At 38.4% G+C, this 72,089-nt stretch overlaps 2 protein-coding genes across 6 annotated transcripts in view; one reads left to right on the top strand and one right to left on the bottom strand.

The window, feature by feature from the left end:
- LOC121371431 (xanthine dehydrogenase/oxidase-like) overlaps positions 1-12,599 on the bottom strand; it is a 38,760-nt gene extending 26,161 nt beyond the window's left edge. Inside the window, exons 1-6 of the mRNA XM_041497313.1 lie at positions 12,250-12,599; positions 10,543-10,600; positions 7,517-7,613; positions 6,038-6,146; positions 2,051-2,177; positions 1,708-1,769 (exon numbers count right to left, since the gene is read on the bottom strand). Of these exons, the coding sequence (XP_041353247.1) occupies positions 1,708-1,769; positions 2,051-2,177; positions 6,038-6,146; positions 7,517-7,613; positions 10,543-10,600; positions 12,250-12,294 (498 nt within the window). The 5' untranslated portion in view covers positions 12,295-12,599. The remainder of the gene's footprint in view (positions 1-1,707; positions 1,770-2,050; positions 2,178-6,037; positions 6,147-7,516; positions 7,614-10,542; positions 10,601-12,249) is intronic.
- A 25,725-nt stretch (positions 12,600-38,324) lies between these two features.
- On the top strand, positions 38,325-59,859 carry LOC121371430 (uncharacterized protein K02A2.6-like). Of its 5 annotated transcripts, none has more exons than XM_041497312.1 (4): positions 38,325-38,447; positions 48,874-48,914; positions 55,054-55,205; positions 56,031-59,859. In XM_041497312.1, the coding sequence occupies exons 1-4, from the start codon at positions 38,401-38,403 to the stop codon at positions 56,031-56,033; spliced, it is 243 nt and encodes an 80-aa protein (XP_041353246.1). In that variant the 5' UTR covers positions 38,325-38,400; the 3' UTR covers positions 56,034-59,859. The 5 variants fall into 5 exon arrangements, with proteins under 5 accessions (XP_041353246.1, XP_041353245.1, XP_041353243.1 ...); XM_041497309.1 differs by having other exon boundaries at positions 38,348-38,447; XM_041497311.1 differs by having other exon boundaries at positions 38,332-38,447; positions 55,054-59,859.
- Positions 59,860-72,089: the final 12,230 nt, after the last annotated feature.

Below are 72,089 nucleotides of genomic sequence, written 5' to 3'. Positions count from 1 at the left end.
TCTGTCTGTGGGAAAGTGCATATAAATGATCCATTGCTGCTAATGGGAAAATGCAGCGGGTTTCTTCTGATGACTATGAGTGTTAGAATGACCAAATGTTTGACATCCAATAGTCGATCATTGAACAGAACAAACTAGGTTTTATAGCAGGGTAGTCCTAATACTGGATTACCAATATCTGATGGTGATCATTAGGTGCTTTACCATGCTATACGAAGGGGCATCCATCACTCACCAAGTGTGACCACCATCACCTCAGTGAGTATTAAGCCCTTGAGACCGAGGCAGCGGATGACTACAAGATGGCTGAGTTTTTTCATTTTTACTGTTTAATTTTCAGGAACCAGTGAGTGTCAATGTTTAATAATTTGAAGGAAAACTAACCAAGAAAAGATAATAACTTCAAACTTTTTTGTGTAATCATTCAACAAGTTGAACTGCAAACAATATCAGTGAAACCGTATACCTCATCTCCTTCTACCTTAGGCCACAAACTTTCCAATCACCCCTCGTAAATATTGATTGTATATTTTGCGTCCGACCCTCCTTCACGCTTGTACTTATACCAACAATGTCTTAAGTGATAAAATCAACAGATGATGACAGTGTTTTTGGCATTTGCACTGAACTACAAGAATTATCGAGTGTCCTACCTACTTCAGTTATACGCGAGCGTGGTCCCGTTGTTTTTCTTAAGTTATTTATTACACAACAAAGATTAATATTTTGGGGGGCATATGACACCCTCTCGACATTTTATGGCGTTCATTGCACAAACACAAAAACAACTGCGTGGCGTCTGGCTTATGTGACTGACTGCAACAAAATGCAGCACCTGTTTAATGTTATTGTACTAGAATCGTGAATGGCAAGGCGTTGACTTTCATACAATCATGTTACTCTGTGCAACTGCTACATTTCAAAATTCAAGTCCGCAGGTTATATAATAAACATATTCTATGCAAGTACATTCCAGAAATTACCATGACGTACAAAGAGTAATTTATAGACCAATTGTGTGCTAGTGCGAAAATAATACTTTTGTTTGTCTAGGTAAATAAACGTAAGACTATTTTGATTACTTCCTTGAGCAACACAGGCAATTAACGTTAACACCGTGGCGAGGACAATGAGGTAAGCCGTTCCGCCGTTATTTATTCTTTGTCGCTTGTGTGACATGTCAGGTAAATGCTTGGGTCGAAGTTGTGAGGTCAAAATGTAATGAAGACGATAATTGGGTCTGACTTTACTGACCGTAATCTATATATAATAGCGGGGTGATTATAATACGTGATTATTTTTACATTAAAATAACAAGGAAACGCTCTGGTTTTTAAAATATTGGTATGTATATTGGGGAGGTCTTAGAACCGGGGTAGTCATTGGATGGGGTTTCAGTGTACATGCATTTTGTAAAATATAATAAATAGTTTTTCTTAAGACAGTATCTATTGGCCCTTAATTAATTTTGTTGGCACGATATTGGAAATAAAATTAAACAAAGTATGAGACACAATGAAGCCCCTCAAAAGGTACAAATGCATTTGCATTAAATGTAGTGTCTATGATGTTAAACATTAAACAATTTAAATACATTTTTATGAGGTTAAAATTCTAAATGCCAAACAAGTGAAGTACCAATTATATACAGACACTTTTACATAAGATGTACTTCATATGAATTAATTTTATATAAACTAAATAAACCTTTGTGAAAGACTGGAATCCTTGTAGAATGGGTCTGTACCCTGTACACCGACAAAGGTTCCCTGAAACAAAATAGATTATGTGAATAACTAGTCCAAACATCAAAAGACGTTAGTAGAGGCACGTGTAAGGCAAAAATCAATTGAATAAAAATAAATACCATTTGATTTAAAGTAAATCTGGACTAAACTGTTGGTGCACTTTGACCTGAATACACTTATCATGGGTTTGAAACTCGGTCGCGTTGACGGCCAGACAAGGATAGTAAAGTCTGTAATAATTACCCCACTATGTTATTGCAAATAAACTAAAAGATAAATACAACATAGAGTCTAATACATGCCATCAAAGTACGACTCCATCTCTTTCTGTGTAGGTCTGGGATTGTTTCTCAGAAGAGTGTACATGGACATGACGATTCCCGGGGTACAGAATCCACACTGAGTACCATGAGCATTGGCCAGTTGTTCCTGTATTATATTATAAGAAAACAATTTGCTGCAGATTTACAAACTCAGTTATCACAGTTGGAAATTAAATTATTTGACTATACTAGAGCACATTTCCAGCATTCATCTGGTGGTGGTGTATGCCAGTAGTCTGGTTGATGCATATTATAAGCATTATTAGTTTTTAAACACAAATTTTGATTTAGGAAGACAAATACTTACGTTTTGTAAATACAAAGGGAACATATTTCTTATGGATAGCCTACCCGAAATTTCAATTTCCATATTTAGATGAAACACATTTATAAAATCAACTGGTGTGTTCACTCCCTGTTACAATGACTTGACCCACATAACTACGTCTGGCATTGGCGAATCCAGAGGGAGTCTCAAGGAATTGAAGTGCCCTTTTTACTGACTTTATATTGTAAATCCATAATCCACTCAATACATTAAATTGTTCTAAAAACGCGACTCTGAGCATCTTTATTTCAACATTTACAGGAAGCATGTCCCAATTTCCTTACAGGTCTCACTACCTTTGGGAGATGGGTTCATTTGCATTCGACAAACTCATACTTTCCTGTGTGGGTACTTTTGGCACACTTCCATTACAGTCTGAAAAAACAATCCTGTCATCACAAGAGAGTCTGTCCAAGGCACGCTGCTACTGTTCTTCTGGTTATGAAGTTTATAGTCTTCAAATTGAACCGAGGGTGTGTGTGTGTGTGTGTGTGACGGAGGGCATCCATTTAAATAAAGGTAAACATTGGCTTGTGCCCACTCCACTATAGAGGTTGTGACGCCTTCCACCACAGAGACTGTGACCCTGCCAAGTCAAGGGTAATATATAATCAGAGCAGAATATGTTATTTGAAAGTGATTATTTGAAGATTTACTATATTATGTGGTATTTTTAGTTGTACATAAGAAGTTTATGGCATAATACCTATTATCCATTATATGGTAACACAGGCTGTACCGTTGAGAGGAATGGAATACATTAGTCATAACTTGGATCATTTCTTCTTCTTCTTCTTCTTCTTCTGCGTTCAATCAAGATTTGGCCGTATTAGATCAATAATCCGGTTGTGATGACGAAATGTGACGTCTTCCAGAGGTCGTCGAGAAGTCCCCAGAGTTTGATATTGAGGGGGGTGTCTTGTATCCAAACTTTCTGACGGTTCTCTTTTAGGTGTGGGCAGTTTTGTAGGATGTGTTCTGGCGTTTGTCCTGCAGCACCACAATCACATTGGACAGTATCTGCGAGACCCATCTTTTTCAGATGTTTGTTTTTCAGCCGGCAATGTCCAGTTCGCAGATGGAAATTTATTGTTTGTTTTGTCCTGTCTAACTGGTTTATGCAATCTTTGTCAGGGGTGTACCCATTGTTTCTGCTCTTTCAATCACATTTCAACTTTCGTTTTAGAAGACTCTTCACCGTATGAGATGGAGGATTGGGTTTGTGGAAGGCAGCTACCTACTTTGGCCAGTTGGTCAGCTGTTTCATTGCCTGCAACTCATATGTATGCTGGGATCCACAGGAGGGTCACTTTTCGTCTTTGGGCAAGGATGTTTAGCTTAGTTTGCAGCAGTTTGGTGATATGGTCTCTGTGTCCTGATGAAAGTGACTGGAGTGCAGACAAGGAGTCAGTGAGAAGCACTATGTTATGTTGTCCTTCTTCCTCAGTCAGATGTTTTGTTGCAATGATGAGGGCTTGCACTTCTGCTCTGTAGTTTGAGCTTAGCTTTCCAACTGGGGTGGAAAGGGAGACAGAGGATCCATCTGGATAACTGATATATGCTCCACTTCCACCATTTCGTATGACATTCTCTGCTGAACCATCTGTGAAAGCATGGATCCATGCTAACTGTGGATAACGCTCATGTATCTTTTCCATGGTGAGGGCTAGCTGTAGAGGTGGTGGATGCTCCCCCTTTTTGGCAAGTTCTGGAACATCCAGCCTGATTTCATGAAGGTGTGTTTGCACCAGTCATTTGGAGAGAGTTTCTCACACTGCAAGGCATTTTGGCTGATAGAATCATAATTTTGCAAATTATATGTCAGGTGGTTGAGACTTTGTCGTTTTAGTCTGTTCTTTGTTTTTTTCCTGGAGTCTTTGATGCAGTGGATGTGAATGCAGTCGTTTCATCCTTTCTCCCTGGATAAGGACCTTGCATTGTTGCCTGGATTCCAGAGGTTCAAGGTACTTCTTCACCCTTGGAATCAAGACTGTTATAACTCCAACTGGGAGAGTGACTGTTGAAGTCACCCACTATAATCCAGTTTTTCCCTCATCTAGCTGTATGTTGAATAGCTGGATCATCTTGTATGGTGGGCTGTGGAGACTTGGATCATGAAACTTAAGTTTTCTTGGTATGGGATTAGTTAGGCAAGGTAGGTATTTATATTGTTATAGCTTTTAGCAGGGATGAGTGGTTGGTAACTGAAAAGCTGAATGTGAATAAAGAGGTGACTTGGTTATTGCTGGTGCAGCAGTAGTGTCCACCGAGAGATGTAGAGTTGGCTTGCCTGTATGAAGATGTGGCTGAGAGTTGAGCTTGTGGAGGTTTGGTGAATTCGTGGAGGAGTGATACCTGAGAGAGTGCAGTTTGGTGGTAATGTGTAAATGAAGTCCCATGTGTGGACTATTTATTAACAATGTTCGTATTATGTAAAAAAAAAACCAACGAATTGTTGTTTTGTAATATTATTATTATATCGTGCAAGTATAATAATGGAGGTGTGGTGAATTCGGAAGGTGAAGAGAGGGACGAGTTGTGCAATTAATTTATAATTGTATTAGTTAACAACATGTGCCTATTTTTGTGTTGAAACTTTAGCAGTGATGGTTGCTAATTGGAAAGTGGTATGTGCAATACTGCTTAATTAATTATATATTAATATAACTCAGTGACGTTGGGCATTATAAAATCTGTTTTAATGAAGTGATATTAAGTCATAAGTGGACATTGACATTCTATTTTGAATAAAGGAAGGAAGGAAATGTTTTATTTAACGACGCACTTAACACATTTTATTTACAGTTATATGGCGTCAGACATATGGTCAAGGACCACACAGATATTGTAGGAGGAAACCCGCTGTCGCCACTTCATGGGCTACTCTTTTCAATTGGCAGCAAGGGATCTTTTATATGCACCATCCCATAGACAGGATAGCACATACCACGGCCTTTGATGTACCAGTCGTGGTGCACTGGCTGGAGCGAGAAATGGCCCAATGGGCCCACTGATGGGGATCGATCCCAAACCGACCGCGCATCAAGCGAGGGCTTTACCACTGGGCTACATCTCGCCCCTTATTTTGAATACGTAATATTTTTTAATATTACTTGGTGCTGTGTGTGTGATGTGACATATACTTAAAAAATTGAGTAGTATTTGTGTGTAGTTAATATTGATTAGTGTGGTGACCATCTGTACTACGATGGTGACTGGTGACATTAGTTAAATGTGTGATGGGTGAGAGGGGTTGTGTTAGTGTGCAGTGATGTATGATGAATAGGCCTATGGTTTGAGTAATAATTGAAATGTGTGAGTGTATGATTATTTGCTGATGTTAAATAAACGTAGCAAATCTATTCTGGTTTTATGTGTTGTTTCTTTTAGTTATCTAATCACTTGTGACAGACCCCAATGGAGGTTGTGCCCCGACCATTCAAATATCGTTCCTAGGGGCCTGTCATCAGCGAGTCATTATGAAAAGATCTTTATATCTTCAGAATGCTTCAGCAAGTACGGTCGTTTTCAGAAAAATATGTACAGTAATCAATCTACCTTGCGTATACATGCACCCACGCACCCACTCCTATACCCAAACGCACATCCAAAAGATAAACATCCATAAGTATACACACCTGAACTGGATGTAGCCTGGTCTTGGTGCTACCAATCCCCTCCACCGTGGTGACCGCCATGCCGTGTAGAGAACAGATCGGTGCCAGACAAGCATTAACTGATAGGTGACTTTCTTGTTGAGGAACAAAAATCATAATGGGCCTAATTGACAAATCTTGTTTGTTTTGGCTTTTTTCCCCCATACATGCGTGTAACCTACATATATTTGAAATGCTTAAACATATATTTTGCAAATTCGGCCCAATGAATTCTAGAGTACTACATGTTTGTACATTTATCCAGTAATGATTCTGATTCACCTCTAGGTCTTGTGTTGTAATACTTTACTTTACTTTACTTAATTAGCGTGCCTATATCCGAAATAGGTTCCGGCACGTCCATCCCACGCCCAGTCTTTGGCAGGGCCAGTGGCTGGGCGTCGGCCACAAAATACTTAAAGCCGCACACCCTAGTTCCATCCAGCGAAAATAAATTATAATTTGGTTAATCTACAAACCTGTAACACACTTAGATCACGTTTTTATCAAATGGAGTGAAAAAGCAGGTTTTATATCGATAAATACCATGGGAATCCCCATGTCCCAATTGCTTGAAATAATTTTGAAAGTTAGTATTCTGATGTCACCGGTAGATGTCGCTCGAAGCACAACAATGCCTACGTCACGACAAATTTCACAGACTTGGGGTGCGTTCGTTTCACCTCTCCTGGACATGTTCCAACTGTTCTGTCCTGGTTGTATCCCCTCTCCAGATATCGTAAGACTTAGCAAAATTATTGGTTTTAAGGGTTTGTAACGTTTTGTATTGAGACACTTACTTGTCTGAACTTTATTGTTACTGAAAATGTTCACGAACTGTGAAGAAAAATCTCACAAATGAACAACAACAAATCGGATGTTGATTGCGCGAACCGTGCACGAGAAAACAAACCGAACCAAAATGATAACGGTCACGTGATATACCAACGTCTGTGAAATTGAAATGGAAATATTCCCTCTAAAAATAGATTGGACCTCGCTTGCTTAACGGTTTTTTCTCGACAGCACGTCTTGTGAAAAAATGCAAAAAATGCATTTCGTGGTTTTACAAACATCAGGATTACCAAAAAGCACTTCAGGTGAATGGAAATGTGTATTCTAAATAATAAAATGTAAGTAAAGTGCAATTTTATTTGTGAAAAATGGGGTTTAATAGCGAAAAACAACGCCGTAATGGTTAACAAATAGCCGTAACTAGGGTGTGTCCCTTTAATTTAGAGGGACAACTTTGACATTATACTAAAATGGAATGGACTTAATTTAGATGGCGTATCCTAAAAATAAAATAAATATAAAACCATTCTTAGTTCTAATACAAACATGATCTAGCCTAAATGTCATTATTGTTGTGATTTCTCTTTTGACAATCTGGTTTAGTAATACAAGTAAAGAGACAGTTATTGCTATTCACCGTTTCATGTTTTGTATGATAAAGGATACATAATCTGGTCTCTGTGTTGGCCATAGCTGGATACCATCACCGTGCAGGCACCACATCCTCCTTCTCCACACCCAAGCTTTGAACCAGTCAGATGAACTGAGATGTGTTAAGATCTTAATCTCTTTATAGACTACATATTACTTGCCTTATTCAACAACATATTTATTTGTGATATATATGTCCGTTTCCCAAAACAACAAATACAAGCATAATAGATTCATATATCAGATTTATTAAAATATACAAACTTTACTTATATACATCAATATGTTTTAAGTGACCGTGGGATGAATAGATCGAATTTTCTCTAGCTGTATTCCATTTATATATTTGGAAAATTGCTAGGGAGCAAGTCGCACTTAATGGTAGAAACAGTCACATTTTAAATGTTCCAATGATGATAGGATGTATTTAAGACTCTGTTAGTCTAAATCATCTTAACAATGGCCGAAAACCTAACGGTAAGTCCCGTCAAAGGCCTTTAGTTTGATTCTGTTGCAGTTCACTCATATTTAATATTTTATGTTTTCAATTAATATAGAAACATATATCCGAAACACAACCGTATTTTGACACGGGTGTGGGGTTTCTTCGTGTAGCGTTTATTGAGTAACCTCAAAATGTATCCAACTAAAGGTCTATGGCTTCAGATTAAAACACAAATTGTGTGTACCGATATTTCAGATAACAGTATTTGGCGACCGTTTGGTCGTCAAAAATTGGCAATCTGTCACATAGTGTGCAATCTACCCTTATGCTCACGTACATAAACAGAATACGGATTGAACTGAAACGCGGTCACATTTGAAGTAGGTCTCCGCAGTTTTAACATTTGGAAGATGGGGCCCTAAGTAGCAAATCCAGGGGTAGGGTGGGTGTGGGGTCCATGCCTACCCCAATCACACCTCTTATTTTCCGCTACCTTTTACATTAGCCTGTCGCCCTTTGGCACGTGATAAAAGCGGGAATTACCCCCCACCCACCCTAATATAAAATTTTTGCTTCCTCAATGTGGGCGACAGGGTGGTAGCGTCACAAATCGATTATGTTGTTGGGTACAGATGTAACTATTGTTCTTCAGAAGGCAGCCGTGCTTGTAATTTTAATTGCCCTTTAACCGATATTTCAACGCGCAGTCGGGAATGACTATGCATATCACGCATACCATTTATCTCACAACGAGTTGTTTTAAAATGTATCTAACGAGCAAAAGTGAATGTATTATTCTATTTCTTACATATCCTCAAAAACCAGGTTTTAAGCAAATTTTAACATCTTTTTCGACTAAAAGTTATATACAGCCGTTGCACTTGTAGCTGACTTACACGTCACAGACACATAAATGCCAGGTTAACTATACGTCACAGTCTACTCGATTTTCATCGTGCAGTTTTTCATTGGCTGTATGGCATTGGTGACCTGGTCATCCCCAGGAGCAGCCAGTCGTATATCTTGAAATTATTAACACACGTACATGTGTTAACAACCATGGGTAACCAAAAATAACGCATGGTGTTCTCTCTAAAGGGAGTGTAAGACAAATCATAATTACTATGGTTCACTTTTCAGAAGTAAAGTTAATTTAATACCAGGTGAGCGATTCAGGCCCCATGAACCTCTTGTTTATATGTACCATCTCACAGATACCTCGTATCATATTATCAGAATTATTAGATAACATCAACTATTTATTGGAGAGTAGCTCACGTTTCTGTTAGATAGGCAAAGATATTTTAATACAATATACTCAGTATTTCTTTTTACACACATATGGAGGTTTCATTGATATTTATGAATATTCACGCTGGTCCATCAATGATGGACTAATAACAAAGCTTAATGTCCTGGAACAAACAGAAAACATTTGATAAATGATCTGAGAGACAGGTTGGAAAGCACCAGTGTGAAACACACTATGCAAAAGCATAATCATGCTGACGCTCTTATTGCAGCAGAGTATATACATATGATCAAAATTATGGATATGATTATATTTTCAGAGACCTGAATCACTGATCACTTGGCTTGTGGATATCATACAAATTCTAGAAACCCTGGACACGTTGCATGCATGTAACAGCTTTAGCCACATTTGCTATTGTCATCTATGGGATTTGATTTGGTGGCTGGCTGTCCAGCAAAGCGGGTTAATAATAAGTTCTTATAGAAAGGTCGGTATAATGGCCGTACACCTACACCCAACGTAATATGATAACTATTGAGAACTAAATGGCAATTAAACATGTAGGAGGTCAAGTACATGACATAGTTTTGCTAAAATATATTCAAGTTATTCTTGTAATGTTTAATTGAGTTAGCACTTGAATACAGACGCATACATTTAAAATGTTAGTGTCCACTAACTTATTTTAACTAGCATGTTTTCAACGTTCGACTTATTCCACTAATTGTACTGTTCCACATTTTGTACCACATACATAGTTGGAATTAAAACATTTATAATTTGTGGTGGGTCTTTCTCTATATTGCAATTTGTGGCGAGTCTTTCACTATATCGCGGGCTTGATATTGTAACAGAATTTCATTCAAATTTATATTACGTGCCACGTATACCATGACCTCCCCCCACACACGTCATTAAAACAATCATCTTGTTGTCTTAATCTCACCTACTAGATAGATTTCGTTTTATGCAATGTAAATAAAGTAATTAATTTTCAATTGCCTTCATGTTATTTATTTATTCAAATGTATTTATTTATTTATTACTTAACAGATTCAAAGACAGCTTGGGTGGCTCCATCCAGAATAACATCTTGGCTAAAGCAGTGATATAAGACATAGTTCGCAAATCGTTATCGCAAGTTGTTTTAGAAGGAATGGGAAATTTCTTGAACGACTCCTCGGTATATTTTAAACGTCGGCAGTTTGGTGTCTGGTGTATTGTTATTTGGACATTTCGTCAATAAAGAGACAAAGAAAAAAACCTCCACATTGGATACTCCTACCAATAAAGCAGTAAGGGATCTTTCGTAACACACACACACCTCATAAAAAAGGATACGGCGGTTGCGTACGTATTGCAGCAGCGTTTCATTCGGATCAGCATTGTTCTCCACAATCTAAAAACAGAAGACAAAATATTGATAAGGTCTATTAGTAGAGCGTCTTAGTATAAGAACCAAATTTGTTACATATGAACCGATAGACACTAACAATAAAGGTGGGCCCCAGTCGAATTTGTTACATATGAACCGATAGACACTAACAATAAAGGTGGGCCCCAGTCGAATTTGTTACATATGAACCGACAGACACTAACAATAAAGGTGGGCCCCAGTCGAATTTGTTACATATGAACCGACAGACACTAACAATAAAGGTGGGCCCCAGTCGAATTTGTTACATATGTACCGACAGACACTAACAATAAAGGTGGGCCCCAGTCGAATTTGTTACATATGAACCGACAGACACTAACAATAAAGGTGGGCCCCAGTCGAATTTGTTACATATGAACCGATAGACACTAACAATAAAGGTGGGCCCCAGTCGAATTTGACTTTCAAAATGGCCGTCATGAAGTTAACTAACATTTTTAGTTGTGTTCGACTATGGTTTGGAAACATGAGGAATCTACTATGATAAATATTTAATGTGATTATATTATTATTATTATTGAAAACTCAGACATACCTACAAGTTAGTATCATAATCAGTGGCGGATCCACTGGGGGGGGGGGGAGGGGCAATGACATGAGGCGCGGAATGCTAATGGAACTGTGGGAGAGGTTTGGAGGGGGTCTAAAAAAAGGAGAAAATTAATGTATAATAAAATTATAACTGTCGCAAACTTTAGGAGTGGCCCATATACCCCCACCCCACCCCCCACCCGCCGATTCGCCTCTGATGACAGTTGACAGACGCAAACCCCTTGTGCTCATTTAGAATAAAACGTGTTCACAATGCGAAGGAAGACATAACGTGGAGCAATTTCAAGCTCATTAGTATAGGAAATAAAAACATTCTGAGATTTTTATTTGTTTGGTTTATATTTTATATTTGTTTGGTTTTGTGATAGTTTCAATTCATTCCAAAAACTTGATAAATACCTCGGGCGAGCCTTCTAACGTATGAGTTAGATCTCGCCACAGAAAGCCGCAAAAACTGGCGAAATCAGAGGTTAGAACTGGGGTGGGATTGCCTGAACTTTCAGGCGTGTGTACAGGGGTGGGGGTGGGTTCGGGAATCGAACCCAATCCCCTGCTCAAAGCGAATTTTTTAAATATATTTTCCGAGCGATCGTGACTCGAACCCACTAGAAACTTCACTCGCCAGTCTTGACACCCTGTGCATAATTTCAAGCACACATGCACGACGTTCAGCGATACACAGAGTTGTTTGGACCGTGAACACCCTTCGTGAACCTCACGCACTCATGCTATGCTAGGCATGTATTTGTAGCCCAGCAAACGGCAGTTATGTACCTGTTTAATAACTATAAGGCCATGTTGTACTGCCAAAACATTTCAGTGTTTAAATCGATCACCGTTCAAGTTATTATGGTAATGTGGCGTAATCTGCGGTCATCATCGCAACAATGACTGTACGCTGGGGCATTCACTCGTTAGATAAATGAAGGCGTTTTCAAGATGGCATTTACTCACCAAACACCGTGTTATATATCAGACTGAAGGAGTACCGTATGCTAGTATCACACAAACACATTTAACTTTACAAGTGAAATACCTGGTAGAAGCAATGAACTTACTTTCTGGCCGTTGACGAAAAACACCAACGGAGTTGAAAATTCCATTATCAGTTATTGCACTTCGATCGCATTTAAACACCTGTAAGATGTAAACATCAAAGAACAATAGCTTTCTGCCTTGTCGTTATATATCAGGAATGCTGGTTATAGGTCAGTAGCCCAGTCCTGCACCCATTGATTTATCAGTTGTATGATACTGTGTGAGCGTAACGCGTCATTCAACCCAGCTCACTATGGTGTTTGTGTAACGCGTTTACACATGGTTAACCTATATCGAATGATCCTATCGCTAAGGTTGCTGGCCATAGCTGACCTTCGAGCCTCGGTAGAGTTCATACAGTATGTGAACCCTGGAGCGTGGATTATTGCGTCATGGTTGCTGGATGCCAAACAAAGAGGAGAGGGAGGGGGAACTGGTTGGGATATTTTAGGGAAGTAAACATTGAACTAAACAGAAAGAAAGAAATGTTTTATTTAACGACGCACTCAACACATTTTATCTACGGTTATATGGCGTCAGACATATGGTTAAGGACCACACAGATTTTGAGAGGAAACCCGCTGTCGCCACTACATGGGCTACTCTTCCGATTAGCAGCAAGGGATCTTTTATTTGCGCTTCCCACAGGCAGGATAGCACAAACCATGGCCTTTGTTGAACCAGTTATGGATCACTGGTCGGTGCAAGTGGTTTACACCTACCCATTGAGCCTTGCGGAGCACTCACTCAGGGTTTGGAGTCGGTATCTGAATTAAAAATCCCATGCCTCGACTGGGATCCGAACCCAGTACCTACCAGCCTGTAGACCGATGGCCTACCACGACGCCACCGAGGCCGATTGAACTAAACAGAGGAAAGAAAAACGATGTTAATTAAAAATAGACTTTAGTACAATTACGCGTATTTACAGTTATTTCAGTTTGTTTAACCATCCGAACCATAGATCACATAGGTTATTTTAGTAGGTTGTTTGGATGTAAACAGTCGTATCCTGTCCTGGACGGAGAGCCAGCCGAGTCCGGCACCTGTGCCCAGGACAGGCGTGCGCTACAACAGCTTGCTCTGAATGTGCACGTTAAACACTTTGGTCTTGGTATTGGTAAACAATCAAACAGTATTCGGAACAAACCTTCTACATCTGTTCATTAGCAGCAACTGCAAAGTATAAAAGTTAAAGTGTGTTTAGTGCACATTGATTTATTAATCATAGGCTATTGGATGTCAAACATTTGGTACTTTGACATAGTGTTAGAGAGGAAACCCGCTTCATGTTTCAAGCGATCTTTTATATGCACCATCTCACAGACAGGATAGCACGGCCTTTAATATAAGAGTCGTGGTGCACTGGGTGGAACGAGAAATAGCCCAATAGGCACACCGACCGGGATAGATCCTAGATCGACCGCACATCTTGACAGCACTTTACCACTGGGCTACTTCCCGCCCCTATGATCATTTTTATACACTATCTCACATAAGGAAATGCTTTATTTAACGACGCACTCAACACATTGTATTTACGGTTATATGGCGTCAGACATATGGTTAAGGACCACACAGATACTGAGAGAAGAAACCCGCTGTCGCCACTCCATGGGCTACTCTTCTCGATTAGCAGCAAGGGATCTTTTATATGCACCATCCCATAGACAGGATAGCACATACCACGGCCTTTGATGTACCAGTCGTGGTGCACTGGCTGGAGCGAGAAATAGCGCAATGGGCCCACTGACGGGGATCGATCCCAAACCGACCGCGCATCAAGCGAGCGCTGTACCACTGGGCTATGCCTCGCCCCTTATCTCACAGATAGGGCATCACAATGTGACTTACTATATTGCCTTTGATATATAAATCGTAGCAAGGCAATGACTGAGACGGGGGGGGGGGGGGGGGCAAAACATCCACCAGTGGGTCTGTCATGGGGATTCGATCCTACACACAAGCATCTCAGCCAGGCGAACACTCTACCGACCAGTGGCGTAGGGAGGGGGGTGGGGGGGAGGTGGAACGGAGGTCATGCCCACACCATCAAACCTTTAAAAAAAAAAAAAACTATTACATTTTATAAAATTATACAAATACATACATACATACATACATACATAGTGTGCCCCCCTCCCTCAATATGGTTTGCACCGCCAATATGGGTTCCCCAGTGCTTCCGACTGAACTTGATCCCATCAATTTATCAATGTGTGCGTAGCAGGTTGTAGCTCAACAACACTTGAGTGTTCTGGAAAAACCTAGTAAGTCAGAAAAATCTGAATTTGAGATATTGACCGAAAGCTACACCCTGCCAGGATTAAGCAGCCACTTATTAAAACAACTTGCTTTGTGATTATTTGTTCATTACTTAGGAAGAGTAAATTGGGGAAAACATGTTTTTGTTTTTATTTTGACAGTCCATCGCAATTTGACTTACTAGGTTTTTCCAGCCTTGAATGAAAACAGTTATGGCACGGTTTATCAACAACAACTTAGCAAGTCAATAAAATTGGTTTCTTTATTTCACACATCTTGAAAAAATACAAACTGCCGATCTAACTGAACTCCAGGGCAAATACAAAATATAAAATACACAACCAGTCATTTGAAACCCCCTCTCAATTATTACCAGTAGACCTTGGAAGAGGACCAAAATTCGCCAAAATTCACAAAATGTACATTTTACTCCCAAAAGGCCAATTTGAACCCGGCTACATCAAAATGTTGATTACATCAGTCCAATTTTTCCATAATTATACAGGGTGGCACAATAAAAATAAATGTCCCAAAATCTAATGGATTAATCAATCATGGAAAGGTGCTCTGTGAACTTTGGCAGTTTTTAGTGCGAAGTCAGATATTTTCACTGAAGAGCTTTCCCTTTATAGTGCACTTTGGCAGTCTTGCAAAGTCAGAAGGTTTTACTTCAGCAGCCGTTTAGTCATTACAAATAGGACATTTTAGTTTTATTGGGCCACCCGTCAGGAAAAACCTAGTAAGGGTTGTCAAGGACTTTGGTGTAGTGTTGATTGAATGCCTGACGGGGTGGGGTGGGATGGGGTGGGGGTTACATAATTCCCACTGATGGCTACATCAGTCAAATGCCCCCACAAGGTCATGGCTAGCATCATTACTGGGCAAATCTAGCCGGAACCTCTTCTTTGCAGAGAAAAACACTTGGCTAATTTCAGGAGCTTCTTTTTTTTCGCTGCAGGGATGCCTCTCGGCTCCACCCTTACTCCCGGAAACGTCAGGATATCAAACTTTGGCTTTAAAAACTCGACTTCTGCAAATTCATCACCAAAATTCTGCTTGTAAAAGAGTGATCAACAACCCTTACGGAATTCAACCTCGGAAATGCTACCCAGTAGTGGCAACTGCACATTCTTGCTTTGGCGGGTCCTATGTCCATCTTGAAAAAAGTGGAAGTCGTTGTAGTGTATAACTACTGTTGAAGTGTGCTTGCTGGCACACAGATCAACAAAATCTTTAAAATCAAGGATATCTGAGGATGTCCTCATTGTGTTTCCTGCGTCATGATTGGCTAGTTCGACTTGCTAGGTTTTGCCAATACAAATAGTAAGGAATGTGTTGAGAAAAAACCTAGTAAGTATCAGAACAATGCCCCCACTTCAATTTGCTAGGTTTTGGCTGAATAAATGTATCAATACTCTGGACCTGCTAGGTTTTACCATTACAAAATTCGTGAAACCACGGATGATTTTTTATTCTTACATGTGTTATATGATGAGGTCAAATCTAGTAAGTCCAAAAATGGTCCTAACCCAATTTTGACCAAAATCGGACGTACTAGGTTTTTCCAGAACACTCAAGAACAATGCGCATGCTTGATAGACGGTGGGTTGTACAATGGAATACAAAAAAGGTCGTTGGTGTATATGGTTGCTTTTAACATTATGCAGACCGGTATATTACATAAACGTTATGGTTCGCTTCATGCGTAACAAATTCCAATACTCGTGGCTGTGATTAGCAACTAATTTAGACTCAATAAATGTAGGTCCTAGGTGTAGACATCAACCCTCTCGTATTTAAGATGGCTGTATATTAGGCTAGAGAAGACCGGTACACTCATCTGGTCCTTCCCAGTTGTTTGGTTATGGTTTTATTTTCCAGACGCCTCAGTGTACTTGTGCTTTGCACCTGAATCACATTGGTATGCAAGCATCAGTCCACTCCTTTCTGAAACTAAAATTATTATAGTGTATGTCAGTTTGCTGTTATCCTGATTGAATGTAGGGAATTTTAGTCTGTGATTTCACCTCTTTGTTGTTGTTGTTTTTTTTTTGGGGGGGGGGGGGGGATGGGGGGTGGACGTAGCCCAGTGGTAAAGCTCTCGCTTGACGCGCGATCGGTCTGTGATCGATCTCCGTCGGTGGGTCATTGGGCTATCTATCGTTCCACCCAGTACACCACGACTGGTATATCAAAGGCCGTGGTATGTGCTATCCTGTCTGTGGGAAAGTGCATATAAAAGATCCCTTTCTGCATTAGGAAAATATAGCGGGTTTCCTCCGATGATTACGAGTCAGAATTACCAAATGTTTGACATCTAATAGCCGATGATTAATTAATGTGCTCTAGTGGTGTCGTTAAACAAAACAATCTTCATTAACTGCACCTCTTTCGATACGAATAGCAGAAATATTTTGTAAAATATTAATAAGAACAATCAGACATATCAACGCAGGTGATGTTTTGATTCTGTGTTTTGTGAAGGTACCGTGCTTGAGGCAGGTTGAGTTGGTTACTCAACCTGTCCCAAGATGACTTATTCTATCCCTTAAAAGCAGATACGCTCAATTAATTTTATTTCTCATTTTGAAATTGTAATTTGCAATTGACTATGATCTTTCTCCCATTGCTCTGTTTAAAGAAAAAATGGAAAAATGGTGTGGAACTAGAAGAGGAACTAATATTATAATTAACTAGTTGTACAACGTTCACGTGTGCATGACGCCTACTAAGGATGAGACACGTGGTAGCACAACAAAAGCTGTTGAGAATTAGACACACGACAACACGACGAAGTGTACTGGGAATGAGACACATGTCAACATAATAAAGTTTAATGGAAATGAGACACATAACAACATGACAAAGCTTAATGGACATGAGACACATAACAACATGACAAAGCTAATGAAAATGAAACACATAACACCACGACAATGATTGAATGAATGAATGAATGAATGGATGTTTAACGACACCCCAGCACGAAAAATACATCGGCTATTAGGTGTCAAGCTATTGTAAAGTCGTCTGATGTGCTGTCACTTAGCCTTATTTGTGGTGTTTTCGTTAGTAGGCCTATATTAATTGCGCGTCTTCCATTATATTTATACGTCGTTATAAATAATTTTCAAAAATATTGCTAACTTCAAATGAAAATGATGTTATTGTTATTTTATTATTATTTCGTGTCATTGTAATTTTTAACACTTCGTTAGCAACAATGAACACCCACCCTCCTCGAGTAAGATCCGGTCCCTGATCGATCGCAGCAGTCAATTCGATCATGTGTCTTATTGCCTGCTATTCTTAGTCTGTGTTTCAAAATGACACAAGCAGGTTAATCAGAAATACACCATTTTTGTTTAGAACATACTTTTGGGACAATAAAATTGATAAAGAAAAGATGGAAATGACTATTGATTTTGTAAATACAATTTTAAACATTAACTGTTTTAAAATATCGCAAATTTTGTTCTAAAAACCTCACAAAAATAATACTTAAAATTTCGTAAATGAATATTATTTTATGTATTTATAAAAACAATAAATGAAAGTATGTTAGTAAAAGTTATAAACTTGTAGACCTACACTGGTGGCACCTAAGTCTGCGCACCTAAACATTTGTGTTATATTTTAAAGTTAAAGTTTTTACTTAAAAATATTTGTTTCACCGCCACAGTACAATTAAAAACAATTTTTTAACTGAAGTAATGAGCACCCTGTATTTACTGGCATGCACGACGGCACAGAAGTCTGTGCAGCAAACATTAAAACAACCACTGTTGTCCCTAACAACAACACATACTGGATCCGACTTTTTGTAAGTTCTAGACAACAAACACTTTCTATTATAGACTGTTTCAGGAAAGTTTGATTATGCAAATGAGATACATATAAATGGTGTCCCATGCGCCTTAATTAGGATAACACAAAATGATAATATAAAAAAGTCAATGTCAAACTTTATGATCATTATTCAACAAAAGTTGTCTGTTATTAACTGTGCAAATGAGCACCAAATAGTGTTCGTTAGAAAATATAGGACAAAATCAATGATAATTTTATAGCTAAACAAATAGGCTATGCTGTAACTAGTAAGCTTTGTATAGGGCAGCCATATGTGTTATGTTGTGTCACTCAGAGGAAAATTCATATATGCTTGGATGTTTACGTTAACAGATAAAACAACGACGTCTCATTGATGACACCGTGTGTGTGTGTGTGTGTGTGTGTGTGTGTGAGAGAGAGAGAGAGAGAGAGAGAGAGAGAGAGAGAGAGAGAGAGAGAGAGAGAGAGGAATGTCAATGAAAATCATAAAGCTACACTTCAGTGGTTAAACTTTTAATTTTTGTTTGTTTTTTGTTGTTGCTGTTGTTTTTGTTGGTGGTGTTGTTCTTGCTTTTGCTAAACGAAAAAGTGTGTGTGTGGGGGGGGGGGGGGACACTTATATAGATTGTCCCCCGGCGTTGAAAAGTGAGGGGACGCGTCCCCCCTATCCCCCACCGATCGACGCCCATGGCGTCTCTCCATTTCGTCCCATAGGTGCTCAATGGGCGACAGGTCAGGCGAAACAGCGGGCCAAGGCAGTATGTTGACATTCTGCTGTCCCAGGAAGTCGGTCACTACACGTGCGACGTGAGGGCAAGCGTTGTCTTGCTGCAACACGACGGCGCCACGTTGACCTTGAAGGAACGGGAGCACATGCGGTCTTATGATCTCATCCCTGTAGCGTACGGCAGTCAGATTTCCAGCCACAATCACCAGCTGCGTCCTCCCGAGTGATGTGATGCCTCTCCACACCATGACGCTCCCACCGCCGAAACCTGCACGCTGCACAACGCAAGCGTTAGCGTAGCGTTCGTTAACACGTCTGTACACTCGATTTCGACCGTCACTACCGTCCAAATGGAATCTGGACTCGTCGGCGAATAGCACACCTGACCAGTCGCGACGGGTGAATCGTAAGTGCTGTATACTCCATGCTAGACGCGCATTTTGGTGACGTCGTAGCAGAATAGGACGTATTGCTGGGCGCCGCAGCCTGATGTTGTGCTCCAATAAACGGTTGCGAACTGTCCTGGCACCCAGGGATGGTTCTGGCTGTCAAAGTTGCCGCCCGAAATCGAGTCAGAAGATGTGTTACCCGAATATGGTTGTCCTGTGCTTGTGACGTCACACGCGGGAGACCTGAACGTGGTCTGTCTCTGGTGTTGCCCTGCTATTGGTAACGTCGCCACAAATTCTGTATTGTGTTTCGATGCACGCCAAAACGTCTTGCGATATCATTATGCGCCATTTCAGTTTCTAGCATACCGACCGCGCAGTGACGTTCACATTCAGATAGGCGTGGCATGACGTCAACGCCGTTTAGAATTAATCAAAGTTGTTTTTCTAGCCAGTGGTTTTGTCCTCTACCGTTTTCCGTTGCAAAATGAACAAGGACATGTGCACCTGTACCACGTGATCAGCAAATCAAGTTACGAGTCGTGCACGTGCGACACATGAACAACACGTGCGATTGCAATATCGAGGATAAAGTTTTGAACATAATGGTTGGGCACGTCTCCTGAAAATTTTATTATTTTACAACTTGCGATTATGATTTTATTCAACTTTTTACCATGCACAGTAACTTTTTCCCACTTGTATATATACATATATATACATACACACACAAACACACACAGAGAAAGTTTGTATTTAATTATGAAATACTGGCCCCATATTTTTTATCGTTCTAGGCTTGGCACCCTCCACTGGCGTAGGCAGGATTTTATATTGGCATGGGGGTGAGGGGTGCAACCCAAACTATGTATATACATGTGTATGTATGATTTTATAAAATTTAATAGTTAAAAAAAAAAAGGTTTGATGGGGTGGGGTGGGGCGTGTTCCCGTGGGGCCCCTCCCTACGCCACTGCATGGGCGGTGCATGGCCGTACCACGTTTCAAAAAGAGGCACTTTTGTGGGTTATATTTGTTGTATCTGTGAAAATGTCCTTCTCAGCTGAATTTGAAAGAAAAGTCTGACAACCTCGAGCCGTACCACTATATTTTACACTGCCGTCCCTGCTCTGGTACCCTCCTCGCCCTCTCACCCTTTTGAGCTCTTGTTTGCTGTATCATGCGCAATCGTAGAACATGTGCCGGTGGGGATACCGGCTTGGATCAGATATTTAAAAAAAAACATAGTTGTCATACTTATCGACCACCTTAAATAATTGTCGTTATCCCCAGGGATGAAGTAGTCACTGCAGATCCTATCCTAGTTCATAAAAATAAACTCGAATGTGCATTTACATTCGAGTTTATTTTTATGAACTAATCCTATCCCATCGTGATGGTCCTTTCCATTACACACCGGTTCGGTTTCAGAACCGCGTCCATGCAATCCCTGTGATTGTCGGTTTGTCTAAAGTTCGGAAAAACTGCAGGTTTGATACATCCAAACACTAAACAATAGTTCACCATATTTTACATTTGAAAACTCCAAAAGAATATTCCATCCATACAATTCAATTCAATAGAATAAAATTTCCGCGTTTAAAAATACACGTGTCCCACCTTTCAAGTAAAATGTCTGAAAGGCTGCGAATCACGCTTTCATGTTATGCCTGTTAGCGCGTCACGGGGTCAAGTAACTTAAGTCTTGGAGTCGAGAGGCGTTATGGCAAGCGATGGAAAAAACGCGACTTTTTATTGCGAATATATTAAAAACCATATATTAATTATTTTTTTATTGATACTTCATATATGAGCCGTCACTCGCGAAACCTACAACATAGCATGACGTCAGAAACCGAGGAAACGCGGCTCAAAGTTTGACGTCACATGTAAATGCGGAAGTAAAAGTTGACATGCTGTTTGCGGGGTTTTTTGGGGTTTTTTTCTCAAGAATTTAGAAGATGTCATCTTCTTCTTTACATGAAGATCAGTTTGAAGTAAACATATATCTGTATGTACAATAGTGTTTGGTTACTATTTTGTATTTTGCACCATAACATAAAGTTCAGCAACTTTTCCAGAAGTTATATACAATATGCATAAGTTAGACCAAACATCAAATTAGAATCGTATCGGGTTCCATGGGTCTACCACTCGGTTAGGCATACCTGTTCTGTGCACTACAATCAACACCACTATTTCTACTCCTATTTCTATTTATACTGAAAACTAAATGATTTCCTACAAAAAACAATATATATATATATATATATAACAGGGCGCAAAGCAGCACTTTATATTTACTCGCCAACTGGCCAAATATACTAGCCAACTAGAGATTGTTACTCGTCAGGCAACATAACTCCTAAAACATCCGTTTCCAAGAATCCAGAAACAAATCATCAATTAGGCCCTATTTTGTTTTACTTTCCTTTGTAAACCGGAACAATCGGAAAACCCCAATGTGTCACGAGGCTTTCCGAACACCTCGATCGTCAAGTCGGCCGGAGAGCTCCGAGTGTGATATCCACAAACAGGGCAAAATGCGGAAGTGTATGTTTACAGTTTCGATCATTAGTATATGTGTCGTCTGACTGATTAGTGAAATAAATGTTCCAGTGACAGCTTCATTCTGAAAAAATAATCTACTCGCCAAAAGGCTAGTGTTTTGCAAATTTAAATCGCCATAACAGAATTTCACTCGCATAGGCGAGTGTTTCACTCGCAGTATTGCGCCCTGATATATATATATATATATATATATATATATATATATATATATATATATATATATATATATATATATCTGTAACAATATAGCGACCACCAAGCAAAGGGCCGCAACTCTAAACGCTTTTTATCATGTCGCCAAAAACGCGACCCCGAATACCTACATGTCGATTACGGCTTTACAGTCATTAACGGCCGACTTAATCGTTAAACATCGGTAGTGTTCGTAAACTAGAATGATGAATAAATTGGTTTACGTTAGTCTAGCATCTTAGTTGCAAATTAAAAGTGGTAAAATTATTTTTCCAAATATAGGTTATCAATTTGTAACCCTTTATCAGCCATAAACACCATTTATATTTATATGTTATTATGTGCAGTATTTTAAAGAACCGATTTATGTCACTAACATAAATATAAACCACCGTAAGTAAAAGAATTGATTTATTAAAGTAATTATGATTGACCGGGATTTTTATACCAAGGGACATAACTTTTGAATTTCTCGCCACTAAATTTAAGATTGTTTCTTTCATAGCGCACACAGAATCTCAAACTTGCATACATATTGCTATTATAAACAAGACTGATTGATGCCAAAAATAAAATAAATAAATTGCAAACAAGATTTAATAAGCATAAATCATTTCCAGTCTAGATTTTGCCTAATATTTGACTAAATAACAGTTATGGGCCAAAGGTTTTCAGTGTCACAGTGGTAAACCAAAAGTATAAATGTAATACATAAACATGACAATTTGGTATATTTACAATGTGAAAATGAAAGACAAATATGTACTTAAACTATACATTAAAAAAAGGTATTGCAATTTGTTCACATATGAATATTTATAGTTCACATTTATTTACCTGTAAATTAATTTTCACCGACAGTCCATAACGACTCCATACTAACGTCTCAATGCTTTCTTTATGTCATATTAAAAATACTCTACACCAAATAATTGGTTCCCTACCCTGGGTTTCTGCTAGAGGGTACGCAGGTAGAGGGTACAATTACATGTATGTACTAAAAAATCTCGGAAATTAATAGATATGTTTTGTTTTAATTTTTTGATAGATTATAGTAAGATAATTGCTGTTTAAAATTTGTAAAAGTGCATTAAATAAAATGGTCCAATAAAACATTTCAAATTCATAACTACCCAATATATGCCTTTGAATATATTTTGTTTTTATTACGTAACCTCGAATTATGTTCTGGCAGAAAGCCTGCTACCTTTGACAGAGGTTAAAACAATTGGTCGTCTAATTTTCGACTGTTACCATAAAATAATATGCTTAATCACTTTTGGCATCTAGCAATTTAAAGCAAATTGTACAATAGTTAGCACTTGGAATAAGCATCATATATTATTTTGTTTTGTTTTACCTGTAATATATTTTACCTGTAATATATTTTACCTGTAATAAATTTTCACCAAGACTTCCTTCTTCCTCCATGAATGATTAAAGAAAATAACACTGGATATATTGTAGTTATTTATGTTTTATTCCAATATATAATAACAAATGTGTTAGTTATTTTTGTTTTATTCCAATATATAATAACAAATGTGTTTTATGTCAGTATGTGGAGCAAACTAGCTGATACAGTTGGTTTGAAATCATGATTACAAAATCCTAAAGATAAAAGGAACTGGCTCCTAACGTCAGCCTCTACATATTGTCCACATCTGTACCGGCCTGTAGGAACGATATTTGAAGTGTGTGTGTGTGTGTGTGTGTGTGTGTGTGTGGGGGGGGGGTTATACAGTCTCTAGTGAGGGATACAAACTAGATTTTCATTTTTATATCATCTTTATTTATGTGGAGTAGTGAACATTTTAAACATACATTTTTGTCTTCAAGTGTGGGATGGAGAACAAGCCCATAGGCCCGCCCCTCACACACCCACCCCATCCCACCCCATCCCAGTTCCTACGGGCCTGATGTATTTTATATTAATAAATACAAAGACTACACAATGATATTGTCTACAGGACATATCAGGTGTAAAGTGATTGTCAGTATGTGACAACATTATAATATTTTCCAACATTTCTGTGTTTCTGTGCCGGCTGTGGACAGTTTTGGCAGACGGGTAACACATTTGCTTAATAATTAAAAATACACAGTTTAACCAAACACATTAAAACTTGGAGGATAACTAGCTAAGATAACACAGAAAAGTGTGCTAATTTTTTTGTTAAAGTATTATATCTTGCTTTGGTGAGGAGGGGACGCTTTTTAGCAAATTTGCGAAATTAGCCTCTGGAATATCCATTGACGTGTCATGTTTACATCTATGCTGGACAAGATTTATGATGAAATGTTATTACATTTTGTGTGTTTTTCTTCTAATTAGGTCCATTTGCTTCAGTTTACATTATAAAAGTCATAAAAAAAGTATGTTAAAAAAAATGCTTGTTGTATGCTAAACAATACTACATTTTTAGTTATTTATTTTACCATAGTTCGCAAACAAATTTACTGTCGTCTGCACACACATTGCGGTACGGTAACAGAAACATTTCATTTACATACCTTTATTATACGCCATGATGTCATTACATAAGCTGGTCTAGAGATTAACATGCGGAGGTATAGTAGAAGTAGTGGGGATGGCACTTGGGTATCATGTATGCAAATGATCTAGGACACGTGACCTGGGCGTGGCCTCTTCTGATTGGCTGACCTCTAATCGTAGGGTGTGACGTCAACTGACATTCAAACATTTCACTAACCACTACCTCCCACTGTCCTGGACAGATAGCGTGTGTCCAGGATAGCGTGCTTAAACCTTAGTGGATTATTGGACTAGTGTTAGACCGAAAAATCTCTCACACGCCTCCACTATCCCCAACTGTCCTAAATAGACCCAGACTGCGTGTGTACTGGGTAGCGTGCTTAAACCTTAATGGATTATTGGATTAGTGTTAGACTGGATAATCTCAACAACTAAGTACTATCCCCACTGTCCTTGACAGCCCTAGATAACTGTGTGTGTGTGTGTGTGTGTGTGTGTGCGTGTGTGTTTGTGTGCCCAGGATTGCGTAATTGGATAGAGATAGATGTAGGGAAAATAAATATAAACAAACAGTGTTCCTTGGTTTGAAACTTTATTTCACAAAGAAAACATTAGCCAGTTGCCACAGAGGCTATCAAATGTGTAGCTAGGTCTTAAAATACAGAAATAATGAAAGCATATTATATTATATCGTCTGCTAAATACGTTAATGAAGAACACACGTGTCTTGTGAAGTACGTCGCGTGATGGAAATAGGATATCCTGAGCCAACAGATGTCGAAGCAGACGATAAGTTTCAAAGAAAGAAAGTGTGTGTGTGTGGGGGGGGGGGGGGGGGGGGGGGGGGGGGGGGGGGGGGGGGGGGGGAGGAATGTGCGTAACACGCCAGCCCATTACTTTAAAAGCGAAAATTATTAAAATAAAAGAAATGACATTGTGTGTTAAGGGGAAGAAAGGAATGTGCGACTTACTGAACATATCTCTTTGGTGAACGTCTGTCGCGCGCACGCTGAGGGTGTTTATGTATATCATTGGGCAATCTGGCGTGTTTAACTGTGATCTGGTGTGGAAACTGACTGAAAACAAAAACAGATATCTGTGGTTCCCCGAGACCATTGGCTACGCCCCTCTAACGGTTAAACACAGAGAGTGAGAGAAAAACGATATGCCACACGTGCTTAAACCATTAACTCGACGAAAGGTAGACGACATGCGCCGTCCTGTGCACAGACCTTAACGAGTAACACGTGTCGATCAAAGGGAAATAACTGCATTTTAAAAATAGTGTTCGCATTACGACTCCAAGAGTTCTCCACCTTTACCACTACGTTTAAGTCAATATATATATATATATATACTACTCAAAAGAATTTAAGGGTCAAAAATTTATAACCAAATAAGTTTCAGAGTGTATTAGACTGATGATGTAAACTACACCAAAAATTTAATTTATTGTTCCATATTTACAAAAAACAACAAATAAACGTCACTGTATACAAGAAAGTCACATGACATGCTGTCAAAGTTGAAGGTTGTCAAACATGGATTTTACACATTAGAACATTCGTTTAATAGTGTGTGAATCCACCCCTGGCGCGAATACACTCGACACATCGTTGCCTCGTGCTGTTGATCAGACGTCTGAAGAACTCTTGGGGAATGGCCTGCCACTCTGCCATAAGAAGTTGACCCAGATCATGAAGGTTGGCCGGAGGGGCATGGTTATCCCGAACTCTCCTGCCTAATTCGCCCCAGGCGTTCTCTATTGGGGCCAAGTCAGGCGAATATGCTGGCCAATCCATCCTGGCGATACCTTGTTGTCTGAGAAAGTCCGTTACCACCCTGGCGCGGTGGGGTCTGGCATTGTCATCCTGCAGAACTGCCCCTCCACCAATCTGCTGAAGGCCTGGGAGAACCAACGGCCGGATAATCTCATTCAGATAGCGGATTCCATTCAGATTGCCATCCACCACAAAGAGAGGGGTCCTGTGGTGGATAGAGATGCCGCCCCACACCATGACGCTGCCACCACCGAACCGGTGACGTTGTCTAACGTTAACGTCAGCGAAGCGCTCCCCAGGACGTCTGTAGACACGAACCCGACCGTCGTTGAACTGGAGACTAAACCTGGACTCATCAGTGAACATCACTCGACCCCACTGAACACGTTGCCACCGCAGATGAAGCGTGCACCAGTGACGTCTGGCCGTTCTGTGACGTGGTAGGAGTGGTGGTCGAACAGCCTGGCGACGGCAGCGTAGATTATTGGCTCTCAGACGATTGCGTATGGTTTGATCAGACACTCGAGTTCCAGTCGCAGTCCGCAGATTGTCACGTAATCGGCGTGCAGTGGTTGTGCGTTGACGTAGAGCCATATTGGTGATGTAGCGGTCCTCTCTATTTGTAGTGCTTCGGGGTCTTACCGAACGTGGACGATTTCGAACAGAATTCGTTGCTTGGTACCGTTGCCACAGTCGGCCAACGACACTCTGACTGACACCAAGTCTCAGAGCAACATTTCTTTGCGTATTGGCATCCTGAAGCCAAGCAATAGCCCTTCCTCGATCTTCGATAGTCAGTTGACGTCGTACCATTGTCGAATTTGGAGTGTGCACCGTACACGAACGCAAGCTCCAATTATACGGAAATTCAGCATTGGGAACATGGAATACACATGCAAAGCGTGTAAATGAAGCCCTTTGTGAAAAAGCAAGTTATGGGCACTTAGCAGACCTTTCGCTTTCGCCCTAATTTACGTGCAAATGTAAGCATGTTTTCGCCATTAGAACTAGTCGACAGTGTCAATGACAGTGGATTTTAATTCATTTATGGGTTGCTTAGACCCACTTTCGTCAAAATGGAACAATACCATGCGTGACATTATGGTCTAGCTAATATAATTGACATTCAGAAAATAATGTCGAAAATATCGTCTGACCCTTAAATTAAGTACTGAACAAAAAAAGAAACTTCCGATTTGTACATATAGTATTTGTTGTGTTAAAGAATTCATTGTGTAATGAAATTATATAGGTAGTATTAGCCTTGAGCTGTATTATCAGGATTCATGGATTTTATTGATTATTTTTGCACTGTTAATCGTCGACAACGTGAAATTCAATTTGCACGTCCATGCATGGTTCGACATGTCCCGTGTAGTATTCGGTCAATTTGTTTTACTTGTCTTACTGACATTATTGTCAAGTGAACGAAAATGCTTCCAAATTTGTAAAAAAAAAGAACGTTTTTTACATTGTAGCATTTTTAGTATGCCAAGAATACCCAATAATTTACGCGAACGGGCGATTGGCATGCTTGATGTCGTTGCAAGGCATGTTGGGAGTTCTAGTCGAGCGATACGAAATCTTCGCGTAAGATTTCGAACGACAGGAAGCACCAACGACTTGCCACGTCGTGGACGTCCACGTGTTACAACGCGTGGTCAAGACCGCCATATCATTAACACGCATTTGCGCAATCGATTTCAAACTGCCACTGCTACTGCTGCTAACACACCTGGGCTTCGTAATAACCGAATCAGTGGGCAAACTGTTCGTAATCGTCTGCGGGAGAACGGTTTACATGCACGACGTCCTTACGTCGGATGCGTTTTAACGCAACGTCATCGTCTAAATCGTCTTAATTGGGCACGTGTACACACTCGTTGAATACGGCGACGCTGGCATACCGTTCTTTTTTTGGATGAATCCAGATTTTCTTTACAACGTGGTGATGGCAGGGTGCGCGTCTACCGTAGGAGAAATGAACGCTATGCTGACTGTTGTGTTCTTGAACGAGATCGTTTCGGGGGTGGGGGTTGTGTCATGGTCTGGGCAGCCATTACCCATGGTTATCGTTCACCACTAGTCGTCATTGATGGCAATTTAAATGCTCAACGTTACCGCGATGACATTCTCGCTCATCACGTCATTCCTCTGTTCCATAACAACGCCAACATCTCGATTTTTCAGCATGATAATGCCACCTCTCATACAGCTAGAGACACTGTAAATTTTCTTAGGACAAATAACATTGATTTCATTGATGACTGGCCCGCTAAAAGTCCTATCTCAACCCCATCGAGCATGTCTGGGATAGTCTGGACAGGCGATTAAGGCGTCGTCCCAACCCACCCGCTAACGTCAACGAACTTCGTCAAGCGCTCATTCAGGAATGGAACACTATTTCACAGGCAGAAATCAACAATTTAGTCAATTCTATGCGCCAGCGATGCACAGCAGTGGTCAATTCAAGAGGTGGTCAGACCCGTTATTAAGTGGGTTTTTTTTTTTTTTTTTAACCCCTACCACACTTGGTCAAAATTTCTCCCAGTTTCTGTTAACCTATAGCCATGATTTTTGCACCAAACGATGCATCATGGAACACTCTTTAAACGCATATATAACAATTATTCCCCCGGTTTGTTTTCATCAAGTTATGTTCAAGCAAAGTTAGCGGAAGTTTCTTATTTTGTTCAGTATATATATATATATATATATATATAATTTTTTTTTTTTTTTTTGCGAGAAGTCCAATGTTATATATTTTTAGAATATTTATAGATCAAGGAAATAACTGCACATAGTACATCCCTAGACCACTAGCCCTGACCGTTTAATATAAATTTTACCAAATGGGTAAATACAGTGGTCGATCTAGGATCGATCCCCGTCGGTTGTCCAATAGGCTATATCCAACCAGTGCCACTGGTATGCCAAGGGCCGTGGTATGTGCTGTCCTGTGCACACATCCCTTGCTACTATACTTTAGCTGGTACAAATATCAACTGACATCCAATCACAAATCTAGTCATGGAGTAAAACACACAAAAAGCAAAGGCAATGGTTTCATTTTATTTCTATACGACAAATCACAAACTACACACACACACACATATATATATATATATATATATATATATATATATATATATATATATATATATATATATATATATAAAATGGAAACGTATTGGGTTACACCGAGAGGCCTTAAGGGCGACAACTACACACACACACACACACACACACACACACACACACACACACATATATATATATATATATATATATATATATATATATATATATATATATATATATATATATATAATGGACACACATTGGGTTACATTGAGAGTTCTTAAGGGCGACAACTACACGCATATAAAATAGACACCCATTGAGTTACATCGAGAGGCCCTAAGGGGCGACATGTGAATAATATTAGTGTTCATTTATCTTCATCTTCGTCCTCCTCATCAGTATCGTCGTCGTCTGGTTCGTCCAAATATTAGCTGACCCAGGATCGATACTGATTTAATTTAGAACGAATCTGAGTTCGGAGATCTCTGTCGTATTTCACAGACTGTAGAATTTTCCTCGTGTTGGGGCCTTTGTCAAAGTAATGCATATTGGTCAGGAAGCGAGAGTACGTGTCTTTAAATAACTTCGATTGTAAAGTCTTCATGTTTCTTTCGATAGCATCTTGGGCCATGTTTTTTTCTTCGTAGCATTTCCTCGTGCTTTCGAGATAGTCACGATTGATGTCGAATTCACGCTCGATCATCAGACGTACACCTTCGTTTTCCAGATCGGACGACGGCTCCTCTTCTTCATTTCCCTCCTCGCACGTTTTAAATCGCAGATGTCGCTGCAAGTCACTCCCATCTTTGAAGACCAGGCCACGCGTATTACAAGACTGCATCCTCTTGACTTTTTTCAGATAGGGCTCCACTTCATCTTCTTCTTCCTCGTCGTCACTTTCGTAGGCGGGTATGCCTGGTAGTTTTCTCTTGAATGCGTTCGTGCTTTTATACCATTCGGACGGCCGTAAACCATTAGGTCCAAGGCGCCAATGTTCGGGCGTGGTCGGTTTCAAGTCCACCAAGAGATGTCCGTAGGGCCTGTGGGTAGCTTCCTCAAACCGTTGCATCAAATGACGAGTATTTCCAGGATACATCTGCTGTGCCAAGGTTAGAACTTGTTGCTTGTCGATGGGGTTGTTGAACAGTGGAAAGTAATGACAGTTTCTTCTTTGAGTTGGGTCCTTGCTGTTATAGAGGTTCTGGTTGATGGCAATCACAGAGAGGTTTCTGTGGTGACTTCCTTCCGTGAACAGGTCAGTGATGCGAGGGTCTTTTCCAGCTGTAAACATCAGGTCGTCCAACACGATGAGATTTCTGACTCTGTTGATCCAAATAACGATCCTTTTCCAAATTCTCGGGTATGCCTTGAACAAACTTCACTCGAGCAACCACAGAGGGGTTGCCATCGTTTGTAGAGCCATATGATGCGTTGAGGAGGCGGGTGGATTTTACCATCCCTTAGCATGTAACAACCGGCCTCGGTGGCGTCGTGGTTAGGCCATCGGTCTATATGCTGGTAGGTACTGGGTTCGGACCCAGTCGTGGCATGGGATTTTTAATCCAGATACCGACTCCAAACCCTGAGTGAGTGCTCTGCAAGGCTCAATGGATAGGTGTAAACCACTTGCACCGACCAGTGATCCATAACTGTTTCAACAAAGGCCATGGTTTGTGTTATCCTGCCTGTGGGATGCGCAAATAAAAGATCCCTTGCTGCTAATTGGAAAGAGTAGCCTATGTAGTGGCGACAGCGGGTTTCCTCTCAAAATCTGTGTGGTCCTTAGCCATATGTCTGACGCCATAAAACCGTAAATAAAATGTGTTGAGTGTGTCGTTAAATAAAACATTTCTTTCTTTTTCCAAAACGTAACACAACATACTCCTATTATTTAAACCAACTAAACAGAAAATGTAATAATGCAGCCTCCCGATAATATATACGATGCTTCTGCTCATTATCTAATATTGCAGGTAGGTGGGACAGATAGAGAATAATTATCAGTTAATGACGTCGAATATCGGCTTTATCCTGTGAAGGTAAGAATGGGAAATTCTGCCGAGCGGAATTTCTCATTTGGCCTGAACGGGATGTAATGGAGAATGTAATCGGAAGTGTAGATTCGTGAAAAATCATTCACGAGCCCCGTAGGGTCGAGTTAATTATTTTTCATGAATCTACACTTCCGAGTGCATTTTCCAACTTAATCCATTATTCATTAAAACAAATTACGTGACTGCTAAATTAACTGCTATTTTATCTTGTTTGATGAAAGTATTAATTAAAATACAAAGAATATTTACAAAACTAACCCCAAAACATAGGATCCTTTTGGCACTAACCTGAATGATTCAGTCACGAAATCTTCAGCAATGGACAGCTGGCATTAAGCGTGATGCACGTGCTTAATGTGTAACCTCTGATTTTCAATTTCGTTTCCGATGATCTTCATCGTGTTCCACTAGAATACATTACTATCACTGGTATCAGGTTTACGAGGCTTAAATTGTATATTAACTTGATCATGCAGATGATTGGCCTCGTGGGCTAAAACGTTTACTTCTTTACAGCGAATAAGTTATGTCTGTAGTGGGATCTAATCCCTGATCTGAACATATACACAGATATAATTGCATTGTTTCACATGCGTAGATACTTAAAAAAATATAATCAACACCTAGAACAGTAGTGTGACGTCACATGTATGGATTAAAAAACCGATATCCGACGTCATTAACTAGTTATTATCTTTATTACATACCTATTCAGTCTTACTATAGCGATAAAGGCATTTTGAAACCGTGTGAAACATTTATTTTGTATCGCATATATGTGCGATCTGGACCGGAACTTTTAACTGGGGATTTTACTTTTCTGCAGTTAGCGCGTTTTATTTACTGATGTCATATTTCATTTACAAATTATGTCACATCGTATTGGAAACATTACACAAGGAGGCCGCAAAGCATGATTCTGAACGTTAAGCAAACCCATGAAAGAAGTTTTGATCATAGATTTAATAAAGTGTTGTTATTACGTTAAATTAAAAACCGTTTTCGTAAAACATAAAAGAAGGTATGTAATAAATAGAGAACTTCACATACGTTGTTTTCTCTTCCTATTTATTATACGAGTTTAGTTTGCGAAAGAACATACCACGGGACCGCCACGCCTTCTCACCGTTGTGAGTGACTTTGAACTCCGCAAGCTCGCCGAACATCGGGATCATCGCCCCCTGATGTGGGGGAGATCAACAGAGCAAGCGGCTACTTCAAGCTTCTTAGCAGCAAAGGTCATCTTCTTCGGCTGAGAGCTGGAGTGGGAATGAATGAAGTGTAACCAACCAACCAAAACTCTATTTACGAGCCTATATCCACTGAAGATTCAGGCACGTCCATCCCGATCGCTACCTCCGACAAAGGTCGGTTGTATCGGTCGGGACAGAATACACCCTTATATACACATCGCAATGTAGACGTTACCGTCGATATGCCGTGATTCTTGTCTGGCCCATCACTTGGTGGATCATTTTTGGACGCGATCCTCGTCAAACTGACGAATGTTTTTTTTTTCTCATTGACGTCACAACCCACGCTAATTCGGGTCAGTACATGGACATGTCTGGATACAGTCTTTGTTTGGATACTCGGCAGATGCAATTAAAATGGACACCGGGCTAATGGTTTTACATTTGTCACTAGCCCTGTGTTAAAAAGCACTAGCCCCGGACGTCGGGCAAGCTAATTTGTCGAACTCTGCCAGTGACCGACGCCGTGCTTAGGGATCATCGTCCCCACACCATGACGTCACCAGGCCACACATACAGGTGAGCCAATCAGACGGGGTTATATATCAGTAAATGTTAACGGTCTTTGGAATAATCACGACCTGTTATCTCACGTACCTACATTTTGGCACACACATTAACGCAGTAGCCATTACTATTACTCCCTTTCAAGTAACGAACACTATCAAGGAATATAAACTATCAGACAATTAAATCTACCTGTAGCCAAGTGCCATCTAAAGGTTGGTTCGTTTGATCTTATGTTGTAATAAATACTTATTAATAATTAGTATAGTAATATTAGAAGAGCACTGGGGAACTCTCTCCCCCCCTCTCTCTCCCCCCCCTCTCTCTCTCTCCCCCCCTCTCTCTCTCTCTCTCTCTCTCTCTCTCTCTCTCTCTCTCTCTCTCTCTCTCTGTGTGTGTGTGTGTGTGTGTGTGTGTGTGTGTGTGATGGTCTTTTTCGCTCTCGTTTTCGTTTCACGACACTGGCCATTTCATTGTCTGTCTCCGACAGCTGACTGGTTTCACTTTCACTTCTTATCTTACTATAATCTCAATTGCCGACTTTACCCAAACTTTAGATTTAATGTCCTAAACAGAGAAGTCTCTATAGCTAGAGGGCCATCCATACCATTTGGCAAGGAAGGAACAATATCTAATTAAGATTGGTATGCAACATTTAGATTAGCTAAACACACCCAGTCCTTCCCACTCTGGGTGTGGGTGTGGGTGTGGGTGTGACTACGGGTAATGTTTGGCATGCTTCCATCAGAGAACTGTTCACGCACGCCTGTTATAAGCACAACCTTAGACTTCGCCAGCGAGTTCTGTCCACTACAGGCCTTTCCACTGAAAAGTTTTTATTTATATACACGTGGAACGGCTATCACCCACTGCACACCAAACCACCATACTCCCCATCTTGCACCCCGTATTTCAGCGGTAGTGGCATTGAGTGGGTAATGGAATCGATTGTTGAAATTATCCAAATAGCTGTAGTTTAAAATGTTATTTAAAACACATCCATATCCTTGGCCTACAAAGCGACAAATCGGTTGCTCCACGTAAGTTAGTCCTGTCGATTTGCAGGAATGTATTTTAAAACCACTTCATCATTTAGAGCTGCACATATATCGCTCTTTAATATGCCGTTAGATGGAACACAACGGCGATCTATCTTAAGCACGCGCGGATTTTGGCAGAGGCACACGACGCTTGGATCCCCAATATTTTGAACAAAGTAATTAATTTTGCTTCTCTACACTGTGGAGATCGAATATTATCTATCAGCTCCACCTAACTACACAGAGGTGTACCTGCCATTACCTGTCACATCTCGGGTGTACCATTAGTCCCCGTCTCCATAGCATGTTCCCTGTGGTATGTGCACTGTTGATTTATTGTACTTATAAGCAGGTGATAAAAGAAACACTGAACATAAAAAATTTAAACTCAAGGAAATAACAAAAATATTTAATGCAAAAAAATATTTTAATAACGAAAGAATGAACAGAAATAAAAGAAGATGAGGAGGATGCTGCCATTGCATTTGTTTTCCTCGCTGCTGCTCATCTCAGAAAACAACATGTGTTTAGGCAACGCCCACAGTACTGGATTCGGCCATTTTATAGAATGCGGGAAGAAAAAGGTGAATATTACAGAACTTCCCAGGCCTTGAAACAATGTGGTGACGAAGATCTCTTCTTCAACTATACTCGTATGAGTACAGCATCCTACAATGAACTCAAGGGCCTTGTTCTACCCAGACTTCAATCTGCCGGATCCAACTGGTGCAAATCCATCACAGCTGAAGAAAAGAAGAATGTGCCGATCGGTATGAAATGATACGCTTGCGAGGCAGGTGGTGGTGTGGGGGTAGTTAAAGTACTGCTGTACTCCGATGACTTATCCCTGAGGCTGATGATGTATAACCAAACTGGGGATGATATTGATGGGGATGAGGTGTATGCACCGTAAGCTCGGAGAGTGCGTTCAACACACTCATTTGAAAAGTGAGGAAATCCAATGAAGAAAGTTTATTAACTTCAGGAAGGATCGAGCGAAAGAATCCCAAGCGGTGCGATTCAACTAGAGGGGATGCATTGAATCGCTGTGTGATGCTCTTGGAAGCTTCACTGATGCTAATGGTGGTATTATCGGCTCTATCATGTCTGGAGTGTTTCTTCGGATTGGTAATACTTTTGTTCACTCTTTTAGCTGGTGGTTTAATCAGTTCTGAAAATATCTCGCCCAAATTGTTATCCGCCTGCGATGCGGTTTCTCCATCCTGGCTTTCATCTTCATTTTGGTTTTCAATTCCATCGTCATCATTATAATCACCTTCGTCGTCATCTGAACAGTTGCTGACCGTGTTTCTTGGCAGCTTGGTTGGAAGAAGAAATGATATGGCTTCCATATGCTTCCATGATGTCCGATTGGATGTTCCAGTGCCAGTGGGAAGTTTCTTCTGCCGGAGAAGTGCCTTCGAGTGCGCCTGTCTCAATTTCTGCACGCTGAACTCAGAAAAAAGATTATTGATAATGATAATATATTCATAACAACCTACAACAATGAACGATTTAAAAATATTGTGAATATATTTAAAATTAAACGTTTAAAAGAGATACTTTTAAAAACTTTTTTGATATCAGATAATTATCATTTCTGAAATATAATGGTATTATGTTACAAAACGTAGGTTCAGTATAAACAAAAAACCGGTAACCATAAACCTCGTTAACATTTTCTTTATTCTTTTATAGGCATCTGGCTACTGGATCATCATTTGCATCTATGAGTGTTCGTTTCCATACGTCAAAACAAGCTATTGCAAGACACGTGCATACAACATGCCAAGTCCTGTGGGAAGTTCTTCAACCTATGGTCATGCCATTTCCAACATCTGAGGATTGGCGAAATTATGCAAGATGATTCAGAGAACTCTGGGATTATCCCATTGCCATCGGAGCACTGGATGGAAAACATATTCCTTTGTATAATCCAATTCACGCTGGTTTCATGTACTATAACTACAAAGGCTATCCTAGCATTGTTTTGAAGGCACTCAGTGATGCAGACTCCTGTTTTATTCTTACTGATTGTGGCCAGTACGGCAGGATTACCGATGGAGGAGTTTTTGCAAATACTTGCATGTGTAAAATGTTAAATGATGGCAAACTGAACATTCCGAGTGATGGTTTTCGAGTGAGTACATCCGACATGGAAATTCCACACATGATAATGGCTGATGAGGCTTTCCCGTTAAAGGCACAATTGATAAAACCATATCCAGGGCGTGGTCTGGATGACATGAGAAGAGCTTACAATTATCGCCATTCGCGTGCCCGACATTCTGTAGTGTGTGCATTTGGCATTATCGCAAAAAAAAAAATCGAAATATTTCAGAGAGCTATGCGCCTTCAACCAGACAAGGCTGTTATGGTAACAAATGCTGGATGTGTCCGTCACAATTTTATTCGTCGTCGTGACGGACAATTGATTGATCAAAGTTCAGACATTGTTTAAGAAGAAATAGCTCCCGTTGGAGGAGATATGATGCACCTACAACGGCAGGGTGGAGGGAGAGCAGCGGACAGGGCAGTTGCCATTCGAGACACTATCAAATACTTTTTTACTCATCCAGACGGCACCGTGTTCTGGCAAATGGAACATGTTTACCGCAATGTTTGAAAACTGTTATCGTTATCCACTTGTTTTAGACCTAGGTACTAGATTTTAAAATATTATTAAGTGATAAAATGTTTTAAGATAAATTGTTCTTGTACAACACAGTATCTCCAAAAACGACACCGTATAACGTGAAATAATAATTTATGTAATTTTGATTTACTTTTGAAGTAGTAAATATGAAAACTCACTTCTTGTTGGGCCAAATTTCTTTTGAATGACACTCCATACGAGCTCTCGCTGGTGTTTGTCATGGTAATTTTATTTTTGGGATCCCACAACAGCTCATATCCCCTCGCCTCCTCAATTAAATCACCTTCACTCATACTGATAATAGCAAAAATGCCTTGTTCACTCTCGTGCCGTAGGAAAAAGAATGAGCATGTGCATTCCCTGTGTTCCTGGTCAGTAGGTCACACGTGCTGTGCACAAGGCCACGTGTTCCCTGGGTTCAACCTATGGGAACGGCCACAAAGGAAAACAAAGGTTCATTATCTGTGTGGCGCGTCACAAGGGTACAAGGGAACAAGTAACAAGGGAACACGCCACAAGAGAACACTCTATGGATACGGGGCCTTAGGCAACATCTCTCCCTCAATTATAATTGGTGCAGATGTCCATAAGAAACAATATTTTATTTGAATTGTTGATTTTAACAATCGAAAAACTGCGAAGTTAAAACATGCAACAATGTCTACTTTATAAAAAAAACAATTTTTGTTTAATGACACCACTAGAGCACATAGATGTATTAATCAGTGGCTATTGGATGTCAAACATTTGGTCATTTTGAGATATAGTCTTAAAGAGGCAACCCGCTACATTGTTCCATTAGTAGCAAGGGATCTTTTATATGCACCATCCCACAGACAGGCCAGCACATACCACGGCATTTGATATACCAGTCGCGGTGCACTGATTTTAACGAGAAATAACCCAATTGGCACATCGACCGTGGTCGATCTCAAATCGACCGTATAGCGCGATATTTGTCATTTGATTTTTAATTCGACCCTACAATAATTAAAAACCCACAAACGCATGTGTTAACTGAAACTGACAACAGGGCTGAGTTCAGTCAGACCGATCACAAAAACATCCGCTAAACTGTTGGAGTTTTTTGTTTGCGCTTCACGTTAACCTAAATGATCACAGCCGGGACCAGTCAAATAGTTTGTGAATGTTAGCGTCGCTCGCTGTCGCTGGACGTAATTCAATCACTTAATGAATTAACGCCCAACTACACACGCCTGTCGACTTACCGTACACTACGACCATCAAGTTGTTTTGGGACTCACAAGCCAAGTCTTATTTCTCGTCCTAGAAAGACGTCCAATGCAGAGTGGACAGAAACAAAATGAATGCGTTAACATGCTTCATGTTAATCGTGATATTAATAAGTGGGTAAGTACATATCATATATATACATATCAGTGAAATATATAGATCTACAGAAACCATAAAAGTGATATTCGGTGAAAAGTATTTTCACTGTATTTTAGTTACAGTAATAATATAGAAATCATATTTACTTTTTTGTGAACATCAATGAATCAGTTATCACCTTGTAAATTATTACGAGTTTAGGCCTAAGTTTGATGATTACCAACGCATCTAGTCGTATTTGAAAAACCCCCAGTAATTTAAACAATTGTACCTATATAAAATGGATATGAAGTGCAGTTACGATAAATATATATATAACAATGATTGAATACGAAGCTAAATAATGTGTATACGTTTTTAAATTTGCCGTTCGATTCGTTTTGTGTTTGTGGGTGTTTTGGGAGGATCATTTTGTCAGGTATGCTGGCACAGCAGTATTATTAAGTAATTGTTCATTTAATAATTAAATAAATGTACTTTTTATTCGTATTTCTTTAAAAAAAACCTTCCATGATCAAGTCAATTTTCAACATTAGTTCAACCAGAAGAAATATATCGTGGCGTTACGTGTTTTCGATAGGATCAGCGAAATACATTGTCACAAGTCAAGGGTACTAAAATAAGAACCATATTATATTTTAGAACATTTATTGTAAATACTTGGGTAATTGAGAATATATTGTTGAACTGTGTGTCATAGCTTGCTAAGGCAAACTATATTTTTATACTGTAATCACTAGCAAAGGTGTTTGTAAAGAACTTGGGCTTGGGCTTACATTGGTGAACACTTTTGTTTGTGAGTGAAGCATGCATAGTGGGGATATAGTTGGGAGATGTAATGAGTTGTGGGCAGTCACATAACGTTCTTGAGAGAGAAACTGTGTGTTAAGATATTGTGAAATATTTTATTCTGTATAACTCTGGGTTGATGACAACCGTAAGTAGATTTGGTTTGTTTGTTGTATAACTGTGGTATACTATTGTGTATATGTGTTAGTAGTTGTATGTAACGTCATTGCAAAACAAAAGTCTTCGGTAAATCTGATTTATGTAATATTTAAGACACTTGTGAAGTGCGGACATTATATATAATTTAAGGGTCAAAAATTTATAACCAAATAAGTTTCAGAGTGTATTAGATTGATGATCAAATTTTTTATTTATTGTTCCATATTTACAAAAAACCCACAAATAAACGTCACTGTATACAAGAAAGTCACATGACATGCTGTCAAAGTTGAAGGTTGTCAAACATGGATTTTACACATTAGAACATTCGTTTAATAGTGTGTGAATCCACCCCTGGCGCGAATACACTCGACACATCGTTGCCTCGTGCTGTTGATCAGACGTCTGAAGAACTCTTGGGGAATGGCCTGCCACTCTGCCATAAGAAGTTGACCCAGATCATGAAGGTTGGCCGGAGGGGCATGGTTATCCCGAACTCTCCTGCCTAATTCGTCCCAGGCGTGCTCTATTGGGGCCAATTCAGGCGAATATGCTGGCCAATCCATCCTGGCGATACCTTGTTGTCTGAGAAAGTCCCTTACCACCCTGGCGCGGTGGGGTCTGGCATTGTCATCCTGCAGAACTGCCCCGCCGCCAATCTGCTGAAGGCCTGGGAGAACCAACGGCCGGATAATCTCATTCAGATAGCGGATTCCATTCAGATTGCCATCCACCACATAGAGGGGGGTCCTGTGGTGGATAGAGATGCCGCCTCACACCATGACGCTGCCACCACCGAACCGGTGACGTTGTCTAACGTTAATGTCAGCGAAGCGCTCCCCAGGACGTCTGTAGACACGAACCCGACCTGGAGACTAAACCTGGACTCATCAAAACATCACTCGACCCCACTGAACACGTTACCACCGCAGATGAAGCGTGCACCAGTGACGTCTGGCCGTTCTGTGACGTGGTAGGAGTGGTGGTCGAACAGCCTGGCGACGGCAGCGTAGATTATTGGCTCTCAGACGATTGCGTATGGTTTGATCAGACACTCGAGTTCCAGTCGCAGTCCGCAGATTGTCACGTAATCGGCGTGCAGTGGTTGTGCGTTGACGTAGAGCCATATTGGTGATGTAGCGGTCCTCTCTATTTGTAGAGCTTCGGGGTCTTCCCGAACGTGGACGATTTCGAACAGAATTCGTTGCTTGGTACCGTTGCCACAGTCGGCCAACGACACTCTGACTGACACCAAGTCTCAGAGCAACATTTCTTTGCGTATTGCCATCCTGAAGCCAAGCAATAGCCCTTCCTCGATCTTCGATAGTCAGTTGACGTCGTACCATTGTCGAATTTGGAGTGTGCACCGTACACAAACGCAAGCTCCAATTATACGGAAATTCAGCATTGGGAACATGGAATACACATACAAAGCGTGCAAATGAAGCGCTTTGTGAAAAAGCAAGTTATGGGCACTTAGCAGACCTTTCGCTTTCGCCCTAATTTACGTGCAAATGTAAGCATGTTTTCGCCATTAGAACTAGTCGACAGTGTCAATGACAGTGGATTTTAATTCATTTATGGGTTGCTTAGACCCACTTTCGTCAAAATGGAACAATACCATGCGTGACATTATGGTCTAGCTAATATAATTGACATTCAGAAAATAATGTCGAAAATATCGTCTGACCCTTAAATTCTTTTGAGTAGTATATATATATATATATATATATATATATATATATATATATATATATATATATATATATATATATATATATATATATATATATATATATATATATAATCAGACATGGGGTAATCGTAATCAGTAATCGTAATCGATTACAATCGATTACATATTTTCATGTAATCGTAATCGATTACTCTGTTTGAGAATACCATGTAATCGTATTCGTAATCGATTACATTACTAATGTAATCGTAATTTATGATTACTCCCGTGATTACTACATTAGGATTAAAGTTTCAAACTGTATGAACTTGCACGTTTTTATGATTATATATTAATCATTATTACAGCATCCTTCAATATACATGTATCTTTAAAGTAATAAAGTTATTACCTACTAGCAATGTAAACAAAGTATGTAAGTTAGGAAAATATTTATACAAAATAATAGGAAGGCGTGAATCTATGGTTACTTAGTTTTAATAGAGTTCTGTACACATATTATTATATTCTCCTTAACTGTTTTATACCAACACCTTCCATTATGTCTGTAAATGGTTATATTATGTTATAACGTACATAAGCTTATGAAAACATGCCTATTAACCAAACCTCTTTGATATGCTTGGTAACAACTCAAGTAACAGTGCTAGTAGTGAGCAAAGGGACTATCCTGAGTTTATATCCTTTTAACATGTTTGTATCCTTTTAACATGTTTTTTTTCTGGTGTCACCGGTAACAGTGACGTCACGGCTCAAACTCGATCTATTGTTTTCTATATTTTCATTTCGGGCTAATGTTGCATTTCAAACCATTATTACAAGTAAAAAATTTTTTAAACGTATCTATGTGTTCATCTATAATGTGTTTGATGTTTGCTATGTTTTTTATTCAAATAAAACAACGACCAAACTAATATCGAAAGAAACTAGGAGTCAGTTACACATTGCCTTATTTTTTATTTTCCTGTGACGTTTTGTCATGTGTTTTTGTTTTTTGTATGGCTTCAAGTGAATCAGTTAATTTACAAGTTGACTGAAATAATTGATTCTCCAGAAGCCACGTGGCAAGAAAGTGCTGGAGCAAAATATTTTCTGAACCGGTAGAACACTAAAAAAATATCCTATTCTTTTAATCTTTCTTTTTTAATTTGTGGGTTGTATTACTTTATATCAATGGTTACCTAAAATTGTTACGATTGTAGAGATGCTTTCGAGGGAGGGGTTATATAATATGTTAAATGACTTATTGCTGTGTGTGGATTTGGCTGCCCAGTCAAGCTTACAGACAAGAGATTAAGGTTGTGCGCTGTTCGTCTGCAGTCATTAAGACTAACAAAAGCAAAGAGTCTGCCACAGTACAACCGATCGCATTCAACATTTTTGATGTATTGTCAAAAGATCATAGTTGACAACTTGTACCTTTGATAACTGTAAACTATATGTCTTGTCTTATGTGACACTGAACTAGAGCAGTTCGGCGATTAAAGGGGAATGCTTTGGTTTCTTTTAGCAGCTTGAGGATTAATACATATAATTACGTTTTGTCGTTAAATATAATAATATGTTTTAAATATTTATGTAATAAGTAAAGTTTGTTTTGTTTAACGACACTACTGTAGTACATTGATTAATTAAGTATGGACTATTGAAAGTCACACATTTGGTAATGTTGACACATAGTCATCAAAAATAGTTCATATTTGTGAAAATGTAATCATGATTGTAATCATGATTACTGGGCAGTGTAATCACAATCGTAATAGATTACTTTCATTTTCCTTGTAATCGTAATCGTAATCATGACATTCTTAAGTAATCGTAATCGTAATCGATTACTTTTGTCATGTAATCGCACCATGTCTGATACACACACACATATATATATATATATATATATATATATATATATATATATATATATATATATATATATATATATATATATACATACATACATACATACATACATATATATATATATATATATATATATATATATATATATATATATATATATATATAATATATATATGTATGTATGTATGTATGTATACACACACACACACACACACACACACACACACACACACACACACACACACAGTCAAACTTCAATAATTCGAACTTAAAGGCACGACGAAATAGTTCGAGTTTCAGGGAGTAAGAGTTTTCGGAATTCGTATAGCACACCTCAGAATTTAAACTGCATTGAAGTTGGATGATTTCCTTTCATATTGTAAGAAACGTGCGCTACGCTCCCACCACTCACAATTTTGCATTTCCCCAAATGATAGCTCCTGGCATCTGCCGTCGTCTATGGTATATTTGTTTTGTGTATATTGAAAACAAAGTAAATAACAAAAGAAAATGCCAACTCCGGAAGATACATATGTTTGGTATATACATTTATTGAATTAAATTTTATTGACTTTAAAAATTAAAACAAACAAACAAAACGAAAACAGATGGCATGCATATGCATATATAAATAACCAGAAGTGATATAATGATGTTTTTGTTAGACATATAAACATGTCGGAACGTAACTAACACATTAAAACACTAAATGCATAATGCCTGAAAGAAATTTAATCACATACAAAAAAAATTACAATAGAAACGTTCAACATAGTTTGATATGATTCACTTGTTTGAGAGCAAACACAAATAGCGTTATCAGTTATATCTACCGTTCTTTGGCGGTAACCGGACTGTGTCTGTTATTACGTATAAGGTAACGAGTCCCCCGTCATGAGAAGACACGAATGATTAAACACAAGTCATGTATCATTTACATACTATAATGATCAAATGCGTACTTTTGTGTGTAACCAAAAGGGTGGATAATTATTTGAACATTGGCAGGGCCCTGGGAACGATATCTGGAGGAGTGTGTGTGGGAGTGGTGGCTTGGTGGGGTGTTTGTGGACACAGCCTGTAGTGCGGAGGTCACAGTCTATAATGATGTGTGTGTGTGTGTGTGTTTACAAACTAGATTTTTATAATTATTTATATATAGTAGGAAAAAACCCCCACTTCGACCCCCCCCCCCCCACACACACACACACCTCCGCTGTTCCTTGAGCATGTACTTTTAATAAACATGCTTCGACATGACGCTTCAATTACATGGACCTCACAAACGGATATAAACGCCCAATATTCAGCAAAACCAATTATAACATGATTTGTGTCACACGAAGACGTATTTTTATCCACTTCATTAATTAACGCTGACGTCGGACTACAGACGCCAGTCAAATTATCTGATACCGAGACCATAAGGTGTTTATAGGACTCACAAGCCAACGTCTTATTTGTCGTCCCAGAAAGATGTCCGATGCAGAGTGAACATAAAACAAAATGAATTTGTTAACATGCTTCATGTTAATCGCGATATTAATATGTGGGTAAGTACATATTATACTTTAATTCTATATAATCTAAAAGAAAGTTTATTTCTTTTGCTTTTTATATTATTGTAGTATGGTGCCAATAATGGTATTATTTTAGTTATATATGTGTGTGTTGTATGCATATATACATGGATGCATGGTCGTCTATGCAATAATACATGTGATAACTGTCCAAATGTCCGTCTACCTCTATTACCGCCAGGGGCGGGATGTAGCCCAATGGTAAAGCGCACGCTTGATGCGCGGTCGGTTTGGGGTCGATCTCCGTCGGTGGGCCCATTGGGCTATTTCTTGTTCCAGCCAGTGCACTACGACTGGTATATTAAAGGCTGTGGAATGTGCTATGCTGTCTGGGATTGTGCATATAAAATATCCCTTGCTACTAATGGAAAAATGTAGCGGGTTTCCTCTCTAAGAATGAATGAATGAATGAGTGTTTAACGACACCCCAGCACGACAAAGACATCGGCTATTGGTTGTCAAAGTATGGTAATGTCAAAACATGAAGTGATCATCGCCATAAATATAAAAATTCAAGAGTCAAATAAAAACAGTGTAAAGAACTGTGCAAAAGATACAAATATCACAGATAGATGAAATTAAAATTTAGAAAAAAAATTCAGTATCACGTAAAAATTGTAATAAAAATTCTGGATGGAATCGAAATGATTCCATCACATTTCTTTGACCAAATATATCTTTTCGAGTTTCATTTAAATACTTACACTCCACCAAAATGTGGCGTACCGTCAGTGTACACTGACAGTTAACACACTGAGGTGGAGGATCTTTCTTCACGATAAATGAGTGTGTCAAATATGTATGACCGATGCGAGCACGAGACAAGACTATTTCATCCTTTCTGCACTGCCTATAGAAGGACTGCCACTCCCAAGACCAGCTTGATGGCATGAAGCTTGTTCGTAACCACACCGTCCCAATCATGTTGCCAAGTTGAAAGGATACATTGGTTGATACTATATTTAAAATCAATATAAGGCACACCAACCCTGGCATGAGGCAAATCCAAAGCAGACTTGGCAGCTGAATCTGCCTTTTCATTACCCCTGATGCTGGGCTGGGCACCCAACAAAATACAATATCTTTATTGGCAATGGATAAAAAGACACACTTTCGTATCGCCATCCCATTTAAGGGATTATCCAGCTTCATATTGCATAAAGTTTGGAGACACGAAAGTGAGTCAATAAAAATACTAAATCTGGATGCAATCGAATCCTTGATTTCTTCTAAGGCTTTAATGACTGCCTAAACTTCAGCACTAAAGATCGATGCCGAGTCAGTTAGTATCATGCAAAGTATTGTGTACGATGGAAAAACTGTAGCACAAGCCACGGAATTCCCATCCCGTGATCCGCCTGTATACACAGGAATGTAATCACGGTACTGTCTTGAATTTCCATGAAAAATAGTTTGTACACAACATCATCTGTATGATCGTTCTTCAGATGCGCAAAATCAAACATAATTTTAGTTTGAGTAATACACCAAGGTGGTAAAACAAAATATGAAGGAGTTTCCAAAGTGTCAGTTAAATCAATGTTGGAAAGCGACAAAAAAACCCCGTTGTATGCGAAGACCAAATAGCATTCGGCCTTGCATAACAACTTCATATATTTATTATCAAACACCGCATCATGTGTAGGATTTAATCTTGGTGGCATACTGCAGAGAAAGCTTTGCACGTCTAGCATCCAACAAGGTTCGTGTGTATCAACATACAAGCTCTCTACAGGAGATGTTCTGAAAGCACCAAGACAAAGCCTAAGTCCCTGGTTGTGTATAGGATTTAGCATCTGCAAGCAAGACTTGCGTGCCGACCCATACACAATGCATCCATAAGTTTTGATCTCACAAGAGATCTATATAGACGGAGCATAACCTTGTGGTCTGCTCCCCATTCCATATTACCAATAACCTTTAAAATATTGAGAGCTTTTAAGCCGTTCTTTTTAACATATTTAAGATGGGGCACAAAAGATAGCTTCCTGTCAAATATAACCCCCAGACATTTGGTCTCCTCCACAACTGGAATTGGATTTTTGTCCAGAAACAACTGTGGATCTAAATGGAGACGTCTTTTCTGGCAGATATACATACAAACCGTTTTTGCCTTTGAGGATCTAAAACCATTGTCAGTTGCCCACAAAGCTGCAACGTACGTTGAATAATACTCATATTGGACAATCTATAGCAAATCTGAAAATCATCGACATATAACGAGCAATCCACACCAGGTGTTAAACACTGGGTGATGCTGTTAATGTTCACAAAAAATAAAGTTACAGACAGGATGCTACCTTGAGACACACCCATCTCTTGTGAGTAAATATCAGATAAAGTTGACCTCACCCGGACTTTAAAAGATCAATCTTTTAAACATTGAGATATAAAAACTGGAATTCGACCTCTAAGGCCCACCCCTGCGCGTGCTGTAACCTCACCGTGGTGTAGGGGTGTAACATTCTCTTTGAGAATGGCCAATACAGCACAAATCCCCTTGTTTTCTTTGAGATACAATTGAAATTTTGAGTAAAAGTCAGTATCTATCTGTGATATTTGTATTTTTGCAAAGTTGTTTACACTGTGTTTTTATTTAAATCTTGAATTTTTATATTGATGTTGATCATCACTTTATTTGTTTGCATTACCATAGTTTGACACCCAATAGCCGATGTATTTTTCGTGCTGGAGTGTCGTTAAACATTCATTCATTTATTCACTCATTCATTCATTCTAAGGCCCATGCCATGGAGGTGTTTTAAAATCCCATATTTCCACGTGGTATTGTAGGCTTTCTCCAAATAAAAAACACTGAAACCAAGTGCTGATTATGGATGAAAGCTTCCCTACAAAACGTTTAAAATCCAACAAGATGATCAACCGTGCTACGTCTAGATCTGAACCCACATTGCACGTTAGTAAGCAATTTGTGGTATTCAAGATACCAGACAAGTCTACGATTGATCATTCGTTCCATGGTTTTACAAATGCAACTTGTGAAAGCGATAAGGCGATAACTGGTAGGATTAGTTGGATCTTTACCAGGCTTGGGAATAGGAATGATAATTACTTTCCTGCAATCAGAAGGAAAGTCACCAGAAATCCAAATGTTATTAAAAATATTCAAAAGACCCATCAAAGATGATTCAGGTAACTGTTTTAGCAACTGATAATGACCTTCATCTGGTCCGACTGAAGTATCATAGGCTCTACGAAGAGCATCCTGCAATTCCTCCATAAAGAAATGCCTGTTGTATAATTCAGCATTTTCAGATGAACAATTAATGGACTGCTTTTTAGCTTTAGTTCTGACAGATATAAAAGCATCTGTACTGAAAGCTCAATTGTGAGAAAAGTTGTCTGCCAATGCACTGGCAATGTCACGATGAGACGTGACATCCGTGTCATTGACAAACAAATGATGAACTGTATTACTGGATTCTTTACCTTTGATTTTAAGGCTCCTATTCCAGACAGATTTCACTGATGTTTGTTAATTCAACTTGAAGACAAAAGTTCTCCAATATGTTTTCTTACTCTGTATGATCGCTCTGCTCTGCATCCAGGTTATCCGCTGTAGGTTGCCTGGTTCACGTTTGGACGGCTCAAGCAAACTGTTTTGCTCTTTGAATGCATCCTTGCACGTATCATTAAACAATGGCTTATTGAAACGCTTTGGAACTGCTGAAGTCTTAGGAATAGTTTCATCTGCAATACCCTTCAAGATGGAAGTGAACAAAGACATGGGATCATCAGCATCAGTAATGGCAAATTGTTTATTTATTTATTTATCATATAATAGGTATCGTATCCAATTTAATAAAAGTAAATTAATTGGGTCGCGGCACTACGTTTATTGATATGTCAGCAAACGTACAACGGCGACACTCTAGAATTGAACTCTTCATTAACAGTCGTCAAACAAAAACAGGTCAATAGCAACTTACTTTAGATTGAAAATTATCCAGCGTTCTGAAAAACAAAACCCCGTCATGCGCTAGTTTATTTTTATGTAATTATATCCGTCGTCATTCTCATTCAAAACAACACTGCGTCACATATTCATAAGCCATTTGAACATCGATTAATAGGGGGATAAATATGTTATATTTGAACATTTGCGGACGATAATACTGGTTTTACTGTCGCAAATTGAGTTTTACCGGCGACACGCAGCGAAAATATACTGATCTGATATGAAATGACCCACCAATTATACACTGTTGTTTCGTTTACTTCAAATATATTCCATACAAAAAGATCGACATGAATACGGCAACTAACGAACGCCACACATATTTTACCAGTTACTAGTTACGTATAATGTATTAAAATTTTGTTTCTCTCTTCCTGTTTTTAGATTGGTTTCCAGAGTGAATAGTGAAGTGTGTTCTGACACCAGTGAGTATACCCATGACACGTTTATTAGCTATCATATACATGTACTATCAAATTTAAACACACTTAACCTATACTATCCATGAAGACACTAGGAAAAAAATCAAACCTATTAGAACACAATATCTAATTATATTATCACTGTAGATTCCGATTTTTTTTCATCACAACCAGTGCTCCACGACTGGTATATCAAAGTGAATATAAAAGACGATCTAAACGTTGTTTTTTCGGTAGAAGGTATTACCCAGGGGGCAAAATTAAAAAATGAACCCGGCGTGCTGTAAAAGATTTGCCACCTAAAATCATATCTACATATATCTAGGATCGCCACCTACGTGGACAACCTTGCCAACAAGCTACTGGAAATTTGTTGTTCGCTGTTAAATATGATGTCCCTCTTTGAAATTCGCGTAGTGTTTTCCATTTTCAAAGTAGTCAGTATCCGATTTGTTCTCTTTATGGAAAGTGTTTACTTGATGTTTGAAGTTGATTCCAAATATATTTTTTCCAAGGAATCCGATGTTGCTAACCGATTTTTGATAAATTTTGCCCAACATGATCCCTCGGATCCGCCCCCCCCCCCCCCCCCCCCCCCCCCCCCCTATTTTTTGCTGGGGATCAACATAAAAACTTACTTATATATGTAAATGTTGGTCGATTTGGAAACTTTTGCATCGATTTATATCAATTCAAGGATGGCCAATTCAATCAAATAATTTTCAAAATCCCAGATGACCGCCATTATGCTCAACATTCAAAATGGCCTCGAAAATGGTGATATTTTCTAATGGGTTCACCAAATCCATTTCAAATATCGTTAATATCATTATCTTATATATTTACTGCCACAGTATTGTTGCAGTTAACTGCAAACACATAAACAAATTACTAAAAATGTGTACTACAAAAATTAAATGACCACCTATAGTCCTTCCCAGCCTCCATGAATATTGTGGGCGGGACGTAGTCCAGTGGAAAACGCTCCCTTGATGCGCGGTCTGTTTATGATCGATCCCCGTCAGTGGCCCCATTGGGCTATTTCTCGTTCCAGCCAGTGCTCCACAACTGGTGTAACAAAGGCAGTGGTATGTACTATCATGTCTATGGGATGGTGCATATAAAAGATCCCTTGCTTCTAATTGAAAATAGTAGCCCATGAAGTGGCGACAGCGGGTATCCTCTCTCTATGTATACATGTGTGTGTGGTCCTTAACTATATGTCCATCATCATATAACCGTAAATAAAATGTATTGAGTGTGTCGTTAAATAAAACATTTCCATGAATATTATTTTTTTTGTCAGTAATTTTATTTGATGTAATAAGAAAAGTGAAAGTGTTTTGGAAATATAAAAAACCCACAAAAACCCCCCACAAAAAAACAACAACATACTATTTTTGTGTCAGTTTAAAAAACAATCGGCCCAGAAATAAATAACTTGTAGTAAATACCAGAGTAAGAAAATGGTGTTCCTTGTCGTAAGGACGATAGATTAATAATATGGATCATATATAGCAAAATGTTACCTAAATCTCAACGACAAAATGTATATCATGATTCAAAAAGTATTTGAGTCGAAAGGGCATTTTGGTAGTTGTGAATCACTCTCAGATGGGTGATGTATACAGAATACCAGGAATAATTTGATAATATGGAACGGTGTTGTAAACATAAATGCCATCTACTTTCATCACTGGACTGAACATTGTCTTCCGATTTCGAGCTGTCATCATCGGTATCAAACTGGAATCAGTATCATCTTAGCTCATCTAGTATGTCATGGTCAGTGGTATTGGTTATCTTGGTATTCTAGGCAGGCGCTTCGTAAGTGTGAATCGCATCCAAATCCCTTTGCCAGGGAATAGCATGATGTACCGACTTTCCCCAGGTATTTCTTTTTAATTTTGGGCCAGGTGTCAGTAAGAATGTTGCCTCTTTGTGGAATTAACGAAGGTCAGAGACGTCTGTATCTGGACTGCATGTATTTGCAAATATATAGCTATACTGCCATAGGCGTACGGGCTACCCTTTTTGTTGGGGACAAGTTGTTTTTCCCCCCGAATTAAACGAAAATGCCCGAATCTGGATAACAACATTTATTTATATTAGCAAAATTACGAAACAGATATATAGGGTTGCAAACGAATCACTACGCATGTTTATATGTATTACAACTAATTTTGAGGGTAGAATGATGGAAATACATGGTCAAAGGGTTTCTATAATTTTTGTCGGGGCGAGACCTAGCTCAGTGGTAAAGCGCTCGCTTAATGCGCGGTCGGTTTGGGATCGATTGGGCTGTTTTTCGCTTTAGCCAGTGCACCACGACTGGTACATCAAAGGCCGTGGTATGTGCTATCCTGTCTATGGGATGGTGCATATAAAAGATCCCTTGCTGCTAATCGGAAAGAGTTGCCCATTGCGTGACGGCAGCGGGTTTCCTCTCTCAATATCTGTGTGGTCCTTAACCATATGTCCGACGCCATATAACCATGAATAAAATGTGTTGAATGCTTCGTTAAATAAAACATTTCCTTCCTATCATTTTTGTCCGCATCTGAGGTTTTGCTCCAGCACTGGGGGGGGGGGGGGGGGGGGGGGCATACCCCCCCCCCCCTCTCCCCGTGCCACTTGTCTCGTACACTTATGTATACTGGGTGTCTTTTGTGATATATATATTCTGTCGATACGTAAAAGACGAGACAACAAGTAGTCACGAAGGAGTTCTGTCTTGTTTTAGGTTGTTTGTCAGTATCATTTGTAAAAAAGGTCATCCCATTCCCACAGCTTTAGTAAGATTTGACAAAAATCAAAGATTCTGTTCTCTACTTTTGTCTGACCATTCTTTGGACGAGTTCAGCTGTACCCTTTGTGAGCAATAACCACCACAAACGATATGAAGAGTAGTATTTTAGTATTTGGCAGTGACTTATGGTACTTCGCAATCATGTGTACCTAGGATTTGAAAGTTGGAGAGGGAATTATTGATATAACTCGCATAGCATCTACAATACTGTATTGTCTTTCCCTGGATGGAACCGATGTTGGTGGTTGTGAGGAAAGAAGCTGGATATTGTTTTTTAATAAAGACTGATGATGTCCTGCTAACACCTCGCTTATTATAAGTAGCACGTGGCTTTTTGGTGACCAGCCACGCCATATTAATTAAATAGGTCACATCTAGTGTTTTTTCTCATCAAAAGTATCAAGAAATGCAACAAACAATTATCCCTTTAGTCTTTTTTTTCCTGTCAATTTGTAAAATGTGATTTAATATTTCGCAGCGTGATCACTGTATTTGTGGCATCTGTTTCTGAAGTAGTTAGGGCTGAGAAATGATATTCTTAGTTATTTGCGTCTTTCTGCATTCGCTTTACACCAAGTTCAGTAACCTGTTGAGTGTAACCTAATAATACTTTATCGCTCAATAGCACAAGACAGACCACCTGTCTTCTTGGAGAATCTGTTGATTGGTACTTCTATGATCTGATCCAGTGGTATTTTAGTGTGTTTTTCACCACGCAGGGAACCATTAAAACCTTTCATTCAAGAGACGCTAATAAACAGCATGGATTCTGAGATTGTGAATATTTCTCATCTCTTCATAGATATAAGGCATATTTTTGGCGACTGAAAACAAACCAGCATAATAGGAACTGGAAAACTGTTTCCTGTACGTTGAAAGTGGACAATATTTAGGAAATCCACATATCAGTAATCCATTTGTAGCGGTGTCAATTTAAGTGCTTTATTGTTTACTGATGCCAGATTTGAAACGGCAATTTCTGTAGAAACATCTTACTTCCCACTTTGCTGAACTACCCTAGTCTACTGACAAGGTGACACAACAGATTTGTATATTTTCAGGATGAGGATTGTTGCATGTAGTCTGTGAAATCTATCTAAAGTTGATCTAAGAGTACTTTAAACAAATGCTTGTGGTAGCTTATACTGTTTTACATTTCCCACCTTCAGCTCTCATGTCGAATTTGCGAGAAAAGAAAAGGTAAAGGTAACAATATTAATATTTGTTTCATAATTTAATAATTGAATAGTCGATAAGTGCCCCCTGCAAAAAAAAAAAAAATGATCATAAAAAATCCCACAAATATAATTCATTGTTATAATTTATAAAACAACTACTAGATCGATAAACTTCCACATTAATTATGTTCATCATTAATTATTTCCGATAAAATTCTCAAAATAAAGGCATACTTTTAACAAGTTTAACACATGTATTGTGTTGTTTTGTGAACTTGTTTTACGAAGTCTGTATATTAGATGCTATATCTGATAACATTTCTCTATTTGTGACGACATCCAATAGCCGATGATTAATAAACAATGTGCTCTAGTAGTGTCGATAAACAAAACAAACAATTTGTGACGGCCATTTTGGGTAATTTTTTATTTTGACTCTCAATCTGCTGCAAAGCTGTGGCGATAAATACTGTATATAAGATAAAAACATTAAATGAATTTGAAATTATTTGGTGAACCCATTAGAACATTTCACCATTTTGCGGCCATCTTGGATTTTGAAAATTATTTGATTGAATTGGCCATCCTTGAATCGATATAAATCGATGCAAAAAGTATCCAAATCGACCAAAATTTAGATATATAAGTTTTCATGTTGACCCCCAGCAAATAATTGGGGGGTCTGAGGGTTCATGTTGGACACAAGTTATCAAACATCTGTTAGCACCATCGGATTCCTTGAAAAAAAATCCATCTGGAATGAAAATCAAACACAAAGTAAACACTTTCCAAAAAGAACAAATCAGAGACCGACTACCGGGTAAATGAAAAACACTGCGTGGATTTTGCAGAGGGCCAACATATTTAACAGCAAAAACATTTCCAGTAGCTTCTTGGCAAAGTTGTCCACCTAGGTTGTGATCCTAGATATATGTAGATATGATTTTAGGTGGCAAACCTTTACAGCACGCCGGGTCCATTTTTCGAAGAAAGAAAAAAGGGTTTTGCCCCCTGGGTATATGGCGGCAACGGGTTTCATCACTTATTATCTTTGTGGGTTGTAACCATAATGTCCGACGTCAATATAACCATAATAAATTATGTTGATCGCCGCGCCTTCAAATAAATAATTTCTTCTCCTAACCGTCGTCAGAACTTCTTGGCAAAACATAGAACGTGAAGCAGAAGTTGAATCGATATTCGACATTCAATATTCAATATTGAATACTGCTCTGACAGAACAACATTAAACAGTCAGAATATTTTTCCGACAGATGCAATTAACACTCTTTAAAAACGTAAATTCAAATACAAATATTTGTCTATGAAAACAGAGTGGCTTAGGAATACATGATAATATGGAATGACTCAGAGAAAGAAAGCGTAGTGGTAATCCACGCCAAAATCTACCAACACTAATTGTATTGAAAAGAATAAACGGACCAACAATTCTGAAAGCAAACATATAATTTTGAATAGTGCCCACTCCACCGATACATAACAAAAACAAGGTGGCTCAGTGGAAACTTCCCACCTAACGCCCCATACACATTATAAGGTACACATTATAACTATACCACACACATTTACAGACGCACAATACTGAAACTAAACATAGAAAGTTTATGCAATTCTACAGATCCATCATCTAGTACATATTCGAAGTAAATGTGAAGAACCCAGGGTGGTTCAGCTCAAAATTCAGATTGGAACCATAATTCTGAAACTAAACGTAGAATGATGTTTGCCATGATAAAGAAGTTTTAAGTATTGGCATCCCACAGATACATACTTTCCACGTAACGCCCCACCCTTATGTATCGTACACAACGTAAAATCAGTTTACCCACAATTCTGAAACTAAACATAGAATATTTATCATATGATAAATATGTGTTCAGCAGTGGACATTCAACCCATACATAACAATCACATGATGGCTCAGGGGCAACTTTCAAGGTAACGCCCCGTCAAAATATATGCTACACAGTATAGCTAAACTACACTCGTTTACAGGCAAACAATTATGGAACTAAACATATAAAGTTTATGGAATTTTACAGATCCATTCTCTAGTACATGTTCTATCTACAAGTGAATTCTGAAACGAAACATAGAATGGATTTTTTGTTTTGTTTTTTGTTGTTGTTTTTAGGTGTGAAGTATGTTGTGGACATACACACGGGAGACAAGTGGCTTGCAGGAACAGATGCCGATGTCTTCATTCAGTTTATTGGTCCAAAGGGCACTACGGCAAAATTACCACTGGGTGGTAGTTTTGAACGAGATGACAGAGACACATCTGAGGTTGGATAGTTTATTTCATTAATTATATTGTTTGTTGAACAGCGGGGTATGCACTTTGGATTTATTACTTGTCAGTCGAGCCAATCATATCGCTTGAACACTGGACCATACGGTTTTTGACAAGCCTGAATTCATACACAAACATTACTTAAATTGCACTATAAAACCTGTTATCACTTTTGGGGGCTTAACAGTTATAAGATTCAATATATATTGGGGTCGGATATAAATGCATTTCTAATCATACTCTGTCCCAACATTCTCTACATTTATATATGTCGTGTATGCATGCGTGTGTGCATGCTCGTGTTTAATGTGTTTAATAACTAAACACTCAAGTTCATTTTTTATGTATTTTTTAATTCGTCGTAACTTGAATAGATATTATAAATAATAATAAATGTGTATGTGTAAGAGACCAGTGGAAAGTCTATTATTGTCTGTAATGAAATAGACTAGTTTAAAGTCTGGGTTATTTTTACTGGCTGCAATGCATTTCATTATGTGCATTATACGGTGGCACGTGCATTGCGAGGGCAGTGATCTCCAGCCAATGGGAGACGGCTGCACTGCAGTGAGAGACAAATAAAAGCGGTTAGCGACGAGTGTTCGGAGTCTTCCGCTGGGAACGTGATTGGGTCGGTAGGTAAAACCGTATGAGTAAATGTTAGGTTAATTGGGGCTGGGGGTGGTCGTAATTTACTGTAGTTGTTATTTAATACATTCGACAGTGAACACTGCGATTATATGTTATGTTTTGTGTTTTGATAATTATGTACTAAATATTATTATTTCAATTGGTGTTTTGTGTTTTATTACATGTAGTAATTACGGCATCCGGATGAATTTCGAATCTGCGTGGATGAGCGCCCGTGAGGGAGCCTTCATCTCCTGTCGACATTCACTTGTTGAGGGTTGAGGGGAGATTGACGCTCACTCGTGGCCGTTCCGTCCTCGTTGATGGTGTTATGTATTTAAACATACATGCAAGTGTTACAATTTAAACAGTGACTCAGTCTGATGTGACTCTTTGGTATACGCATTGGTTATCTCCCCTCTGTACTAACTCTTAAATAAAAAAAAGAAATAAATATCAGTAGAGCATGGTCACGAATGACTTTGTCCAATGTCATTTTAATATTTAACAACTGACGACGAGGATAAAACTCCTAAGTAAGTGCAATGGCCAATATTATTGGACACATAGAAGAGTTTAATCCCAAAACTCAAGACTGGGGTACGTACGCTGAGCGTTTAGGCCACTACTTTAACGCGAACAGTATTGACAATAACAAAAAGGTGTCGACCCTACTGTGTCTTATTGGGGGCAACACATACACAATTTTGCGCAATCTCTTGGCTCCGGAGAAGCCTACTGACAAAACATATAAACAGTTAATTGATGTTTTGGCAACACATTTCTCACCAAAACCGCTTGTTATTGCCGAACGATTTAGATTTCGGAAACGAAACCAAGAACATAAAGAAACTGTCACCGATTACGCAGCTGTTTTACGGCAGATGTCGCGATATTGCGAATTCAATGCAGTGTTAGATGACAATTTGCGTGACCAGTTTGTTTGTGGGTTAACAAGTGAAGCTGCACAGAAACGTTTAATAACTGAGGAAGAACTTTCCTTCAATAAAGCACTAAAGATTGCACATTCTATGGAAACCGCAGTAAAAGATATTGGTGAACTAAAGTTAAACGTGAATCATTCATCAGAAACACCTGTGTACAAAGTACAAAATTATTCAAGACCGCAAAATCGCGCAAATATGCAAAAGTGTCGTCACTGTGGCAAAACTAACCATGCCTGTAAAGATTGCTGTTTCCAGAACAGCAACTGCAATTCGTGTGGAAAGAAAGGACATATTTCTACTATCTGTCGAAGTAAAAAGACGAAGCCAGAAAAATTTAAGATGAGTCTACAGAAGTCTAAAAAAGTGCATCAAGTTGATGAATCGAAATCGGATTCTGAATCTGAGAGTGATGAAACAGCATTGTTTTATACAACACAAAAAAGAAAAAGTGATGTCATATGGGTTCATCCCAAAGTTGAGGGTGTTGATTTTCCCATGGAGCTGGACACAGGTTCTGCACTATCCATAATATCCACAGAATATGACTGGAAGATTGTGGCATGAGAGCAGAGAAAAACAAATGTTTCTTTTTCAAGGATTCATTAGAATACCTTGGACACCTCATTGATTCTGAAGGGTTGCATACCACCAAAGAAAAAGTTGAGGCAGTTACAAATGCACCGGTTCCTGAAAATGTGACGCAGTTAAGATCATTCCTGGGAATGTTAAACTACTATCACAGATTTCTACCAAGTTTGGCATCAGTCATAAAGCCATTAAATCGACTGTTGGTTAAAGATCAAAAGTGGAATTGGTCAACAGAAGTGAACTCAGCATTTGAGAAAGCTAAAACAATGTTAGCATCGTCGAATGTTCTTGTTCATTACAACCCAACCTTACCAATTACCTTGGCTTGTGATGCTTCGCCATATGGAATTGGGGCAGTGTTATCACACATGTGTGACGACATCGAAAAGCCCATTGCATTTGTTTCTAGGACATTAACAAAAACTGAACAGAAATATGCTCAAATTGACAAAGAGACTCTTGCGTTAGTGTTTGGTGTGAAAAAGTTCCATCAGTATCTGTACGTTCGGAAATTCACTCTCGTTACTGATCATCGTTCACTCACGAAAATATTTGGCTCAAAAACGGGAATTCCAACATTGGTGGGCTATTTGCTTAGCCGCTCATGATTATGAAATCGTGTATAAAAACTCTGAAAAGTAATGCAAATGCGGATGGACTTTCGCGACACCACTGAAGTTTGCACCAAATGAAAAATGTCACACCGTAGATATATTCAATATTTCACAAATTGAACGCTTGCCAATCAAAGCAGATGACATTCGGAAATATACCCGAAAAGATCCAACATTATCCAAAGTGTTGGACTTGACCCAGACTGGTTGGTACAAGACACAAGATTCAGCATTACAGCCATACTTCATTCGTAAAGATGAATTTACAATTCATCAAGGTTGCTTGATGTGTTGCATGCGTGTGACTGTACCACCCAAACTTCAATTACAAGTTTTGGAAGAACTTCATAGTGCTCACAGTGGAATTGTGAAAATGAAGGAACTTGCAAGAAGTTACTTTTGGTGGCCTAAACTTGATTCTCACATAGAGGATTTGGTTAAGTCATGTGAAGAGTGTCAGCAGATTCAGAAAATGCCGGGACCAGCCCCATTGCATCCATGGTCTTCTCCTGATGCTCCATGGAAAAGGTTGCATATTGATTTTGCCGGACCTTTTCATGGCCACATGTATTTAGTTGTGGTTGATTCTCATTCTAAATGGCCGGAAGTGTTTATCATGAAAGCCACAACTGCAGAGAAGACTAATGAAATTTTGAGAGGATTGTTTTGTCGTTACGGTTTGCTCTTGCAAATTGTCAGCGATAATGGACCACAGTTTGTTTCAGCAGAGTTCAAGTACTTTCTAGAGATGAACGAAGTACAGCATATTCTTAGTGCTCCTTATCACCCAGCCACAAATGGTTTAGCAGAACGGTTTGTTCAAACTTTTAAACATGCCTTGCGTAAACTCAAGTCAGCGGATAATCTACAACAAAAACTGTCTGCATTTTTGCTCACATATCGAAACACATCGCATTCGACTACATCAGAATCGCCTGCTATGCTGTTGTTGGGAAGACGACTATGTTCACGTTTGGATTTGCTGAAGCCCAAATTGGCAGTAACAGTGCAAAAGCGACAACATGGTCAAATCAGTGCTCGAGAGGGAAGAAGAAAACAACGAAGTTTCAGTGTAAATCAACCTGTTTATGTTCGAAACTACAGGGAAGGTTCTAAGTGGGTAACAGGATCGGTAGTAGCCAAAACCGGCCCTGTGTCATATCAAGTTGCAATTTCACCTAACATGATATGGAAACGTCATGTTGATCAGTTAGTGACGAGGTCTCCATCAGATTCAGTTGATGTTGTGCATAGTAGGGGTGTAGTACTGTGTTCTGATGATCATCATAGTGTTATCAGTGAATCAAAAGATGACACTAGTGATGTGCAGTGTCGTTATCCTGTGCGCAGTGATCGGAAACCTCCGATTCGTCTTGACTTGTGAAATTTTGTTTGAAAAAAATAAAAACAGTGTCTTAATTACTTTGTTAAAACCTTTATTTAGCATTAAGTAAATGGTTAATTACTTACTATAACATTTATTTGACACTAAGTAAATGCTTAATTACTTTAATATTAACAATTATTTTGCATTAAGTAAAAGCAGTTTCTGAACATATATTCCAAGGGAAGTGAATATACTGAACATTGTGTTATAACTCGATTCCATGAGAACTCTTAAGTTAGTTTTTTATTGTCTAGTTATTTTCTGTTCTTCTATCAAAAGCAAATACTAAGCAGTTGTGTGTAAGCTGTTGTCCATCTTCACATTTAAGCAGGGAGGAGATGTTATTTATTTAAACATACATGCAAGTGTTACAATTTAAACAGTGACTCAGTCTGATGTGACTCTTTGGTATACGCATTGGTTATCTCCCCTCTGTACTAACTCTTAAATAAAAAAAGAAATAAATATCAGTAGAGCATGGTCTCGAATGACTTTGTCCAATGTAATTTTAATATTTAACAGATGGTCTTATTATTGTTCTAGAGTTAGGACGGTTACATATGTATGAATATATATAACATGAACGATAGAAATATAGAAACGACCTAATACAAAACCGGCGTGATTTTCGTTTATATCCTTGTACAGATCTATACGCTAATCATATTCCCTTTCAAAGATTTACCTAATCATAAATATATTACACAGCAATCCATTTTGGTTGACAATCTCACGGTCCCCCACCACCCACTTTTTTCCTTTCCTCATTTTTTTTCTTTGTTAATTGTCTGAACGAAAAGAAAGGTAGGTTCTAATTGGCTGTTTTATGGCATCATGGCTACTGTTTGAGTTATTTCGGCGATACCGTTCGACTGCGAACAAAACATGGATTCATGTGTTCTACACTAAGTGTCTGCGGGTAATTTGTGTAATCTGGGATGATTATCGAACAGAAACAAATCCAAGGAGGTCACTTCTAGTACATATCGTATAATGATGATATTAAAATAAACAATAAACTGGGAGGTTTTATTCACGCTGGCTCGAAATGCACATTAGATACATAAATGATTTAATAGATGAAAATGACACTTTTTCATTCTTCTTACAATTTACAGAAATCTATAATATTGAAGCCATTTTTAAAATAATACATCAGGACATTCATTGTAAGTGCGGTGAAACAATATTGGAATACATTAAGAATAGAATAAAATAAAATAAATATACCCAATCTCATTCTTCCTTTTAATTACTTTAACATTAAGGCAAACGTAAAGGGCAGTAAACATGTTTACAATATTATATTAGCCTCAAGATTTTAAAAATATAAATGGGCAGACGAATTAGATTCCATATATCAGAAAGAAGACTGGAAAGTGATAGATACAATGCCGTTTCACTGCAGCGAAAGTACACACCTAAGATGGTTTCATTGAATATTGCCAACAAATAAGTTCTTATACAGCATTGGATGTATTGATTCACCACTTTGTTATTTTTTTTTAAATATGAACTATCAACTTTAATATATTTGTTTTGGGGATGTAATAGGATTAATCCTATTTGGGAATGGCTTTATAATTAAAAACGGATCCATAAGAAAAAAATGCTAGTGGAATTTAGAAAACAAAATGTAATTTTGGGGTTTATAAAGTAATAATGACCCTATTAATGTAATCATAGTGATAACAAAGCTATTAATATTTAAAAGTCGTATAAAATCTAATTCCAAATTGGACATGGATCCAAAAGGAATTGGCATTATACTATGATATTACAAAAAGTATTGCTTTCAGCAATTGTCACTATAAGTTTGTAAAGTGTTGGTCTGTGTGCCATAATTTACGAAAGTAAGTTTGGTTTTGTTGTTTTGTCTAACGACACCATTAGAGAACATTGATTAATTAATTATCGACTATTGGATGTCAAACACGTGGCAATTCTGAGACGTAGTCATCAGAAGAAACCCGCTGCATCTTTTCCTAATGCAGTAAGGGATCTTTTTTATGCGCTTTCCCACAGGCAGCAAAACACATACCACGGCCTTTGACCAGTTGTGGTGCACTGGTTGGAACGAGAAAAAACAATTGGTTGAATTGATCCATTGATGTGATTCGATACTCAGACGTAAGCACCTCAACTGAGCACTCATCCGACTGAGCTTCATTTTTTTTGTTACCATCTCTTTTTTTCTTTTCTCTCTTTTTTGCCGGCATTTGATTATGATTATGATTATTATTATTATTTTGTTTTTATTTTGTTTTATTTATTATATAGAGGATAATAAACGAGTTACCAGTTATTATCAAATTTGTGTCCCGAGTGAAATAATTTTCAGTTGTCACGAGCTTTAGCGAGTAACAAATGAAAATTATTTCACGAGGGACATAAAGTTGATAATAACTGGAACCGAGTTTGTTATTCTATTTATTACCTCAGCAATTTTTTTCTTCTAAAAACCTTTATTTTCCACGCACATGCACGAAGGTCAACCTGTATAGAAATGATGTAAACCACTAAATACGCACTGTTCTGAGAATTACTATAACGTTGTAATTTAATCACGTTCATAGATAATTAAAAAAGCACACAAGTAATCTTTATTCTGCTTCAAACTCTATAATGAATTGCATTAAAATGACATTTTGTTATTAATTTAACACCAAATTCAGAGTCCCGTAAACGCAAACTCTTTAAACTACACGACGTCATTTTGGGTTTGTCAAATCGTAATGACGTCATATTTAGTACCGACAAAGTCATTGGTTAGTAAGCGTCAAACTGTCCAATAGTATTGTTCGTTAAATCAAATGCAGAATATTTCTCACTGAGAAAATATGGAAAATATTTTCCCTCTTATGAGTGACCGCTGGGGTAATAATATTTATTATTATTAAGAGTAAGATGACGTCACATCATCCTGACGTCGTTGAGAGAAACAAATTAATTATGCATTCTCATTTCTATTAATACCAGTTTATGATTATTTAAGAGCTGTAGTAGATACAAAATTAACAGGTTAATGCAAAGAGAAATTGTCATCAGAACAGACATTATACCACTATCTGAATATATTGAAATTGTACAAAGTACAAAGTCACATTTCAAGTATAAAAAGATAATAATAAAAGTGCATTGGCCTAAATGCATTTCATGGCAAGTTGGTTAAATTACTATAAAGACAAGATAACTAAGTGATCTAACATTGTATATCAAACATTGTTTCAATGTACAGAGATACAAAGTAACCCCACTGTACTACATTTTATATTTTTAATGTTACTAAGTGATTACGATATATTTACATTACATAAAACGTTGTCATTAAGTCCATGTGGTGTTCTAGTTTTTAAGTCGTGTATCCAGAATGTTTCACTTACTAGGTAGTGGTGTTCATCATTGCTAAATAACTGTTCAATTCGGGTAAAAGAAAAGTTTGATATGGAATGACAATCCGAACTGAAGTAGGTATTAACTACTGTAGATTTACATGGATATAAATTGATGTCGTTACGATGTCCATTAATTCGTAAAGGCAGCTTTCTCCTATATATTGCATACCGCATTGTATGCAGGTGATAAGATAAATAACATTCGAAGAACAGCATGTCATAGTATGTATTATGGGATAAACACGTCCTGTTTGATTGCTTTTAAAGTATGTTTTTTCTTCCAGGAATTTTGTCATTTTTACATTTACTTTTGCCACATTTTAATGTCGAGTTCTTTTTATTAACATCGTTAGATTGTAGTTTAGAATGGACAAGCGTGTCTTTAAATTGCGTGTGGGGGGTCTTTTAAAAGCAACAATTGATTTGCTTTGTGCTGGTACTTTGAGTTATTTGACTGTTCGAGAATTCCCCAATACCTGTGTACTATGTGACCAATATTTGGTAGGAATGGGTTGTATGTTACGACGAAAGGTATTATTGGGATTTTTTGGTAGATGCAGGTGATTCTAGATGCTTTTCTGTGGGTCCAATTAGAGTTTTTCCTAAAGCGCTATCTGCAATGGGAGGAGGGCAAAGTCACTGTTCGAAATGATTCGGGTGTACATTTTAGCTTGACAGAAAGGAATTCCTTGTTACATGCTTTTGGTTGAGCTGATTTAAAATATAAATATTAGTGCTTGTTTTTGTATGAACAGTTGTTGAAAAATATCCACTATCTATTTTAATAACATCAACATCTAAATATGTCACTTTATTCATTGAATATGTTTGTGTAAATTCAACGGTCGGGTGTTTATTGTTCCGGCCTCGGTGGCGTCGTGGTTAGGCCATCGGTTTACAGGCTGGTAGGTACTGGGTTCGGATCCCAGTCGAGGCATGGGATTTTTAATCCAGATACCGACTCCAAACCCTGAGTGAGTGCTACGCAAGGCTCAATGGGTTGGTGTAAAACACTTGCACCGATCAGTGATCCATAACTGGTTCAACAAAGGCCATGGTTTGTGCTATCCTGTCTGTGGGAAGCACAAATAAAAGATCCTTTGCTGCTAATCGGAAAGAGTAGTCCAAGTAGTGGCGACAGCGAGTTTCCTCTCAAAATCTGTGTGGTCCTTAACTATATGTCTGAAGCCATATAACCGTAAATAAAATGTGTTGAGTGCGTCGTTAAATAAAATATTTCTTTCTATCTTTCTTTGTTTATTGGCGGATCTTGCTCAGAATGGTACCAAATAAAGAATATGTAATTTTGTATTGCCCTGAATTGTAATAAATTACCTGAATTGTAATACCTGCCTTGAATTGTAATAAAAGCTGCCCTGAATTGTAATACCTGCCTTGAATTGTAATAAAAACTGCCCCGAATTGTAATAAACTAGCTGACTTGAATTGCAACACAGAATTGCCCTGATTTGTAATAACCAGACCTGCCTTGAATTGTAATAAGATACGGACTTGAATTGTAATAACACCACACTGCATTTCTTCAATTTGAGGCTGTTGAGTTTATTATCATTACTGTCACTTAAGCTTCTCCTTTCGACTATCAGCAAATAGGTTTGTTACACTCACAAATAGCGTACACCACAACGTTTGATATACCATATGTAGAGCTTACAATAGCGAAATGGACCATTAGAGCATAACCTCAGCTGATTTATGGGTTATATCTAGCCTAGCCATAGAGCGATCAATCAAAGTGCTTTTGGGTCATGTGATCGAGCCTCCTCGGTGGACTCATTAGGTTTTCTCCTCCCAACCAGTAACCCATGTTTGTTATATATTAAATACTGTGCCAGTTGATATTATGTTGCATATAAAGATTACACAGTGTAACATAAATTTTCAAAGTTCTTAGTTATGTCAATTTTTGTCTTGATTATGTTTAGCTAAAGTGTACTGATTCCACAAATGTCACTACTTCTTCTAGAGTGTTAGTTTTAGGCACAGAATCTCACTTTCACTATTTTTAGGAAATGTTTTACGAATTTATGAGATTTTTCGCTCCAAAGACATAATACAGAACACTATATTGTTGGATTTTTAATGGCATTTATTAACACAAATATTACATAGATATTCTGCATGTTCTACTATACAGGTATAAATCAACAACAACGATTACAAATCAGAAGTGAACAGTTTTTCATACCTTTCGTCGATGACATGATGATTAAGCACGTACTAACCCCCACAGATAGTCACTCATCATGTTGCAGTCCCATTTCCCTTGATATCTTCTTTCCACAGTTGATATATCTTGATGAAATCTTTCGCCGTGTTCTTCACTAATATTTTCACTGAAGACATTTAGGTGAGAATGGAGGAAATGCAATTTCAAAGACATCTGGCATCCAAGCTTTTCATAAGTCTTTATCAACGTTTCTATTAACTGTTCGTAATTCCCACTTTTGTTATTCCCAAGAACATTTTCAACCACTTCTCTAAACGACCTCCAAGCGTTTCGTTCCTTTGATTTAATTTTTTCGTCAAATTCTTGTGACTGAAGCATCTTGCGAATATCTGGTCTGGTGAAAATACCACCTTCGATTTTTGCTTTTGACAGATGTGGAAACATGTTGGAAATGTATTTGAAAACTTCGCGTTCTTTGTTCAGTGGTTTTACAAACTGTTTGACAAGCCCAAGTTTGATATACAGTGGAGGCATAAGCACTTTCTCTTATTCTATCAAGGGCAGGTACTTCGCATTCTTTGTGCCTGGAATAAAGTGTTCTCTTTGAGGCAAGTGTCTTTTGCGGTAGTGTTGATGTAGCACGACTGCCCCACAGGCAAAGAAAGCAATAATATTGTGTATAGCCTCCTTGGACTCATTTTAAGAAGCTACTCATTTTAAAATTGCCACAGACCTACCATTTATACCTGTTGTAATCTATAGTTTCCAGAAGGAATTTTACATTTTCGTAGTTTTCCTTTATATGCACAGTGCCCAATTGGTATTGTTGGGTACTGATTTCCATTGTGCAGACGAACACATTTGAGACTTCGGGAAGAACTGTCTATGAAGAGACGCCAATAATTTGATTCATCACCAATATCCAGTTCTTGAAACACGTTGTCAATGTCATTACAGAAACATAAATCATCTTTCATCGAAAAATATTTTGATAATCTTTCATGTCTTTTCCTAGCAGCTGTAGTTCGACAACTGTTGTCCAAAAGGTTCCACTCCATCAGTTTTGATGTAGAAGCTCTGCATTAGACTTCGTCAGCCCGAGATCTCGAATCAAATGATCCAGTTCTTGCTGGTTTAGAAAGTGTGGTTTCTTCTTTTCTTCGTCAGTATGACCAACGTAATATTCTTCTGATTCAGATTCAAAATTTCCACCTTCACTTTCCAAATCTTTAGCAGGTGGTCTCAGGCCAGACACTTCTTCAGAGTGTGGAACTGGAGCAATAGATGATGGATTATCTGGATATGTGATATCATGTCGATTTTTCGTTTTCGTGAATCTTGAAATATCCACCATACAGAAGTAAAAGTCATTCACATTTCTGTGGTTCTCTTCATATTCGGGATATGGCAAAAGGCACTGAGGGGCGGTCACCTCGCATCCATCCCTCTAAATTTCATGCCAAAGTATAATTCATAAGCGTGTGAAAATTTCTTAGATACTTTGATTCCATGCTTTACCTACCTTGGGCCAATGTAGAATCCACAAACGTAACAAAATAAATCACCAGGACCCATATTCACAAAATATCGTAAGCCTAGTTTTACACGTAAACGTAAATCTACGACTGAAGAGCTATTCACGAAACAACGAAAACGTAAGTTACGTGTAAAGTTGGACGTAAATATAAGAGTGCCTCAGGTTGCAACTAACGCTGCACGTAAGTTGTGTACATATAATAAATCAAGCACGATCGCCGTTATTTAGTATTATTTACGGAAACTAGCAGTATATCCAATAAATGAAGCAGTTTGCGATGGCGAACGCCCACGGATTGCACATATTTTTGTTCGTGATCGAACGGATGTTTTCGACACGGCCAATTTCTCCTGAGTTATCTTTTCCTTTTTAAGAAATGTCCTCAAGTTCGTACCAAAACGCGGATCCCCACCAATACCAAATTGCCATGGTTCACTATTCGCAATGTTATTGTTAGCAGACGACAAACAAAATTGCGTTTTGCGGATTTGTTATTTACCCGGTAGGCATCGTTTCTAATGTGTTTTTATTAATTACTCCAGTGAGAGTGTTAAATCGTAGATTTACGTCCAACTAAATTACGTTTACATTTACGACCATCTTTGAGAATAAGGTTCTTCTTGCACGTAAACGTAAATCTACGGCAGACGTAAGTGCTAGTCGTAGACGTAAATTTACACTTTTTTGTGAATATGGGTCCAGAATGTAAGCATCTTCGCGATGAAGACAGTGTGCACCTAAAAAATACTAAGTTGACCTATGCACGTATAGGCCTATATATACACACCATCTGGTGGAAGCACTAGAACATTCTAGAAAGCACTAGAACATTCTAGACAGCACTGGAACATTCTAGAAAGTACTGGAACATTCTAGAGAGAACTAAAATATAGCAGCCATTGGAATATTCTAGAAAGTACAAAAATATTCTAGAAGGCATCAGCTCCTAAAAGGTATTGGAAAATTCGGTGCTTGGAATTTCAAGAATGTGGAATATTTTTTTCTAAAACCTGACATATAGTACAAATTAACGACAAATATATGCTTAATCTAAACAAAACTGAATGGAAAATGCAAAAATATCAACATAATAAAATCTTTGTTAATAATTATTCGCTGTTTTCCGGTAGCAATATCTAATGTAGTGTGAGCTGATTGCTTCCCTCACTATCTAGACCAAGTGTCACAACCATATGTTAGACATCAAACAGCCTTTATTTAAAATGTGCTCAGGTGTTGTTAAACAAATAATTCCAGAATGGCAGCTTCTCGTAATTTTAAGAAATCGAAATACATGTGGTGTTGCCATATCTACACGCCATGATCCTGTTGAAGTCTTCTGACCTTGCAGAAAGTCTGGAATATATCCAGTGCCTTTTCCTCTTTTGTAATGGGGTTGGAGGGGGACAATATCAATTAATATATGTATAGCTTGTGTAATTTTGTAAAAATCGTGGTAAGGAAACTGCTGTTCAAAACGTGTCATAATGGACAAAATGCAGTGTCTAATTTCAAAATATTTGCAAACTCAATCCCTCTAGTACGGCAACTTATGGTCTGTGCTGTTTTTAGTACGTACCCTCAATTTATTTTCTGCCAAAAAGCCTGAATATCAATGTCGCAGTTGACAAAAAACGTAAATATGTATGAAAAACTCCGTGTAATAAGGAAGATAATAGTTTATTAATGAATAGTTTGATGAAAATCGGATTTTTAAAATATATATAGGCGCGGGATTTAAGCTCAGTCGGTAGAGGTCTCACCTAAGGTGTTTGGGTCGCAGGCTCGAACCTCCTCGATGGAGCTGGCTACCACTGGACAAAACGACTGGTATATACCAAAGGACGTGGTATGTAGTGCCCCGTCTGTGAGTAAGTGCATATAAAATACCACTTATTGCTTATTCAGGAGTAGCCCATAAAGTGGCGGCTTCAGGTTTCTCGTCTCATTATCTTTGTGGTTCTTAATCGTATGTACGACGCCATGTAACTGTAATAAAATGAGTTGAGTGCATCTTTAAATAAAGCATTTCGTCTTCTTCTTAAAGAATTAACTGACTGAATTTTAGTCGTGTATGTGTGATTGTATGTATGTGTATGTATGTGTGTGTGTGTATGTATGTATGTGCGTGTGTGTGTGTGTGTGTGTGTGTATGTATGTGTATGTGTATGTGTATGTGTATGTATGCATGTTTTTTTTATAATAAAATAGACAAAACGGCAATTATTAAATTAGAATTGGGATAACTATGATGTATTTAATCGTTTGACGGTCGCAAATATACGTTTTACCATCTCCGTTTGGCGTCACCGGTAAAACAATTTGCATTAAACATTAAAACCAACAATAGCGTCCGCAAATGGCCAAATACAACATAGTTATTCCCTAATTATTACAATAAGAAAATAAGATATTGCATCTGACAATATTTTAGAAAGTAAATGGTCTCATATGGAGAAATATCCTCAACAAAATTATGTTTGGACATCATTGACTATTTCTTAAGTATTATATAACTCAAAATGTTGTGTAATTGTTTAAAATTTCAGAAGGAAGCTAAATCAATGTTTGTCTTAGTTAAAAAACAAAACAAAAAACAACAACATTGTCTGCCAACAGTAATTCATTTAGTTTATGTTTTTTATTTTTTATTAAGAAAAACTTTTATTTATCTGTACTTTGAAATTGTGTAATTAACAGAAAGTTCCCAACTTTATAAAACCGTGTGTTTGACAGCACACATTCATAACTCCGGTTAATTGGGCTTCCATTTTTGTAGAAGACCCGGTGGCCGAGTAGTTGTGGTCGCGGGCTGTCAAATGTCATGCGAATCGGTGCAGTAGGTTCGATTCCTACCAATTGACACCTTGTCTTTTTCAGTTCTATAATTATAATGCTCGAAAGGAACTATTAAATTTTGTAGCATTATAACCTAAAAACTACATGAAACTACGTTATTGGGCCTTTTAATATAGATGAAAGAGGTATTACACATTTTAACCACATTCCTCTATTTTAGTTATGTACAGAAATAAATCAATAAACAATAATTGGTTGATTTGGTATTTAAAGGGATTATTAACGTAGATTTCTGTCGTTTTTAGGTTGCAATTATTCCTTTTGAGCATTATAATTATAGAAAGTATATATAAAGTTAGGAACTTTCTGCTAATTACATAATCGCAAAGTATAGATAAATCAAAGTTTGTCTTAGTAAAACAATTAAAAAACAACAACTTTGTCTGCAGACAGTAATTCGTTTAGTTTATTTTTTAATACATAATATTGTACTCCCAAATCGTGTAATATAGAACAAACCGACCTGTATGAAGCAGTCACTTGTCTTAAAAGGCCACAATTTTTACTACCTTGGGTGGCCGACTAATACAGGTTTGACTATACATAATTAAACGCACGCACGCACGCACGCACGCACGCGCACACAGACATAACCATACATATACATAATAACCCATATACTTTGTATAGTACTTTGGGTATCTAGGCCTAAATTATGGCTGTGATACTTGGTACAGGCGAGGGTGGGAAAGAAAGGAAGTTTGTTTTATTTAACGACACCACTAGAGCACATTGATTTATTAATTATCGGCTATTGGATGTCTGTCACGGGGATTCTATAATACCCGTAACTGAATAAAACATGATTGTCCAAATATCTCTCCTAACTGTATATCTATTAGATCTCTCTGTAACGGGCAGTTCAAAACCGCTTTGGCTTGTCTAGGTATGATCAGAGATAAGATCTTATATAAGGTATATATTATTATAGCACGTTTAGTTCACTAGAAAACACAACAAAAACACAATACACTTTGGAATTTGTATTAACCTACGCTGACAAATGTACAGCCGCAGTAGTTAATTAATAACAACAATAATAACAACCCAGAACTGATCACTTGATTAGTTAATCTCTAGGTGTCTAGTTTACACAATATGCTAATCACTTCACCGTGACACAACACCCACACGTGTAATAATTGAGAAACGCTTCCAGGGGAACTTAATAAAGGGATTACAGCTCTATTCCTAACTGGTTAATTTTTAATTAACCCTAACTACTCATTCAGTAACCTTGTAACACAGAATTAATACTGGTACCTATCACAATAAAGACAATAACCTACAGTTTACCTAGGTCTTCTAGGATGACTGGCTAAGCTTTATATTACCAGATACTCGTATAAATTTAGAACAAAAAGTCTACGATTTACTTCGTCAGATGACCGAAGACACTGTCTAAAGAATATTGGTATAATACAGTATTAAAATATTTAAAAGTCACATCAATCACATCAAGGTTATACAACAGAGCAGAAATAAAATATTTACCAAAGTCCAAACGGACTAACGTTCCCCCGGGATACCTTCGTATCGTTCTGTCCTTTTTGCTTCTCCCAGATATCTCTAAACCCTAGCTATTTATTATAAAATCAGAAAATCGCCTGGGGGTACAAGGCGGTCCTCCCCTACATCTGATATTCCACCTCTCTCAGAGTCGGTATATTTTCTCTGATCGTCAAACTGGTTGTCGCCATTCCGCGAGCAATCCCCTGGCCATAAACAGCACTACCGGAGATATTACGTAACTACTAGCCACATGGCCTCCACACCTGCTCTGGGTGTGTATCAGGCGTACCGATCGAGGACCGTCGCGCAGAAGTATTACGTAACAAGTTGCCCACCTGGATAAGTGCAATTTGGAACTGCACACGGCCTTCTAAAACAATTAATATCGCCACAGGCGAAAACAAAATTAAGAGCATGTACCGTCACAATGTCAAACATTTGGTCATTGCGACACGTAGTCTGAAGAAACCCGCTACATTTTCTCATTAGTAGCAAGTGATATCCATAGATAGGACAGTACATACCACGGCCTTTGGTATACCAGTTGTGGGGCACTGGCTGGGACGGCAAAAACATAATAAGAGAATTATTGCACCGAGCGGATTTGATCCTGTGACCGACACACCTCAGGCGAGCGCCCCCGACATGGTTACGGGCAACAAAGATACTAAGATAGAAAACATGCTGCCTCCACTCTTAGCGATTAACAACAAGGGATCTTTTATATGCACCATTATACAGACAGGATAATACATACCATGTCAGTTGTTGAGCACTGACTGGAATGACAAATAGTCCAGTGGGTCCACAAACCTATTTGCTGATAATGGAAAGGCCACTATGTGGTAGGAATGATTGTCTTAAATATATTAAACTCAACAGCCTCAAATTGAAGAAATGCGGTGCGGTGTTGTTAAGCATACGTTCCTTTCCGTTTTTGTGTTATTACAATTTAAGTCAGTATCTTATTACAATTCAAGGCAGCTCTGGTTATCACAAATCAGGACAATTAATTATTACAATTCTAGTCAGCTACTTTATTACAATTCAGAGCAGTTTTTATTGCAATTCAAGTCAGTATTACAATTCAGGGCAGTTTTTATTGCAATTCAAGTCAGTATTACAATTCAGGGCAGTTTTTATTGCAATTGAAAGCAGGTATTACAATTCATGTAATTTATTACAATTCAGTGCACCACACATTTATATATCTAAGC

This window comes from Gigantopelta aegis, chromosome 4 (assembly GCF_016097555.1).
Source record: "Gigantopelta aegis isolate Gae_Host chromosome 4, Gae_host_genome, whole genome shotgun sequence".
Classification (NCBI taxonomy): Eukaryota; Metazoa; Mollusca; class Gastropoda; order Neomphalida; family Peltospiridae; genus Gigantopelta; species Gigantopelta aegis.
Note: the sequence above shows the minus strand (reverse complement) of the source record. Positions and strands in the feature narration are given on the sequence as shown.

Excerpts from the sequence above, each read along its gene's own strand:
- LOC121371430 (XM_041497309.1), top strand. The coding sequence starts at position 58,278 with ATGTGTTGCATGCGTGTGACTGTACCACCCAAACTTCAATTACAAGTT.